The sequence below is a fragment of the Lissotriton helveticus genome, chromosome 10 (genome assembly GCF_964261635.1).
Source record: "Lissotriton helveticus chromosome 10, aLisHel1.1, whole genome shotgun sequence".
In the NCBI taxonomy this organism is placed as follows: Eukaryota; Metazoa; Chordata; class Amphibia; order Caudata; family Salamandridae; genus Lissotriton; species Lissotriton helveticus.
This window is the reverse complement of record NC_136071.1, coordinates 41,898,063-41,970,151: the sequence shown is the minus strand read 5'-3', so window position 1 is coordinate 41,970,151 and position 72,089 is coordinate 41,898,063. Positions and strand designations below refer to the sequence as shown.

Genomic DNA, 72,089 nt, shown 5'->3' with positions numbered 1-72,089 from the left:
TCGCGCATTAAGAATAAAGTCACATCTGCTCCCATGGTACAACATTTTATGGATCATGGGCATTCAGAGATGGACTTTAAATGGACAGTCCTGCACACAATTGGGCATAATAGAAGAGTCCTTGATGTTGATGATGCTCTACTTAAAAAGGAAGCTTACCTGATATTACGATTTAATAGCCACCAGACTGGGCTAAACTCTATGTCTGAAATTTCAAGATTATAAATGTAAATCTCCACTGCAGAAACATATGGACACCTCCACGGACCACATGTCCCACAATTCCTGAGGTCAGGTGACTCAATATAGTACCCACCCCTGTCGTGTTTTGGCAGCTCCTGAGTTAGCGTTTAGCACAGCTACACGGTCTTTTCTGTTAACTTGACCAAAACGAACGGGGGCCATTTTGTATCCTTCTGCCTTCCGTTTCCTATGAACACGCTGCCTCGTGGTCAGTATGCCCTTTTGTCCTTTCTCGATACCCATGGTCACTAGTCTGCTCGGCAACAGGCTATTTTTAGTACTGGTCAAGCGCACATGCGCATTACGCACCAATTGGTCACTCTTCAGGAATGTTCATGCTAACTGACCAGTGCTGTCGAAACTCCTCCCACGTGTTGGCTGTGTTCCAAAAATGACCTTATATGTACCTAAATTGTGTAAACTTGTAACCGCCTATCTTTTTATTGCTATTAAACTATATAAAAGAGGTCGCACACCGATGTTCGGTGTGCTACTTCTTACATTACCGAAGGGTGCTGTTGGAATGTATCACCACCCCATGGGGTCTTAATAAACTTGTCTTTTACCTTTTCCAGTGTCCGTGCCAACTTCTATACTAAGGTGTTCGAGAGTTTAGCAGAGTATGTAGGCCTGATTTGAACCCAATACCACAATTGGCGACCACGAAGGGACTCATCGGCGACTCGGAGGCCCGAAGGAGAGGTCGTGACGAAGGTTAGGAAACTCGCCATGGACGCGATCGCTGCCATTGAGTGACCCGAGTCTCGGCACCCACGGTGTGTTTTCCCTTCCTTCCGATCTGACCTTCCAGGTGGCGCCGGTCCTCGACTGAGATTCTGATCTTGGATTGTCGTGATGTGCCGTTTTGGCTGATTTGACCACAGAACTTGGCAGTTGGACTTTGGACGTTTGAAAATATTTGGTAAGCTTTTGAGTGGTGAAGTAGTCTACTGACACTTACTGTGGCTTTTTGAAACTTTTAATTTGAATTTGAATTTGTTAGCTAACAGTTTGAATCTATGAATTTGAATATGTGAAGTGCACCTCACATAGGCAGGCATGTAGGGATATTTCTCTGATTTATTTCATTTGAACAGTGCACCGTGTTAGGTGGCATTTTTGTAGTATCACGTTTTCGTGGTACTTTTTGAAACATGCCTGTTTTTAGCACACTCCGTAGGATGTGCTGTTCTGAAAATGGTACCAATTATCGATTAAGTGAAAAACAGCCGGCTCCCCCAGAGGGGACTCCAAATCGTGAAATGTATATTAAATTCGGTATTCCACCTATAATGTATAGTACATTATGGCATAAGTATACTAAGACTGATCGTGAATTACAGTGGCCACTATATGGGTCGTTTGACCTTCGAAAGGTACAGTATGTAGAGCAGTGTTTGTTTCAGCGAAGGTCTAGACAAGATATGTTCGATTGTGTGCGTATGTGGGAGAAGGAGGTGCGTGAACGAGTGAAGCGTGAGGAAGCCTTGGCGGAGAAAGTGCAGCGGAAGGCTGCACATGACAAAGCTTTACAGCTACAGGAGAAGGAATTACAGGAAAAGAAAGAGAGGGAGAGACGAGAACGTAATTTACAGGTTAATGGTCAATTCCCTATCAGGCGTCCTCTCTATCCAGTCCTTACTAATGAAACGGATGATTTTTCATTACTAGATCGTTGTCCGCCTCCGTACGTCGTACCTACGGCTCCGAACGAGGACTCGGACGAGGATAGTGATCGAACACAGCGTACCAGGTTATATACGGAACGAGCTGCGGAATTGCGCTCAATTGCGCGAAAGCTAAATAATAATACTGTTACTGTTTCTGATGTTACTAAACAAATGGAACAGTGGTCTGATAAGGAACGACTGTATTTTTTTTGATCATTTTGGAGATGAAGTTGTTGAGCGGTATAGAAAATATTCTCTCGAGTTAGAACCTAAGGAGATATCCAAGGATCGTGAGAATTTTCGTAAAGGTCTTTTTGTTCTTTCAGATGCGGACGACTTCTTCAAGCGTTTGCTTGAACTGCGTAATGAGACGACACGGCTACGGGAGTTGGAAAAGTCGAAGAATTCGTCTACGTCCGGAGCGACGGGGATATCCAAAGAATGCCCTATCTTTGAAACAGATAAGATCGCTGCGATTAATGTTAGACCTATGCGAGAAGCTGCGCCTTTATATGTCCCTCATAAAGGGGATGGCACAGATGATGATAAAAGCTCCAAAGACGCGAAAGGGTATTTTGTATATAATTGGGTTTATACGCCTTGGAATAGAGCGGATGTCATGGCGCTTAAGAATGCTTTACCTGATCCCCGTAAAAACCCTGCGGCTTTTTATGAAAATGTTGAAAGTGCAATTTCTTCATGTATCATGACGTTAGTTGATATTGATCTATTTTTCGGGTTGATATTGCCCCCTGATATGTGGAGAGCCATTCGTAGGTTTGATGACCTCACGACTCTCGGGGCCACTTGGAAAGATCTTGTTCAGGCTGATTTAGATAGAGAACCAGCATGTAAGCCGTGTCAGTTAATATTAGACCTTCCAGGGGCCATACTAACAAAACTAAAGACTCTTGCTCCCGCCAAAAAGATTGATTGGACTATATTAGCCTCTTGTAAGCAGAAAGCGGATGAATCAGTTTCCGATTTTTTCTCTCGCTTCGAGGAAGCGTTCCATGATTACAGTGGTCAATTATTGACAGAAGATACTGGCAGGCATCTATTCGTTGATAAGTATGTAGCTAATCTCCTACCGGAGATTGCGAAACGATTAAAAGCGAGTGAAAGTTCATGGACCACAGCAACCCCTGCTTCTTTATTGACTATGGCTCAATATTATGAAAGACAGGAATTGGAGGCGAAAGAAAGTAGTGAAAAGAAGGCGAAGGAATTGAAAACGAAGGTAATGTTAGCTCAGGTTCAGGCTACGAGAGGGAACAATAGAGGGGGGCGAGGATCGTACAGTAATGCTCCTCCCCCTCGTTCTGACATTTCTGTGAATCAATGTGCATACTGCAAACAGTTTGGGCATTGGATTGCAGACTGTCCGGTGTTTCGAGAGCAGCGTAATTTGAGGGGACGAGGAAGTGGGAGATCTAGGAATTATTATGGAGGGTCAAGAGGAGGTTATGGCACGAACGATCGTGGAGGATATGGAGCAAGGGGTCGTGGTCAGTCAGATTATAATACGTTTGATAACCGCAATCAATATCAGATAAATGAGGGTGATCCTGCCGAACCACGGGATGAGCATTACGCATAGGATTGCGTAGGATGGGGTGTGGAATCGGTTGAGGTACCAGTTGATCAGAGGGGTCCATACATAGAAGCACATGTTTTGGGTTCTACTGATCAATTTCTGGTCGATACAGGAGCTACTCGTAGCGCTTTGTCCAAACACTTGGTTCCAAGGGCTCCCCTGTCTGGCGAGGTAATTACAGCAATAGGGTTCGATGGAACACCTACTTCTAGCCCACTGTCTCAACCAGTTGCATTTCATGTTGATAAATTTGCTGCCCCTTGTCCCTTTTTGTTGTCTCCAAATACACCCGATAATATTATTGGACTCGATATGTTGAAACACTTTCGAGCTACCATTCGCTGTGCCCCAGAAGGAGTGCGAGTTGTGCTGAATGAGAATTACACATCATGCATGGAGAGTTGGTGCGCGATCTCCTGAATGCACTGTTATGCCCAAAGAAAGTTGCAATAGTCAAGTGCAGTGCACATAAAAAGGTGACGGACAAAACAGGGCAAGGCAATGCCTTTGCCGACCGCATTGCGAGAGAGACCGCTATGCTGCAAAATAATTGCCCCATGTATGTGGTGAAGTCACAAGCTGAGCGGTGGCATGATGCTAGAGAAGAAATACTAGATATACAGAAGTCAGCATCAGAGGCAGAACTTGCGAAATGGGCCACTGAAGGAGTATTGGATGATGAGGGTTGCTGGCGTAGTAAAGATATGGAGAAATGGAAACTACCCATGGCCTATTTACAAACAATGGTGCAAATGACACATGGACTGGCACACATTGGAGCTCTCGCAATTACTAAATTGCTTACACGAGTTTGGGAAAATGCTGACATTGCTAGCACGGCTAAGAGAGTAGTGCAGACCTGTCTGATATGTTTGCAGCACAATCCTGGACAAGGGACTCATACTCCTAAAGGTGGGTTTGTTCCACCTACTGCACCATTCGAAGTACTACAAATGGATTACATCCAGCTGGAACGCTGTAATAATCTCAAGTATGTCCTAGTAGTGGTGTGTGCCTTCAGCAAATGGATTGAGGCTTACCCTACGAAAGACAATACAGCATTGACAACAGCTAAGGTGCTACTCAAGGAGTACTTCCCGCGCTACGGTGTTTGTAAACTTATGTGGAGTGATAATGGCCCTCATTTCATTGGAAAAGTAGTGGAATATGTCTTGAAAGGATTGGGAATCAAACAACGATTCCATGCTGTCTTTCATCCGCAATCAGCAGGTTTAGTGGAGAGATATAATGCAACTCTGAAGCTGAAGCTAGCAAAGATAGTGGCATCGACATCTCTGAAATGGCCGGACGCTTTGCCTCTGGCATTGCTGTCCATTCGATCAGTGCCCCATTCTCGGTCTGGCCTCACACCCTATGAAGTAGTGTTTGGAAGGCCTATGAATATCTGGGGAGTTCCGAAACCTCGTTTGATACATGATATGCCTTGTATAATGATGAACGATTATCTGGCACGATTAACAAATGATTTGCTTTCTATTCATCAACAGGTTCGAGAGGCGCTCCCTGATAACTCCGCTGGTGAGGCTCACGATCTCCGTCCTGGGGACCACGTGATGGTCAAAATCTTTGAGCGATCCAGCAGTTTGGAACCGAGATGGCATGGCCCTGAGCAAGTGCTGCTGGCTACGCGAACTGCTGTGAGAGTCACCAACAAGAAGCGGTGGATTCATTCAACGCACTGCCGACGCGTCTCTCCGGATCTGGTGAGCCCTGTGGTGCTATCCGACTACAGAAAGATTTTGGATACAGAAAAGAGCCCAGCTGTCACGCCTGATGAATTGGAGGGAGCCTTCCCGGACCACGTTGTTTCTGATAAAGTGAAGTACAATCTACGCCCCAGGAAATAAGATTTCTTTTGTGCTCTTTTTGAAACTGGTTGGTGACCGCTCTGAGGTTTGTGAAACGGAAGCCGGGAATATCAAGGGGGGGGGATCAGTTCTGCCCAGTGTAGCGACACCCGTCTTGAATCCCGGAGAACAAATCAACGGCAGCCTCGGTTCAGAACCATCGTTTTAATTTTTCTCGCTTAGTGTTGCTTTTGAAGAGTATTGTTTTGTGAACTATGGCATCTCCTTCGACACGAAGAGGGAGAATTCTTGGTGCTGTTTTGTTTGTCTTGACCGTAGTGGTGATCGCAGTATTAGCTTGGACTATAGAACTGTTGTTTCCTGCACGAGAACATTTACTGCCCACCACTCCAAGTCCGTCTGAACATTTTCATTTCACTCTGCCTTTTCACGAAGAAAGGCATAGGCAGACTTATTTGAATAACAGTTTTATTAAGATTCTGCATCATACTCATAACATGACCAACACGTCCAATTGTTGGGTATGTGGGATGTTGCCCGGACATCAGAAGAAGGGAGGAACACCACTCATTCCTCTCCCGTTTTCTCATAATGGTTCTTGTCATGCTTGGTACACTCTTCTTTTTACTCTGCGATGGCCAACGAAAGGTGGATTACTTTTTCGGTTGAATAAAATATGCTATAACGATAAAGATGGCTATCCACATGCTGAAGGAACTAAATTCGAATGGGAAGAATATCGTCCGGACAATATTTCTACACCTCGTGTATATACGAATCAAAGACTCATAAATGTGACGAACATGCATATAATAACCGTGATCGATACAAAAGCAGATTTGTGTATTAGAAATAAAGGTACAATCCCCGTAGGTCGCAGTGAATGTAATATTACACTTACCTTTGATACACCAACTGGAATTGCATTTGTGGCTTCGCATAACACATATTTTATTTGTGGAAATAAGGGATATCACCGTCTACCTTTGGGATGGTTAGGAACGTGTTATGTAGCATTTGTATTACCACCTGTGTTTATTGCTCCTCCCATGTATCACAATGATTATGTTTTGTACCATGATTTCATATTGAATAGAGTGAAACGAACAATAGATCTTGATGAAATAGACCAGACTGATACCACTTTACAACAGTATGTAGATTTCAATTTGGGGTTATTTTCATTCGTAGGAGCTGCATTAAATAGCAGAAAGATAAGGCGGCTTACACGTGTGGTGGAAGCCGTTGCCAACGAAACTGCCTCTGCTTTAGGGAATATTACTGAGGAATTGCAAATTACCAGAATTGTGGCGCTCCAGAATCGAATGGTTCTAGATGTGATACTAGCTGATAGGGGTGGAGCATGCCGCGTCATCGGAAGTAGTTGTTGCGTGTACGTACCAGATAACTCACCTTCTGTATATGATTCGATTACAAAATTACATAAGATAGCTGCTGAGATCCACCCAGAAAATGGAACATGGACTTTTTCTGGTTGGTTCTGGACTCTGCTTAGTACTTGGGGTTGGAAATTATTAACGATTCTCTGTGTTTTTATTGGAGTATTATTTTTCCTTTGTCTATGTATTCAATGTGGCCCTACATTATGTTCTGTATGTATCACAGCCTGTATTCCGTCCAAACGAGCTATTGTCAAACAAGAGAAACTGATCAGTGACGAAGTATTGAAAATAATGGCTATTGACATTGAGGATGAACATTCTGACTATGTCCACTATGAGGTAGCTTTTGCTAAACGCTAAAAGGGCCGTCTGTCGTGTTTTGGCAGCTCCTGAGTTAGCGTTTAGCACAGCTACACGGTCTTTTCTGTTAACTTGACCAAAACGAACGGGGGCCATTTTGTATCCTTCTGCCTTCCGTTTCCTATGAACACGCTGCCTCGTGGTCAGTATGCCCTTTTGTCCTTTCTCGATACCCATGGTCACTAGTCTGCTCGGCAACAGGCTATTTTTAGTACTGGTCAAGCTCACATGCGCATTACGCACCAATTGGTCACTCTTCAGGAATGTTCATGCTAACTGACCAGTGCTGTCGAAACTCCCCAGACGTGTTGGCTGTGTTCCAAAAATGACCTTATATGTACCTAAATTGTGTAAACTTGTAACCGCCTATCTTTTTATTGCTATTAAACTATATAAAAGAGGTCGCACACCGATGTTCGGTGTGCTACTTCTTACATTACCGAAGGGTGCTGTTGGAATGTATCACCACCCCATGGGGTCTTAATAAACTTGTCTTTTACCTTTTCCAGTGTCCGTGCCAACTTCTATACTAAGGTGTTCGAGAGTTTAGCAGAGTATGTAGGCCTGATTTGAACCCAATACCACACCCCCCTTCCAACATGGCGCATTGATGTTTGGTCGCCAGCACTTGGAAGAAGAGCCTTTAATACAAAGCTAAAAGGTAAGCGAACTCCAGTAACCGCTACCGCTTTGAATTAGGGATGTTTAACAAACAAATCAGTTAGTGACTGAGCGCCCGTTTTCCCTGCAGATTCGAATACGATCTGATTTGGTCTCCAGTGATGCAGCCTTAAACTCGCAACAAGCAGTTCAAAATACGTGACCGGAATTCAAGGTACAAGCGTCTGCCTGTTGAGAATAATTGTTGCCTTGCATTATGATAATGTGAGTCAAGAAGCCAGCGCTTTTTGGGAAATGATGGTATAAACATCCCGTGTTGCCCCTTGCAGGTCCCGCACTGCATTAAACCACGCTGATCTGTCTGAAAATTCATTCTTGAAACACTGGTGTAACCAACGGAGGTTTTGAAAACACGCGAACCCAAGCGCAGGTACATGCGTAGCTTAGTCTAATCTTTGCATACCTTGTTCAGTAAGAAACGAGTGTCTTTTACATCCCACCTCATTTTAACTCTTCAGGCTCGTAACTGGTACCGGTGGGCACGCTACAATTCCCATGTGTAATGACCTGGGATGCCTCACGCAATCATCTTCAGGTAATAAATGTCATAAATGTCCATAAAATGGTGCACGCTGTTGGCATCACAAACTGACTTTATCCTGGTACAAATTATTGATCTGATGTCCCTCTTTCAGAAACCCCGGCAGGGACCACAACAAGTAACTGAATCCCCTCAACTGAAACCCTATAAAAAGTGCGACGATCTTTGTAAGGTAACCCCCTTGCAATTACAGTTCACATTGGAGCATTTTATAGAGGACATTTTAATTCAGGAACTTATGTATATATTTTTTCTCTTTATTTTTTGCACAAAACCAAACAGGAAAATCATACAGCCCTGATGAGAACACGTTAATTCATATCTCGAGTTCGAAACGCGTCGGCCTATTGGAGAATAGCACTCTTGAATGACTGAAACATTGATTCAGTGTATTCTTTTCTTTCACTGATTAATATTGTGCATGTTATTGATTCATCTGTTCTCCATTTGATTTTTTCTTGATTTTTTCTTAATTGTTTTCACCATTCCTTGATTGGAATTGCATCAATAATGTGGATACTTTGGTAATGTATATATGATATTGACCAAATTTGAATATTGTGCAAATGTACATATGAAATGTACATATGAAATGTTTTGCTTCATGTTTTATGTAGTAGTGTCATAATTTTGTACAGTTGAGTTTTTGAATAATTGTGTATATATGGGATGTCTTTTTCGTCAAACTATTTTTTCTGTTTGAAAATGAATAATTCATAAGGTATAAATAAAAATACCACACAAATCCTCAATCAATAGGTGATTTGTTACTCTAATTAAGGAGACGTTGCAAAGTATTTGTACGGCCAGCACTACGTTTTTTCTAAGGTTATCTATTGACGCCAGGGCTGTATGCAAGCCTGATGGCATCACCCGTAAGCCCTACACGCATCCACTCCCCGTTACCTGGCGGACAAACTCAGGGCCCGATTCACAGAACTAATTTAAGACAAAATCCTAAACTTACTACCATTTTGGTATTCACAGAAGGCACTTACTCATTTTGGTATTCACAGAAGGCACTTACTCATTTCGGTATTCACAGAAGTTAGGAGTCCTAACTTTAGTACTCCTAAATGCCTTCTGTGAATACCGAAAGTCTTAAAGTTAAGATTATTCTCAGTTTAGGAGTAGTAAAGTTAGGACTCCTAACTTCTGTGAATACCGAAATGAATAAGTGCCTTCTGTGAATACCAATATGAGAAAGTGCCTTCTGTGAATACCAAAATGAGTACGTGCCTTCTGTGAATACCAAAATGAGTACGTGCCTTCTGTGAATACCAAAATGAGTATGTGCCTTCTGTGAATGCCAAAATGAGTAAGTGCCTTCTGTGAATACCAATATGAGAAAGTGCCTTCTGTGAATACCAAAATGAATACGTGCCTTCTGTGAATACCAATATGAGAAAGTGCCTTCTGTGAATACCAATATGAGAAAGTGCCTTCTGTGAATACCAAAATGAGTATGTGCCTTCTGTGAATGCCAAAATGAGTAAGTGCCTTCTGTGAATGCCAAAATGAGTAAGTGCCTTCTGTGAATGCCAAAATGAGTAAGTGCCTTCTGTGAATACCAATATGAGAAAGTGCCTTCTGTGAATACCAAAATGAGTACGTGCCTTCTGTGAATACCAAAATGAGTACGTGCCTTCTGTGAATACCAAAATGAGTAAGTGCCTTCTGTGAATACCAATATGAGAAAGTGCCTTCTGTGAATACCAAAATGAGTACGTGCCTTCTGTGAATACCAAAATGAGTAAGTGCCTTCTGTGAATGCCAAAATGAGTAAGTGCCTTCTGTGAATGCCAAAATGAGTAAGTGCCTTCTGTGATAGCCAAAATGAGTAAGTGCCTTCTGTGATAGCCAAAATGAGTAAGTGCCTTCCGTGAACACCAAAATGAGTAAGTGCCTTCCGTGAATACCAAAATGAGTAAGTGCCTTCTGTGAATGCCAACATGAGTAAGTGCCTTCTGTGAATACCAACATGAGTAAGTGCCTTCTGTGAATGCCAAAATGAGTAAGTGCCTTCTGTGAATGCCAAAATGAGTAAGTGCCTTCTGTGAATGCCAAAATGAGTAAGTGCCTTCTGTGAATGCCAAAATGAGTAAGTGCCTTCTGTGAATGCCAAAATGAGTAAGTGCCTTCTGTGAATGCCAAAATGCGTAAGTGCCTTCTGTGAATACCAAAATGAGTAAGTGCCTTCTGTGAATACCAAATTGGTAGTAAGTTTAGGATTTTGTCTTAAGTTAGTTCTGTAAATCGTGCCCTGAAGCTTTCGGGAGGTTGTAGATCATGGTAAAAGTCTGAAGTGATGCTGCTAGAACCCCCGAAGTTTAGAAAGGAACACTAGCTGGCACAATCAGAATTTGGAAGTCACTACCTCCAAACTGACACACTACCACCTCACTGGCGATCTTCAAAGCGGAGCTCAAAGCCCTCCCCCTTCCACGGTACTTTAGAGAAGTCCCTGCAGTCACTCCTCTCCATTGAGAACGTGTTCCCTCATCTCCTGCACAGAACTGCACTACCTCCAGTGCGCTTAATTTGTAAAATAATAAGTGCCGGGGCTCTCACCTGGAGGCCACTGCAGCTTGCACCACACATTGCCCCTGCCACGCTGCCAATGATAGTAACACCACAACTATTGACCCTCACACTCCTACAAGTGTGACAATTCGGACTATTCCAGGCCCCAAAAGCTATAGGAATGAATGGCTTGAGTGGCAGGAATTAGTCATTTGTTATGTATATTGAATTAATGATTAACTATTGTTGTGGTCAGCTCTTCATTAGTCAGACAGCGCCACCGCGCGGCAGACCGTCACAAGCGCCGGTGTTGACAAGTGCAGGTGCCGAGCACCGGAAACCACCGGCTCAAATTAAGCACTCATTTATTCATCAGGTGCTTACCTTTTCGCTGTTGTAAATACCTATAGTACCGCTCGTTTCCTTTTTCTGTAATGATTTACCATTTTGTAATTCTGGAGTTTGTGTAAATATAGTTGGTAATATTTGGTCCGTGTTAGGCCATATGTCTAGCGCTCTGACGCCTTTGGGGTTTGTTTGCGCTACATACAATGCTATACATCTGTCTCAAACACGTCTGTCACTGAACCCGAGGGAAAGTAGGCCAGGTGAGGCGACAGACAGCCAGCTGGGTCAGTGACCGCGAGGCTGGGGCCACCTCAGGCCGCAGAGAGCCACACGCGGGGGAGAGTGTGGACGACAGGGGTCCCGCCAGGCAGCAGAGAGGAGCCGGAGACACCCAGGGCGGCCAGGGGCGGGGGTCACCCCAGGCAGCAGAGAGGAGCTGGAGGAGAGGAGCCGGAGACACCCAGGGCGGCCAGGGACGGGGGTCAGCAGGGGGAGGGGAGACACCCAGGGCGGCCGGGCTTTAGGCATGTGCAAGCTGTGCACCTGCACAGGGCCACCAAACCCCAGGGGCCACCACGCCAATATATATCCTTAATATATTAATCCTCTGAGGATGGATACATATTTGTGTGGCGGCCCCTGGCAGGGATTTGGCGGCCTCTGGCTCTGTTCCACTTCCAAACACCCTGACCCCCCCCCCTCTTCACTGGCCTCCGCGCTCCGCCCCGCCCGGACCCCCTCTTCCGGGCCCCCTACCAACGCTCCTTGCCCAGGGCCACCGTGAGCCTAGAGCCAGCCCTGTGCTCACCGCCCCTGGGGGCCGGCCAACATTCAGTGGGCAAATAGAGGCAGGATTTGGTAATTTTCTAAACCACCAATCGGCCTAAGAATGTCATCTCGTGGCCTTGAGGCCCATAATGACATCACGAAAAACCACGTGGCAAGTAGAACAAGGATTTAAGCCTACATAATATCACGAGAATTAACAGGGAATAAACGAGCGACCTTTCAACCTCATGGCCCAGTTTAGCGTCGCCCACTCATCTCTTTCTGCAAACATTAATGCTGTGCAGTATTGCCAGACAGCAGGGCTTTAAGTGGGCCGGGTCCTGCCGGTGCTCAGCATTTGCAGCTCTAAAAAGCAGGTGGTAAGACGGGTCCCTATCGGGCTCTCCATTTTTACCTTAATCTTAACTCTGCAGCAGTCGACTGCTTTTGATGTATTTTTTGAAGTTCTATATTACACGAATTGGACCCGAGGGTACTGGGGCGCTTTACATGCGCACCAATACACGAGACATGTTCATATTGTTTTTGGTAGGTACGGGTAGATGAAGTAATTTGCCCAGAATCATAGGATGGTGAGCTGATGCAGAGACCTGCTCCAAAGTCGGACGCTCTATCCCTTACGCCACACCCTCTCCCTCAAGAACGAAAGCTTTTTTTAGTATCATATACAACGAAGCCATAATTGTTGCTTACTTATCTTATGAAAATAACCATCGACAAAGCCAATAGTCCTGGCTTATTGTACATGTAATGTTATGTTATATATATATGTGGCAGCAAAATATTAGTCATGGGGCACACTATGCTAAACACAGATTTTCAGCGTAAGGGTTTTCAAGCCACACCCTTAATTACAACAGCCACACCCCTCCGTTTTTTCATGCCACTTAAAGCCCTGACACTCAGTAATTAAACCCAGGGGGAGTGGCATGCTTTTCAAACATGCCATGCAGGCAGCTTAAAGGGGTCACCCTATGCTGAGAAAAGACAGTTCCTTTTACCCTCTTTGCATCGCGAAGAATCCCCCCTCAGAGTCCAGAGTATGGATTTGCTCGATGACGTCTGCTTGGGTTTGGACACCTACTGTGACATCATTCACCGGGTGATTCAAGTAAAAGGAGGCGGGGGATGTTAAATCTTTCTGCTCATTGAGCTGGCTTTCTGGTGCCCACGGGGTCTCCCACAGCGCCCCTTAAAGGAGGACACCTCCGTGAAATAAGGATGTTCAAGTTGTGAGTGAGAAGAAACAAGAGTGCAGGCCTCAGTGAGGCTGGGAGGGCTCGAGTGTGTGGGGAGGTGCCTGGAAGCGATGCGTCAGAACTGTGACAGACCAGGAATTACAACCGTGCCTGGTCTATTTGTGTCGGGATCAGTCTGGCTAATGGAGATTACGCACCTCGAGCTGCAGGAGATCCAATTAGCGTCCATGGATCTGAGCGGAGCCATTCATTGAAGGTGTGAAGGGGCGTGGCCCATCGAACTGAGGGGGCGGGGCTTCTGGCCAGGTCTGAGCCTTGCTGACAAGTGCAGCTGGTGGTGAAAGTAAAGTAACAGCGCCCCTGGAGCCAGGGCCTGCTAGGCCTGAGATTGAGGCGTGGGTGAGGTGCCTGGGACTGAATGGCTGGGGAAGCATTGCCATCTTCAAGCTCCCCAGTGTATAATTCATTTATGGTCAAATGTCCAACATGGAGTTACACTGACAAGCCCGCAGGACTACTCATCATGGAAAATTTGTTAGAGGCAGCTCAAGTACGGAATCACATTCCACTGTTCGACATTTCGAGAAAGATGGTTAAAGCCCAAGTGGCCTCATAGTTAAAACCATAGGTAGGTCGGACAGAAGACTGATCCACCTGCGGGCGTTACTCCTGTCTGTGAGCTCCTCACGTTCTTTTAGAGCCTGGAGTTCTAGCTTCTGTTGACATCCACTTACCCACCTAAAATTACCTCCCAAATATTTTCACTTATTTTTACACCTGATCAGTCTGTTTCGAGCCCTCACTTTCAGACTGTACGCGGCCTGTAGGTTACACACATGGAAGCATGCACAGCCGGTACAATCTCTGCACAGGAGCATACGCTGCCTGTAGGTTACATTCATGGAACCGTGCACAGCCAGTACAATGTCTGCAAGGAAGCATACGCTGCCTGTAGTTTACGTTCATGGAACTATGCACAGCCGGTACAATCTCTGTGCATAAGCATGCACTGCCTGTATGTTACATGCATAAAAGCATGCACAGCTGGTGCATTCTCTGCACAAAATCATACGCTGCCTGTAGGTTACACACATGGAAGCATGCACAGCCAGTACAATCTCTACACGGAAGCATACGCTGTCTGTAGGTTACGTTCATGGAACCATGCACAGCCGATACAATCTCTGTGCACAAGCATGCACTGCCTGTATGTTACATGCATGGAAGCATGCACAGCCGGTGCATTCTCTGCACAAAATCATACACTGCCCGTAGGTTACATGCATGGAAGTATGCATAGCCGGTGCATTCTCTGCACGGAAGCATACGCTGTCTGTAGGTTACGTTCATGGAACCATGCACAGCCGATACAATCTCTGTGCACAAGCATGCACTGCCTGTATGTTACATGCATGGAAGCATGCACAGCCGGTGCATTCTCTGCACAAAAGCATGCACTGCCTGTAAGTTACACGCATGGAAGCATGCACAACCAGAACATTCTCTGCACTGAAGCATACGCGGCCTGTAGGTAACATTCATGGGAGCATGCACCGCCTGTACATTCTCAGCACAGAAGCATGCGCTGCCTGTAGGTTACACACATGGGAGCATGCGCTGCCTGTACAAGCTCTGCACAGAAGCATACGCTGCCGGTACATTCTCTGCATGAAAGCCTGCACAGTCGGTACACGCTCTGCATGAAAGCATGCACAGCAGGTACATTCTTAGCATGGAAGCATGCGCTGCCTGTAGGTTACACGCATGGAAGCATGCATGGCCGGTACACGTTCTGCACAGAAGCATACGCTGCCAGTACATTTTCTGCATGGAAGCATGCATAGCCGGTACGCGCTCTGCATGGAAGCAAGCGCGGTCTGTAGGTTACACACATAGAAGCATGCACAGCTAGTACATTCTCTGCATGAAAGCATGCGCAGCCCGTACACGCTCTGCACGGCCAGTACATTCTCTGCATGGCAGCATGCACAGCGGTACACACACTGCACAGAAGCATGCACAGCCGGTACACACACTGCACGGAAGCATGCACAGCTGGTACATTCTCTGCATGGAAGCATGCATAGCCAGTACATTCTCTGTGTAAAAGCATGCACAGCCGGTACATGTTCTGCACAGAAGCATGCACAGACGGTGCATTCTCTCCATAGAAGCATGCACAGCCGGTACAGGCTCTACACGGAAGCATGCACAGACGGTACATTTTCTGCATGGAAGTATGCACAGACGGTACACATTGCACGGAAGCATGCACAGCCGGTACAGGCTCTGCACGGAAGCATGCACAGCCAGTACATTCTCTGCATAGAAGCATGCACAGCCAGTGCATTCCCTGCATAGAAGCATGCACAGCCAGTGCATTCCCTGCATAGAAGCATGCACAACCAGTACATTCTCTACATGGACTCATACCCTCTACACTTCTGTTCATGCTCACAATGTAAAGTCTGAGAGTGGTCTGACCACAAAGTGGGTGGTGCAGTGCTGTGTGGGCCAAGTGTGGCAAGCCAGTGTGTGTGATTCCATACCAGTGTGTGAAGCAGTATGTGGCTGGTATGTGGCCTGGGCCACTAGAATTATGCGGCAAAGAAGGGCCAAATTATGCTTAATAAAATGCAAATTATGCAGGGTAATGCAGCACATTTGTTGGATAGTATCGCTTCATTTTTGTCCCTATTTTTTACTCTTAAACTGGCCATACTGAGGTGCAGCCTCTGGCCATACAGTGATATCACCCAAACATACAATAAGCAACTGAAAGGCAATAAACGCTTGCAAAGTCTGTTCTACTGCTTGGCAACACAGGTTGATGCATTTTTAGAACATTTGGATTTAGAAACAATTCTTTGGTTAAAATCTGCAGATTACCAGATGAAGGATTATACTGCAATTGTGGCAAATCCATAACTATGCGAAAAATGCAGTGGCCGCACAATCGCATAATTCTTGTGGCCCTGTATATGGCGAAAAGCTATTGGGGCAGAAAACTGAATGAATGAGGCAAGTAAGATCAACCACCAGCTTTCTGCAACACTCAACTGCCCCCAGCTCTCCCCCAGAGCAACACAACCCTTGCCACTCTGCCTACTCAGGAACATAAAACCCCAGAATGGACAACCCTGTGCGGTGACCAGCTTTGTGGACTGCGATCATAGGGGAAACGATGAAGGTACCTGCCAAGCTGCAGCTCACTGAAACCCATAAACAGCGCCTAGATCTCACAAACTGTTCATTCATCACACTTCTAAGCGCTGCACCACATAACAGGGTAACCACAGTGATCATTATGCACAACATGGAAACACTTCCCACATAGACTCAAGAGAAATGCGCCCTTCCAACCACACACGCGACATGATGTAGCGTGCTACTCATGTAGGAAAGCGCTTCAGCACCCCACACAGGGGTGGTGCGTGCTCTATACATGTTGCTGTACCATATGATGGGGTGTCCACCAAAAGCGCTTAGGGCCTCATCAGGTGAAGGTGGCACTATTTAAAGGTAATGATTCATTATAAATAGGGCTCCGGGTTTTATGGTATTTATTTTTTAGATATTTCCGTCTGTATTTATCCATATTTATTTTTTTCAAATTTTATCTATCTGTATTTATCCATATTTATTTTGGGTTTTGTGGAAAAATTAAGCTGAAATTAGTATATTTGCACATTTATTTAACCGATAAATATACACTCATGCTTGAATGTCTGCCAGGTTTGAGTGCTGTGAACACCCGCAGAAGATAAATCAATGCACATAGATGAGAATATGTACGTTTCGGTATCAACCCTGTGCATATCTACTGCTGTGAAATCCTCTTTACTAAAATTACTTTCTTTTACCCCCTTTATCTATCAATCCACACATCTATTGGCCTGGCAGTCATGGTAGACAGTATTTAGAATGACTCAAAAATCAACCCAATTTCCGTTTTTATCCACATTTAAAAATAAATACAGACAAGAAAATTTATGTTTTCCGTCTGTATCAATCTGTAAAAACGGAAAACAGGGAGCCCTAATTATAAGGAATGTGGGTACCCCTTCCCTGCAGTCGCAGGGACGGCGGCGATGCTAACCAAGAGATTTATCCTGCCATGAGAGCAGTCTCTCCCACCCCCTCGACAGCAGGGCCTAATCCGGGTTGATCCTCTTTGAGCCCTGTCTTTGTTTTCATCTCCGTCCCCTCCCTGGTAGTGGAGCCAGTGAGGGGAGCTTGGCCGGCTGCGGCCAGCTGGCACCGTGGACGGGGCCAGGCAGCTCATTAGGGTCTCATATCCCACTGCTCTTTTCACATACATGAAGGCCCTCAATAGAAGTTCAGGGCTTTATGCTGATCTCAAAGCAAACGCTGGTTAACCGATGGATCAGAATTATGAGTTGTGTGATAATTATCATACCCTTGCAGTTTTCCCCTGATAGATTCCGGCAGGTCAAACCTTCTGAAATGTATTTGAGAGCCGTAAAAAAGGCAGACCCTGCAGAATTCATGGAGAAAAATTGCATGGTATGCCTCATTTGCAAGTTGGAAACTCACCATAGGAGCAATTTACTGCATGCGGCAAATGCCTAACCTGTGAAGATTGGTACAACCCACATGTGATAAATATCTTATCCTACTCTGCCCAACCTGTCATGAGGGCCTTCATCTGCTCCATGACAGCGCTTCACAAATGTCCCTGTAGAGGCGTGCGATGGGTAGAGGCGGCCATTTTATGCAGTTTCTTTTGCATAGAGCAACTTTCTGCAATTCTTTGGGCTGTTGGCGCTTTTGTTTGTTGGGCAGGCGGATGCAGTTTGTAGTTTTGCGTTTACCCAATGGAGGGTCTCGGTAAACAATGGGGCGATGGCTAAGAGATGAAAGAGTACTCAACCTTCACTGGCCCTCAGGCATGTGGGTGAAAGGGTTTGTAGGGTGAGGTGTTGCCTATTGTAGCGCTCGTTTGAGAAGGGGGAGGGATGAGGGGGTGGGCATGAATCTTAAGGACTCCTACCTTATCGAGAGTGATTGCTGTTGAGGAAGGGGCTGGTGTGGTGGCAAGGGGGGGTGGGATTTGGTCACTTCGACTGGCACTTGTCCAGTATTGCAATGACTGCTGTTTTTGGAGACTCTGCTGACCACTACATGGCCCAACGCCATCCCAACTCCTGTAGAAGATGTACGTCAATCTTGGCAGGGCTGGGTTTCTAGGGTGGCTGCTCCCGAGCCTGGTTTCTATAGCGTCGGTGCCATCCTAGACACAAATTTTCAATCCTGGGACACATTTGTCCTTTTCACATCCCTTGTCTGGCATTTCGCGACTGGTGTTAGTGGGTCGAGGTTTTTCCTTGGCTGCAAGGGTCTTGTTTCTGTGTTTCCAGCCCCTCTGGACTTCATGTTCTTCGTAAATACAAATTGTATGTGGGCCTGTTTTAGTATTAACGCACACTAGGGACCGTGCGGGCTACAGTTCTGCACTGGGCCATACTGGTTCCATTTCTGCTTTTTGTAGAGCGCAGCCTTAACTAGTTCCATATATACCCAACACATTAGGTTCTTAGCCAGATGGTGTTCTTCTTGCTGTCTAAGGGTCCCTGTAAGGAAAGGAGACTTCAAAAAACCTTGTCATGCCTGTAAAAGTGAAACGACTTATAGGATGAGATGGGGGGTTTGCAGTGGTCACCTTGCTAAGCCATACCATAGTTGACTGTATCATGGCTGATCCTTTCAGTATCCTCTCATGGACAGGCCAAGGCAGTGACCGTCTTAGATACTCCAGTGATGTTGCATATGCGGCAGGTGTGGTGCTCTTCCAGCAACCTACAATGGTGTGCCCGACCTGGCAGGCTTTTACTGTGGCGGTAAGGATTCTTTGATTTTATCTGTGCGATTTGTTCTTGAGTTGGTGTCCTCCCAACTACTAGCTCCCCAAATTCATGTACGCGGCAGCAGCTTTGCGCTATTCTCGTCCAGTTCCCTTTGTTTTCTAACACCTCGTCCGGCATTTCCGGACCTTGGGTCGAACAGCGTACATGCCAACAGTCCCAATTCATGCGGTAGACTCTGGATTCTTTGAGCCCGAAGTGGCTTCACCTTAGGAGTCTCCCGCCTAAAACCTTCTCCTCTTCAATGCAAGGCAAAGGGGAAAATCAATTCCCCAGATTCTTTTTTCTTCAAAATCTCCCTCTTACCAAGTTCAAAATGTTGGCTTATATGGGACAGTGTTAGTGCCGATCTTCACAAAACTCTGGGAAGGAGGCCATCGTCCAGGCCGAATAGATACATTTACCCAAAAAGCTTACTTGTGGGGGGGGGGGGGGGGGGGGGGGGGGGGGGGGAGATTGGTGTGTGTGTGTTTATGGATGGAGAGGAGCATTATGCTTCAAGGGATAAACCTGGCCGTTGGTGCAGAGGGATAGGCGATCGTCCTCTTATGATCCCACCCTGGCTTAGGCAGGCGGTGCTCTCCCACGGGCACCGGGCGGCCCGCTCTGCGGAGGGTGCAGCTCTCTAGGCCAGACGAGCCTGGCGGTCACAGAGGGAGAAGGCTGGGATGGGGTGAAGGCTCACAGTGCAGAACTCCAACTCAATAAGGAGGGAAACAGAAGAGAGAGCAGTGAGCTGCCCATCTCAAGGTCTCCTTGCCCCATCAATGGCCCCCAACGCTCACACCTACCAGGCTTCACCCCATCACCGAGACACCCCAGTAGATGGGCTTCAGGCCTCTAGGTAGTCTAGGCGGCCGAACCCTCCAAGAGTCGGACTATTTCTCTGATCACCGAAGGGTCGATTCACAAAAACAAAGTAAACCTAAAAGGCACATACTTATCCCTTCGAGATTCAAAGACTTGCACATTTTTAGACTCACAAAAGTCTCAAGGGGTATGGTTGAAGATGTATAAAAATAAATAGCCGAATTTAAGGTGCCGGTTTGCTTCCAATGAGTCAGTTTTTCAGGAGATAAGTCTGTACTGTTAAGTTTGCTCTTGCAGATTTTTTTCGCAGACGAACTGCCTGATGGATTACATTTGGGGTCTGAGCATTTCAACACATATATTTTGCTACTTCCCCAAACTTGTACACCCTAAATGCAAACCTACTCTAAAGGGGTTTGGTCTGGACAATAGGTTTGCGTTTAGCGTAGGGAATTCAAAAGGGAATGTTCATAAATATTTAGACATGTTTGGAGCAATCACAAAGTTAGAGCATTTTAGTCACTAGGTCCCAAGGAACACCACTGTTTCCAACACTATACTTAGTTACAAAAGTGGGGATTCCACCGGAGAAAACTTCCACATCTGCAAGAGCAATTTATAGTTGGAATATTCCTTAAAAATTGATTCTGTGAACTGGTCTTTTCAAACTGACAAGCTAGACTTTGCGGACATAGACGCAACGTACGGTTGAGAGTTGGCCCCTTCTGCTGTTCAAAAACAGAGTGCTTAAGGGTAACAAAGGAAAACAGACTCTCTACAATTCTTTTTTTAATTTAATTTGAGCATACAAAAAATACAAAAAACACATAGAAACAAGACACAGACAAGCAATTTCATTTGGCCTCCACTGATATACCTGCATAGATCCACCGAGATTTTGATTTCCATTTGTAGGAATCTACGGAAAAACATTTGAGGCCAAAAATCAGCAACGGAGAAACCACAACAGGTAGAGTTCAGTTCCAAGGCAGAGAGGGTGCTGCTTCCTATGATGGAAAGTTCGTGTCCACCACTTGTAGGCCTAGATTCATGCCACGAGGAAAACGTCCAGGCTGGGTGCAACATCCCTTTGGGAAGCAAGAGGGTGCACACCATGAGTCCAGAAGACTGATCCTGCTGGTGCCAATCCTCATAGTCACTCTTCGATTGGACACCAATGGAGCCTCCGTTGCTGGCCCTTGACGCGTGGGTGCATGAAGTTCATTTTCAGAGACAGACATGATCAGATCTCAGAGTTGGAGCTGAGATACACCAGCCAGTTGCAGAGTGTTGGTGACGCTTGAGGCGGCTAGAGAAAGGAAGAAAGGGGAATCAGCTTGGGTTTTAAACTCATTGACCAGACATACTATGTGGTCTGTGATCTACTTTGCTTACTGTATCAATGACCGCTAAACCCTCCCACTCAAGATCACTCCCTCCCACTCTAGATCCCTCCTCTAACCCCCAAGAAGGCTCTCCTGGTTCGGTGCCCGAAAAATCATCGTCTGTGCTGGTGCTGCAAAAAAGAGAATACTGGTCTATTGTAGTGACTTTTGTTCTATACTGTAGCTCAGCCGTTGTTAACCTGTGGTTCGTGGACCCCGGTGGGCCGCAACTCCTTAAAAAATGAAATATTAGCGGACTAATAAAGTGTATGTAAATAAAGAAGCAAAATGTCAGTTGAAACATTAAAAATGTATTTAATTGTGACTGAACTTAAAATTGGAGGTAATGAAATTAAGTACCCTTAGATTGACTCGCAGGTGCATGGCAACGGCATCAAACAAGATCGTATAGACTCTGGGCGGCCTAAATTTAATTTAGAAAAAGCTCCAACATTCCCACTGTTGGTGAATTAAATAAAATATTTCATCATTTGTGTATTTGTTTGATGAATGCTTGTTTCTGTATTCTCGTGTGCTGTTTTGCTGTGTTCAAATCATAGAAATTGCGGAGGCCGAGGTCCCCAGCTTCCAATAATGAATCAGTAGGAGGGTCTCTGGAATCCAATAATGATTACGGGGGGCAGGATTCCTATAAAAGGGTTTTTTGGGGGAGAGAGGGGGGGGGGTCATGGGATTCCAACAATCATTAAGTGGGGCATCCACAAATGTCAAAAGGTTAACCTCTTCCATGCTCATGCTCTATGTGGGCGTGTGCTGACGACGGCCGGGAGCCGTCATGACCACGCCCGCGATCGGAATGTTCAGCACTGCAGCGGAATTCGCGCCGCAGTGATGAAGTTAAAATAAAAACAAAGAAACCAATAATAATTTTTAAAAAGTTATCACAGCTGTAGCGCCCTTCAATCGTACTTTGGGCGAGAAAGCACCCCCTTCTAGTCAGTGCTGAAAAGGATAGACCTATATGTAGTGCGGGTGAAGGCACATGCTTGTCCCGTCTCATGTACTGTTACAGACTTACGCACGATATGCCGCAGTGAGATCAGTATGGCATGGGTTGAACGTTCTGAGGGGAATTGCATTAAGGAGGTCAGTTGATGTTGCAATCATCTGCGTCCAGTTGCGCCTGCCCAGTTTGCGGCCTCAATAAATATCTCCATATTGCATGAATCTTCATTGCGACAAACTTTAGTACAACCTTGCCTTGTAGCCGCACTCTACTCTTACCACCCTATGTCAGTATTTGGGGCAATCTACAAACTTTCAATTCTGGCAGCTTCCCCAAGAAAGCAGGTGGGAGGAGGAGGGCAATCCTTCAATCTCCCAAGCAACAGCAAGACAAACTCCTTATTTGATGTTTTTAATCATGCCTGGTTTAGGTCTGGGGTACATAAATGAGGCCTGTCCAGTCCAAACACTAAAACTTGGGCACAAGTATGCAAAGCTACAGTTCGATTGGTTGGTGCCAAAGCCAGACGGGCCCATTCAATGCGATTGGTAGTGAGCTGCTGACCCAGTTGTGACAAATTCATTTAATAAACTGGAGCTTCTCTCCAGCATTTTCAGAAACTACTCTGCACCATTGCCATAGGTGGACAGTTAGAGCTTCCGGGGCCAAAACTCCACATACGCACTCACTTAGCTTGGAACCAAGCCAGAAGTTCTCTTCAAACATTCAAATGCCAACACAGCTGGTGATGATCTTAGTAAGGATCTGAAACAGATAGAGGTGATAACACCATACAGTGCAGACATCCTTATGCTTCTAGGGCACTGACGTGCACAAGGCATAGGTTCAGAGTGCACAGTAAACTCCCGGGGACCAGCATCAGTGGTGAAACAGTTGTATCTTCTTTTCATGGTCTCAATTTTCAGAGTTCCATGATAGAATATGTTGCATCCATGGGCTCTTAAGGAAAGAAGTGCTGACCCCGGAATGTGGGACAGTGTAGATCTCTTTTTAAACAGATGAACGTGAATGCTCTACAGAACTGCATGACATCCACCTCCAAGTCTCTTCACTAAGGGTCTTCCATGTTCATGGATGTTTTCTTTAAGTCAGTGACTATCATACCTTTGACCACTAAAAACTGTCACCAAGTGCGGCCCTCCCCTACCGGTACACAATGCAATCACGCTCCAGCTGACTTCTTTCACATGATCTGGCAATGCCCTGCCCTTGCACCATTCTGGGTGGGGGTGGAACTGGAACTTACACAGACCCTTGGATGGACGGTTCCCCACAACCCATTACGTCTGATCCTAGGTGTGTTCGACGGCCTGGAAGGCTCTAGGGCCGGCAAGCTCTTCTTTGAGACTGCAGTGGCGAAACGTGACATTGCAGTATTCTGGTCTCAGGCCAAGTCCCCGCCTGTACAGAGGTGGAGACGGGGGGTAGATTGGTGCAGAACTCAAGAAGAACCCTTCTTTGAAGTGCGGGGCTGCCCTGAACTATTCGGAAACATTTGGGGTAAATGGTTCAATCTATTGTCCTGAGAGGTGTGTGTGTTCATATGTATCATGATGATCTCGTGCAAGACTATTTTTATGATTGATTTACAGGTCTCTATCATCTTCCTTGTGGTTGTACATTATCCAGACACTGTGCTTGTTTTTGTTGCCAATGTGAATTTGTGGTTTGTTTTAAAAATCAATAAACTTGATTATCAAAAGAAAAAACTGTCACCAAGAGACTTTTACCCTGTAGGGGAATGCCTGCAAAAGCCCCATCTCATCCCACAGAAGCCTTTTGTAGTATCCAACGAAGGATGGGTGTGAGAAAGTGCCATCTTTCTTGCCTTGGTATGCCCCCACTTTTTCTGAACTGCTGATGTGCTTTGACTGGGTGTGCCCTGGGTCCCTGCCAATCAGGTACCCAGTGCCTGTGTTCCTTCCCTAAAACTGTGTTGAAACAAAACCCAATTGGCATCTCTGGCCACCTATCAGCCCCTAGTAAATGGTACCCTAGGTACCCAGGGCATGGTGACCAGAGAAGACCCCTAAGGGCTGCAGCACTTATTGTGCCACCCTTAGGGGCCCTGTACCTTGGTACCCACACACTGTCTTTACAGGGTGAGTGCATAGGTACAGAACTAAACAAAGAGTCGACATGGCACACATCCCTGTGTCCCATGCCCGCAAACCCACTGCCCTGGCATACATAAGTCACCCCTCTAGCTGGGTGCCCTCTGCCAGTGGTGTGGGCACAGGTGCATGAACCCTGTGCCCCTACAGTACCCAGGGCCATTCCTGGACACTAAGTGCAGTGATGCCATTAAGAGTATATGGTGCTGGGAGGTTGTCATTACGAACTCCACAGCACCATAATGGCTACACTGAAGACTGACAAGTTTGGTACCAAACTTCTCAGCACATCAAACCCACACTGATGCCAGTGCGAGATTTAATGTAAAATGCACCAGAGGATCTTAGAGATGCCCCACTGAAAACCTAACCTACAATCCACGTCTGGGCTGAGTGGCTGCAGAGGCTGCCACACAGCAGACATGTTGCTGGACTCCTGGGTAGGAGAGCCCCCGCTCTCCTGGGCCTGCAACAATGCACATCCTGGGCAAGGTGCTAGGTCTCCTCCCCCAGGATGGGCAGGGGAAGCTTCAAAGGCATGCCGCCTCTGTGAGCTTCTCCAGACCATTTGCTGTACCCAGCAACTGGCCACCACCAGTTCTAACCCCCACTCTGACGGGAAGACTGGTGGGAAAAACTACGTCAGGAAGGGCAGGTGCCAGCCTGTGCCAACCCCACCCCCTCAGGTGGCGGAGACGAGGTGAAGCACGACCCTGGGCTCCGGCCATCTTGTAGATGGGGAGCCCTGCCCAATCACAGCTAGGCCCCTGCCCCCCTCCCATAGGAGAGGAGCAGGCTAGAGGTGTACTCGCCCCAGGACAGGGACCCATTGGTCCCTGCCCTTGCCCTACCTGTAACGCCTCTAAATTTAGTATTTAGGGGCTCCCTGAACCTTCCTTCCTCAGATCCAGATATCAAAAGAAGAAAGACGATCAAGAAGAAGAAGACCCACCGTGCAGTTTCTAACAACAGGACAACAACAACGGACTTGGCCCCAGCCCTACCGGCCTGTTGATCCTGTAACCTGCTCCTGCCTAATACCGGCGACCTCCGCGGACAGCAACCTTGGGATACCCAGAGGACCTGCCTGCCTTGACCCCCTCGAATATTGGGACTCCCATCAGCAGAGGCTCTGCTGCAACAACCCACCAGGAAGCTTCGGACCAGCCCACTCTGCGCCAGCCGAGCCCGGGGCCAACCCGAACCAAGACCACGAGGACGTCCCCCCGGCGATTGGGACCCGAAGTCCAGTGCCCAAATACCCTCCTCGACGAACCAGCCGACGCCTGCAGACTCAGAACCAGGGGCCACCCAACCGCGACCAGTCGAGGGTAAGCTTTTCCGACCCCCAAAGACACCCCTGCACCCGGCGCCCGCGGCCCCCTGTGACTCCCTTTGGGGCACCTACCTGTGCTCCAAGATCCCAACTTACCTCTCGAAGTGCTGGTCACCCCAGGAGAGTCACCGTCCCCGAGCCTGCAGCCTTTGTTCCTTTTTCAAGATCCTCATTGGATAACATTGTGCGCACAACGGCTCAAAAGCACCCTGCACCCAGCCGCCCGACTGCCGCTGGCTGTGACCTCTCTGTCCTATCTTGCTTCCCCCCTTGCCCTGAGCAAGTGACCAGGAGCCCAGCTCCCAGAGCCGCGTGGCCTGCTAGCCAGCCGCCACCAACCGAAGGCCCCCCATCCCTCATTGGAGAACATTGGGCCTACCTACCTCTGCACCCGGCCGCCCCTGCGCCGGTGAGGCTGAACTAACTGTACTCACCTGACCCTGGGGGACCCAGAGTCTAAGCCCAGAACCCTAACTTCACCAACCAAGTACTCACCTGGAAACCGGTAATTCACTTACCTGCAATTGGATAACATTGATCCATTTTGACTCGAAAATTTTCTAAGTGTGAAGTTTTGAAAACTGAAAATATTCCTATAAAATGAGCCGAAGTCAGAGTTCGAAAATATTAACCTGGATCAGGAGAGAAGCCAGTACTGTACCTTTCATTCCAGTACTGAACCGCAAAAGTAATCCCTAGCGGGTTTACTAGTAACCTGTATTTTCTCCATAGGAACCCATAGTCTGCTTTTCTATGAAATTTCTTCTGTGTCTACTTTTGATAACTGCAAATATTCTTTAAAAATCGTACGAAATACTGAAACGCAATTACCTACCTGTTTTGAGTTAAGCCCCCAGTGCTGGCCCTAGGAGACTAGTGCTGGGTTACAAAAGTAACGAGATCGTACTTTACCTGTAACCTGAGTTTTCTCCCATTGGATAACATTGTCAGAATCACCTTGAAACGTTTGTAAGTGTGAACTTTTAAAACAGCTTTATATTCAGGAAAATTCATCACAGTAACTAAAACTTTTTGCTAATCTGGTTTCAGTTTAGACCCCAGGACTGAATCTAAGATCTAGTCCTGGAACTACCAAAGTAATCCATAAAGTAATCAACTGTACTTTCCTATGAAAAACCCATTGAGCTCAATGCTAGAGTGTGTTTAAGAACCGTGTTGCTTATTATCTAGCCTGTAATGATTATGACTCCTCTGCAAAGTATTTACATGAGAGTACTCGTACCTTGAAAAGTATATTTTATAACTGTTGGTTCTAAAAATAAAACAACAATATCTGAGGATATAACAACAATTGGCCTGGAGTTCAGTTCTTGAGTGTGTGAAACCTTTTGCTGACTAGGTGTGTACAACAAATGCTTTACACTGTCCTCTGGTGCTGCCTTACTGCTCGACCAAGCTACCACTTTGGAGAGTAAGGTCAGTTCTGACTTTAACCTCTGTTATACCTCTGGGGTTGGTGGACTCTATACACACTGTACTTCCTTCTAGTCCAGTACACATAGAGCCACTTTCTCACAATGGCCAAATTGCCTACATTAAAATTACTACTCGTGGTCACACATAAGTGCCCAGAACATCAATATGCTGGAATCAAAGCTCACGGTGTTGTCCTATGCTTCACTGCAGATACAATAATCCAGTTTGTTGTATAAGGGCTGTAGACAGAGCTTTTGTGGACAATGCAAACACCATTTTTTTTAATGAAGAAAAAACCAATGATGTTCGAAATGAAGTATATAAAGATGCCATGAATCAAATCTGGGAATGAGGACTGCCTTTACACCTGAATATCCTCATCTGAGCAGTCTGCTTTGTATCAACAGACTCACAGGACCCACCCCTGCAGGTTCCCAGAGCCCGCGTCCAGAAGCACCAAGAACAATGTTATCCCTGATGCGGCTTGTTTTTTGCTTTCCCTGAGGGAGAACCAGCTTCTGCTGTGTGTTTGAATATCATAAGACCTCCTACCCCAAGTGACACCACCCATGGACATGGGGAGAATGGTTGGCAAAACGGCTTTAAAAGACTATTGTGGTGGCTCTATCTGGAATACAAGAGTCAGAAGGAAATAGCCTCGGCTTGGGCATGCTTCCAGGAGATGTATTTTGGAGTAAATATAAGGCTGGGTGTTATGCACAGCAGAGGGTTCTTAAGGAAAGCATGCCCACAGGGGAGGTCCTGAAGGCAGTGCTTACTCTTGAAGCCATCGGCGGGGCGACCAGAAGTCCTGCCCCAGAGTGCCCCAACAGAACAACCATTTTAGCCCTCCCAACTGTAATAATGATAAACCTGGAGCGAAATTTTCTCGCCATTTAACCCCTTCGATGCTCATGACGAGCTCAGCTCGTCATGATCAGATTTATCAACATTATGGCCAGCACAGCAGGAGAATCGCTCAAACAGCAAAGGTGTTAAAAATTTAAAACAGCAAACATGTTGGGGAGAAAAATAATATACTGAAAAATTATGCAAGAAACTGAACAAAGGAGGTGGACAAAAGTCTCAAACGTAGCCTCAGAGTAGGGTTGCCACCTTGAACTGCAGCGTCAGGAGAGTTTCAAGCCCCGGACTTTTCATTCATAAATCATAACTCTTGGGTGGGCCAGTCCAAGTGGTTCCAGGAAAGTAAACAAGAACACCACCCAAAATGCATAAGGATGCAACATGGAAGCAGAGTATTGTAAACACAATGTTCTGCCATCAAAGTGTGGCAGCAACCCTACTTCAGAGATACTCTATTCTGGGGGAGAAAAACGTAAATAAACTAATATGGCACTGCCAAATGGGACAGTCTAAGACCATCACACAGCAATTCAGTATTTAAGAGGATAAAGCCCAAAAGTGTTCCTAGATCATCCAAGATGGTGCCAAAAGATTTCAAATTATACAACTTAGCGAAGCAGCAAAGGAGAAATAACCCACAGGCAGATTATCCCAGGTTACTCTGAAATAGATCTTCCAATCTCGAGAGGTCTGCACATTGTGCCACAGAGCTAGGGTGGGTGAGGATTTACCTTCAAGAGCTGGACGTCCACAGAGCCTGTGTAGCCTTGGAGAGAGAGCAACTGGATGCCCCCACTGGTGGGATATCCCGGATCGATGAATAGGACACACACCACGCTGCCCTTCAAGTACAGCAACTTCCTTTCTTTCGGACGCCAGTCAACGGGGAACCTGCGGTGTGGGAGAGAGGAGAGGTGGCATTTCAGGTTGGAACTCAGATTCCGGTAACCTGCTCTGCATATAGCATCTCCAGCTGGAGAAGCTCTGGACAGCAGGGGTACAGGAGAAGGCAACAGGAATAGAGATTGCCATGCTATTCTTAAAGAGGAGACAACATAACTCAATGTGATATTTTTTGTTGTGATGCATGGAGATTATAGTGCCAAAGACCATTTTGGATGGAGAGAAGGATACAGACGAAAACTACGGGTCGAGCATCAGGTACATGGCTATGTTCGGCAGTAAAGTAGGTACTGGTACTGCCAGGTGGTGTCTTTTCCATATCTTTAGGGAGACTACTTGAATAATGACAGCAGGCATCATTGATAAAGGAGTGTACAAGGCATGGGGCACTGGCCTATGAAATGGGGTCAATGCAGGCAGGTCTTAGGCAGTTGACCAAAAAGCTACGTGCAAGGGTGTTTTCTGAACTGCGGTAGGTGGTGTCGGCCTTTAAATGGTTAGAAGGCCACTTACTCTTGAGCGGTTTGGAAGAGATAGAGTTTGAAGAGGTCTGGATCTAGTCTTGCAGGGCATGTCAAGGGGAGGAGCTTGGGATGTGCAGGGATCTGCCACAGTTGTTTTGATTTTGGGTGGCCGATATCAGAGGTCAGTTTGAGTGGTTGAGCCGACAGACCTTTGAGAGAGGTCCTGAGATACATGCATGAAGCGCCTTATGAGTAAAGCACATCACCTTGATCTGTGCTCTTCTCTTGGTAGATATTGCAGGGAGCCAGGATGTGTATTATATTCTAGGAGGATGTGCAAGAACACATTCACACTTCTGATCTGGAGGATAAGATGTTGTTCCTGCCAGAGTTAAAGATGAAATAGGACAATCCGGGTAAGAGCACAAAGCATGGAAGAATGATGTGGTCAGGAATCATTTACAATCCCACAACACTCACTGTACCTCCTCCCTCCAGACCTACTCAAGAGAGGTCTCTGCTTGTGTACTTCAGGCCATGCAGCATGGAAGTAAGGCGGATGGTCATGGTAAAGAGTTCAACGCGGCTGTGAGAAAATGGAAAACCATCAAGCAGAGTCGCCGGAGAGAAAACTCCCAGCTGCTTCTGGATATCCTGATCTCAAAACCTAAGAGAAAGGTGGGAAGGTGCTTCATCTAAATGAATGACTATTGCATCTCACTCATCTTAAACCCAGTGGGGATAAGTTCCCTCGTCCATCCTGCTCACAATGTGAAGGGATGCAGGCAAGTGTGAGACTCAGTTTCTACCGAAGCAACATCCTAGTCCAAGGACGACCGGTCCCTCGCTTAGGAGGCTCTTACTACATTCAATAGAACATTATCTGTCCCCACGAGCTGAATATTAGTGGCACCGGTGTGTGACCGGCGCTGCTGCCTGCAGCACGGTTTCCACATGCAATAAGGATACAGCTGTGATTTCACCAGATGACAGCTGTAGCATACCTTCTGCACAACCCCAAACAACAGCGACAGCATGAAGGAGACAGCTAGGAGGGTTATTTAAGTGCAGATGGAAGGCGCTCTGCCTATAGTAAACGTTATAGTGTAGTGAGAGAATAGTATTTATAGCGTGGTGCGTGAAGAGCGAACGGGATAACCCTAACCGTTCAAATGAACTCAAAGAGTTTCAATAATGAGAAAAAAAGCAAAGCTCTCGCAACCACAAAGCAGTACAATGACATATAAAACAGTAATGACAATAAAGTTGAGAACAACAGCAGATCTTGTATTTTCAAAGTCCCAAACGTTTATTTGGATCCACATTCAGCCGACACGTGTTTCGTCGTGTTCAAAAGTAGAGTCAACACGACTCTTCAGGGCTGACAAAAGATAAAACAACATATGTACAAGACGTTTAGTTTATAGCATGTGTAATACATACTTTCATATCCCAGGTGCGCACAGTGGTGATCGTGATTGTGAGAATCACACACGGGTGTTGTGTGTCTACCGTCTCTATTCGTGCCTATATATAAAAACAACTGTGTGCATCCGCATGCCTATATCGTGATAATGGTGCAGGCCAAGCTAGAAATAGAATATACTGTGTATCCATTCGTAATGCATCACCTATATGGTCATGCTCAAGCAGATCCGCAAATGATGAAGGGGTCAGGGTGCAAGAAGCATTAAAAGTGCTTTGATGAAGAAGGAGTGTCATGCTCCGTGCAGGATAGCTAAATCTCTCTTGTGAGGGGGTTCTCATGCACATAGAGTGTCTCACATTAGTTACTAATCGCCTACCTGGTAAAGACCCAGGCATCTAATGGTTAGAGCAAAAACGTTGAAGTTGAATGGCGCTGAATCTAAGAACACAATGGAGAGAATGTAGTTTAGAAAACCACATTAAAACGGAAGGAAAAGGAAGAGAGAGGCACGTGATTGTAATCACAGGGTGCCTAGGTACGTTGGGTAAAGTTCAATCTCGCTTACCCTGTATAAGATCTAAACGAAGATCACTGTGTAAGTAATCCAGAGAAAATCAGTTCCGGGTTTGGAATACGACTAGATTCTCAAAGTTCGCGCTCACTGAGGCGCAAAGGTGAATGAGTAAAGAGACTGTAGGGAATTGGAGAAAAATGACAAAGTCCATAACTAAAAATCAGGTTCCTGTTACATTATCTATTGGGCATAGCAAAGTGATACACTGAAAAAACCCGTTCGCAATGACTTAAATCAAAACGACAGAATTGTGAGAAAAGAAATTTAGTAACTTACATACCTGTACACGTGTACGTGTCAGATTGTACCGGGAGGGGATCCAATACTAAGGGCTGGAGTAGTTAGCTCGGTTACTGTAGCACAAGCGGTGCGCTGGGGAAAACGAGAAAGCGGCAAAAGCACAAGGTCAAGAACCGCACAATTAGCGGACTGTAAGCCGAAAAACGGCCAGTTTAGCCTCTCACCTGTGATTTGGAATCCCTCCTCTGAGTATTCCCGGTCGCCGTGTTCCATGGACGGACACGTGACCGGAAAACGGAACCCTATTCATTTTGATCAACTGATTACATTTAATATGTTATCCTACATGAATTTGGTGTTAAATAAGGTGAATCGCAGAAAACTACTTTCGTTGTAATCAATGTTGACTATTATGTTTGAACATGGATGTTTGAACATGGATGAGATTCTTATTTATAATTTACCTTTTTGTCAGTACACTGAGTTACCTATTGTTTCTGAACAAGTGCCAGTTCTTAATGTATGGATATATGTTCTAAAGTCACCATTCACCGCGTGGGTTTTTTTCGAAGCAACTCTTATGGGTGCACCATTCGTTTTCAGTCTACGTGATTAATTGGCTAGTAGTGCTATACCCAGCCACTTTGGCATCTATATTTTCTATTTTTTATTTCTATTCTTTGACTTTTATTTCTCCTGTTACATATAATCGCCACTCTAGCGAATGTAAAATTGCTCAGATTACCTGTCCACACCAGGGGTCTTTACTCTTACCATTGCACAGCGATAGATAGAGTTGCCCTGGTGGACATATCGTGCTACTCTTACTAGATAGCCCTGCACTAGGATGCGGTAACCGATCTACATACACCCTCAATACCAGATGGGTTTATGTGCTAAGTGGATACATCACGTCACTCGTATTAGATGTAGCCTGGTCATTCTATTTTACTATACTTCTGATGCTGGTATCGATCAGCCTTCACCGAAATACAAATCGGGTTAAATTTGTACAATTTGGTCTAATAACAATTTTAAGATTAATTGGAGACTGACCATCGCTGGTTGGTGTCGCAGTTTATTCATTTACAGAAATAAGCTTTTCGGTTTTTCACCCGTTTTGTGCCCCGCTATTATTATAATTTTGTATACTTTTCCTCACCCAAAATGGTGGCTAAATATGACCTTTAGACTTCCTTGCAATGCACTCTAGTAGTGTGTGCTCGGCAAGCATGAATAGGGTTCCGTTTTCCGGTCACGTGTCCGTCCATGGAACACGGCGACCGGGAATACTCAGAGGAGGGATTCCAAATCACAGGTGAGAGGCTAAACTGGCCGTTTTTCGGCTTACAGTCCGCTAATTGTGCGGTTCTTGACCTTGTGCTTTTGCCGCTTTCTTGTTTTCCCCAGCGCACCGCTTGTGCTACAGTAACCGAGCTAACTACTCCAGCCCTTAGTATTGGATCCCCTCCCGGTACAATCTGACACGTACACGTGTACAGGTATGTAAGTTACTAAATTTCTTTTCTCACAATTCTGTCGTTTTGATTTAAGTCATTGCGAACGGGTTTTTTCAGTGTATCACTTTGCTATGCCCAATAGATAATGTAACAGGAACCTGATTTTTAGTTATGGACTTTGTCATTTTTCTCCAATTCCCTACAGTCTCTTTACTCATTCACCTTTGCGCCTCAGTGAGCGCGAACTTTGAGAATCTAGTCGTATTCCAAACCCGGAACTGATTTTCTCTGGATTACTTACACAGTGATCTTCGTTTAGATCTTATACAGGGTAAGCGAGATTGAACTTTACCCAACGTACCTAGGCACCCTGTGATTACAATCACGTGCCTCTCTCTTCCTTTTCCTTCCGTTTTAATGTGGTTTTCTAAACTACATTCTCTCCATTGTGTTCTTAGATTCAGCGCCATTCAACTTCAACGTTTTTGCTCTAACCATTAGATGCCTGGGTCTTTACCAGGTAGGCGATTAGTAACTAATGTGAGACACTCTATGTGCATGAGAACCCCCTCACAAGAGAGATTTAGCTATCCTGCACGGAGCATGACACTCCTTCATCAAAGCACTTTTAATGCTTCTTGCACCCTGACCCCTTCATCATTTGCGGATCTGCTTGAGCATGACCATATAGGTGATGCATTACGAATGGATACACAGTATATTCTATTTCTAGCTTGGCCTGCACCATTATCACGATATAGGCATGCGGATGCACACAGTTGTTTTTATATATAGGCACGAATAGAGACGGTAGACACACAACACCCGTGTGTGATTCTCACAATCACGATCACCACTGTGCGCACCTGGGATATGAAAGTATGTATTACACATGCTATAAACTAAATGTCTTGTACATATGTTGTTTTATCTTTTGTCAGCCCTGAAGAGTCGTGTTGACTCTACTTTTGAACACGACGAAACACGTGTCGGCTGAATGTGGATCCAAATAAACGTTTGGGACTTTGAAAATACAAGATCTGCTGTTGTTCTCAACTTTATTGTAATTACTGTTTTATATGTCATTGTACTGCTTTGTGGTTGCGAGAGCTTTGCTTTTTTTCTCATTATTGAAACTCTTTGAGTTCATTTGAACGGTTAGGGTTATCCCGTTCGCTCTTCACGCACCACGCTATAAATACTATTCTCTCACTACACTATAACGTTTACTATAGGCAGAGCGCCTTCCATCTGCACTTAAATAACCCTCCTAGCTGTCTCCTTGATTGTTTCCAGGGTAGGCGCCTCCACGTTATTTCACTTGTACTATTTAATTACCCCCAGTATGGACAGGGATAAAGCAGCATCAGATCTTTTTGAAAACTTAGCCAAGGGAATGCCCACACATCAGGCATCTGCCACTACAGGTCCTGCACCTGTGGAGGGACTCAGGGAAAAGTTTTTCAAGCTAGAAAAGCTTAAGAAACAAGAAAATTCTCGTTGGTGGGATGGAACCACCCTTAATTACTACAGAAAGATCAAACAGATTCCTAGAGGTCTACGATCTCAGACCTTTCCCACGTATGACAATCTTGATATTGACCTAATGGTCAAGTGGGAAGAATCTCTTAATCATAATTCAATGACTCTAATAGATATACTAATAGAGAGTGCCGAACGCAAGTCTGCTAAGCTTCTATTAGAAATCTCTACCCTAGAACAAGAGATTAAGGATTTAAACAAACCCGAGTCTACTATAAAGAACTATACCATTATGGACGAAATTCTCCTTAAACACCAGGCGGAAATCAAAACCAGGAAAGCACGCCAAATCAGAAGGGATGAGGCGGACTATAGAAATGGGAGGGTCTACACGTATGAACAAAAATATGATTCCTTAGTTCCCAAGTCTAAACAAGGCTCCCAGTCAGGTAGATCGACTACGGCGAGCTCAGTCGCTTCTAGCACGTCCTCACTGAATTCTACTGGACTCAGTGAATCTGAAAATGAAAGAATAGACAGTACTGAGATGGGCAATATGCCCTTTTTTTTAGAAATGGAACGGATCAGAAAGGGCAACAGGACAGTTCCAAACAGGGGCGCTACAGACCCAAAACCCACAGGGGGAAACGCAGTCTCAAACGAGGAATACCGAAGGAAACTCAGGTCAGGCACACACAGGAACTGACTGACTCTAACACTGTCCAAGTGATTAACCTTTCTACCTTTCCCCTCACTGCAGATATGGTTTCTTTACTCAGTAAAGGTTTGAACTTTAACCCATATAATACTGGTGATATCTGTCAGAGTAAGATTGATATTTTTAGATTTATACGAAATCTGAAATTGAAAAAACATTTTGCATGTAAATCTAATGTTCCCAGTGCTTGTGGACCCTCACGTATTGTTTTTGACACAGACATTTTGACCATTAAAGATGTTCAAGCAACTCATCTGCTTCTTTCCTTAACAGATAGAGAAGATAGCCCCTATGACATGGAGAGGCTTCTAGAAGAACTTGATATTGAAACAGAGTATGGCATGGCCAGTGGGCTAAAGAGTAAATCTAGGTGGACCCCCACTCTTTCTGGGGGGAATGCCATAGATAATTTCCATAGGCATGTCCTTGAAGACATAAATAAAGTGAACTTTAAGAACCTGAATGACAAATTCAAATTTAAGGACAATCTGACTAAAGGCGAACGTCTTGCACTCTCGATTCTTAGTGACAATCCCAATATCATAATTAGGGAGGCTGACAAGGGAGGTAATGTGGTTGTGATGAATCTCGTTGACTACAACAACGAGATTCTTACACAACTTAGTGATAACTCCTGTTACGAGCAAATTTCCCACAACCCGATGGGTCCTTTAACTATTCTAATCAACAAACTACTTCTTGAATGGAAACAATCAGGCCTTTTGAACGAGGACGAATACCTTTATCTAAAGGTTTTTAGACCTACATTCCCATGGTTGTATACACTCCCCAAAGTACATAAGAATTTACCATTCCCTCCTGGAAGACCAATTGTCTCGGGAATAGGGGGCCCGACAGAGAGACTTGCGGAGTATGTCGACCTATTCATAGGCCCCTTGGTCAAAAATCTACCTTCTTACATCCAAGATTCCAAACATATCCTAGGAATTATGTCGGATATTGACTGGCAAACGGATACCTTTATAGTGACATTGGATGTGGTGTCGCTATACACCAGCATCAATCCTATTTTGGGAATGCAAGCCATGGAGAAAATGCTCTCTAATCAACCAGCTTCGCTGTGGGCTCACACGAAGATGTTACTACACATGATGAGAATCATTTTGGACAATAACTTTTTCATCTTTGACCGCAAATGGTTTCGACAGACAAAAGGGGTGGCAATGGGGTCTAAATTTTCTCCCTCGTTTGCCAACCTGTTCATGGGGGCACTTGAGTCAGACCTCATTTGGGGCCCCAAAGGTTCATCTTATATCGACTCAATTCTGTTTTGGGGTCGATATATCGACGATTGTCTTTTACTTTGGTCTGGAACCTTAGATTCTTTATCCAATTTTTTCAGTTATCTTAATGAGAATACATGGGGCATACAATTCACCATGCAACATAGCAAAGAAAAGATGGAATTCCTTGATCTTGAATTTTACGTAAAAGAAAATGAACTCCATAGTAGACTTTACAGAAAACCTACTTCATGTAACTCTATTCTCCATGCTTGCAGCGCTCATCCCACACACCAAATAAAAGCCATACCTTATGGTGAATATCTCAGAGCCAGACGCAACTGTAGTGAATCTAAAGAATTTGATAATTGTTTGGAGAACATGGAAAATAGATTTCTTAGTAGAGGCTACCCCTTTAAAGTTCTGAAATCTGCAGAAAAAAGGGTTTGTCGCGCCTCAAGGCCTGATTGTCTAAAGAAGCGTACCGAAACGGAGTCCTCTATTCAAAAAATCAGACTCATTACTGAGTTCAATGCACTGCACCAGACAATTTCCAGAAGCTTTAATAAGCATTGGAAAATATTAACTGAGGATACAACCCTGAAAGAATGGCTACCAGCAAGACCAGCCATCACATACAAAAAGGGATTCACTCTGAAGAATAAACTCAGTCCCACAGTTCCACACAATACTTCAGCCGTAGACTGGCTCACCACACGGAGCCTAGGCTTCTACAAATGCGGCTTCTGCTCTTTATGTGTTTGGGCCAAACATGGAACGAAGACTTTCACAGGACATGATGGTGTCACTTACAAAATCAGACACAATATCACGTGCATTACCAGATATGTTGTTTATATCATTGAATGCCAATGTGGCAAGCAATATGTGGGTAGCACCATCAGACCCCTGAAGGAAAGACTTGCTGAACACATGAGAGCCATCCAGAAAAGAGATCCAAAATACCCGGTTGCCCTGCACGTTGCTACATGTCAACCACTTGAGGATGAAGTGAAGGTACGTTTCTTTGGTATTGACCTGATCCCTCCAAACATTAGGGGGGGCAACAGAGAACTCACTTTGAGACGTAGGGAGGCCACGTGGATCATGCGTTTGTTATGCGTAGAACACGGGCTAAACTTTGACCCTGAGCTTCAATTTTTCTTGGGGAATTGAATATTTGAAACCTAATAATTCTGTATTTACATTCATTTTGATCAACTGATTACATTTAATATGTTATCCTACATGAATTTGGTGTTAAATAAGGTGAATCGCAGAAAACTACTTTCGTTGTAATCAATGTTGACTATTATGTTTGAACATGGATGAGATTCTTATTTATAATTTACCTTTTTGTCAGTACACTGAGTTACCTATTGTTTCTGAACAAGTGCCAGTTCTTAATGTATGGATATATGTTCTAAAGTCACCATTCACCGCGTGGGGTTTTTTCGAAGCAACTCTTATGGGTGCACCATTCGTTTTCAGTCTACGTGATTAATTGGCTAGTAGTGCTATACCCAGCCACTTTGGCATCTATATTTTCTATTTTTTATTTCTATTCTTTGACTTTTATTTCTCCTGTTACATATAATCGCCACTCTAGCGAATGTAAAATTGCTCAGATTACCTGTCCACACCAGGGGTCTTTACTCTTACCATTGCACAGCGATAGATAGAGTTGCCCTGGTGGACATATCGTGCTACTCTTACTAGATAGCCCTGCACTAGGATGCGGTAACCGATCTACATACACCCTCAATACCAGATGGGTTTATGTGCTAAGTGGATACATCACGTCACTCGTATTAGATGTAGCCTGGTCATTCTATTTTACTATACTTCTGATGCTGGTATCGATCAGCCTTCACCGAAATACAAATCGGGTTAAATTTGTACAATTTGGTCTAATAACAATTTTAAGATTAATTGGAGACTGACCATCGCTGGTTGGTGTCGCAGTTTATTCATTTACAGAAATAAGCTTTTCGGTTTTTCACCCGTTTTGTGCCCCGCTATTATTATAATTTTGTATACTTTTCCTCACCCAAAATGGTGGCTAAATATGACCTTTAGACTTCCTTGCAATGCACTCTAGTAGTGTGTGCTCGGCAAGCATGAATAGGGTTCCGTTTTCCGGTCACGTGTCCGTCCATGGAACACGGCGACCGGGAATACTCAGAGGAGGGATTCCAAATCACAGGTGAGAGGCTAAACTGGCCGTTTTTCGGCTTACAGTCCGCTAATCGTGCGGTTCTTGACCTTGTGCTTTTGCCGCTTTCTTGTTTTCCCAAGCGCACCGCTTGTGCTACAGTAACCGAGCTAACTACTCCAGCCCTTAGTATTGGATCCCCTCCCGGTACAATCTGACACGTACACGTGTACAGGTATGTAAGTTACTAAATTTCTTTTCTCACAATTCTGTCGTTTTGATTTAAGTCATTGCGAACGGGTTTTTTCAGTGTATCACTTTGCTATGCCCAATAGATAATGTAACAGGAACCTGATTTTTAGTTATGGACTTTGTCATTTTTCTCCAATTCCCTACAGTCTCTTTACTCATTCACCTTTGCGCCTCAGTGAGCGCGAACTTTGAGAATCTAGTCGTATTCCAAACCCGGAACTGATTTTCTCTGGATTACTTACACAGTGATCTTCGTTTAGATCTTATACAGGGTAAGCGAGATTGAACTTTACCCAACGTACCTAGGCACCCTGTGATTACAATCACGTGCCTCTCTCTTCCTTTTCCTTCCGTTTTAATGTGGTTTTCTAAACTACATTCTCTCCATTGTGTTCTTAGATTCAGCGCCATTCAACTTCAACGTTTTTGCTCTAACCATTAGATGCCTGGGTCTTTACCAGGTAGGCGATTAGTAACTAATGTGAGACACTCTATGTGCATGAGAACCCCCTCACAAGAGAGATTTAGCTATCCTGCACGGAGCATGACACTCCTTCATCAAAGCACTTTTAATGCTTCTTGCACCCTGACCCCTTCATCATTTGCGGATCTGCTTGAGCATGACCATATAGGTGATGCATTACGAATGGATACACAGTATATTCTATTTCTAGCTTGGCCTGCACCATTATCACGATATAGGCATGCGGATGCACACAGTTGTTTTTATATATAGGCACGAATAGAGACGGTAGACACACAACACCCGTGTGTGATTCTCACAATCACGATCACCACTGTGCGCACCTGGGATATGAAAGTATGTATTACACATGCTATAAACTAAACGTCTTGTACATATGTTGTTTTATCTTTTGTCAGCCCTGAAGAGTCGTGTTGACTCTACTTTTAAACACGACGAAACACGTGTCGGCTGAATGTGGATCCAAATAAACGTTTGGGACTTTGAAAATACAAGATCTGCTGTTGTTCTCAACTTTATTGTAATTACTGTTTTATATGTCATTGTACTGCTTTGTGGTTGCGAGAGCTTTGCTTTTTTTCTCATTATTGAAACTCTTTGAGTTCATTTGAACGGTTAGGGTTATCCCGTTCGCTCTTCACGCACCACGCTATAAATACTATTCTCTCACTACACTATAACGTTTACTATAGGCAGAGCGCCTTCCATCTGCACTTAAATAACCCTCCTAGCTGTCTCCTTGATTGTTTCCAGGGTAGGCGCCTCCACGTTATTTCACTTGTACTATTTAATTACCCCCAGTATGGACAGGGATAAAGCAGCATCAGATCTTTTTGAAAACTTAGCCAAGGGAATGCCCACACATCAGGCATCTGCCACTACAGGTCCTGCACCTGTGGAGGGACTCAGGGAAAAGTTTTTCAAGCTAGAAAAGCTTAAGAAACAAGAAAATTCTCGTTGGTGGGATGGAACCACCCTTAATTACTACAGAAAGATCAAACAGATTCCTAGAGGTCTACGATCTCAGACCTTTCCCACGTATGACAATCTTGATATTGACCTAATGGTCAAGTGGGAAGAATCTCTTAATCATAATTCAATGACTCTAATAGATATACTAATAGAGAGTGCCGAACGCAAGTCTGCTAAGCTTCTATTAGAAATCTCTACCCTAGAACAAGAGATTAAGGATTTAAACAAACCCGAGTCTACTATAAAGAACTATACCATTATGGACGAAATTCTCCTTAAACACCAGGCGGAAATCAAAACCAGGAAAGCACGCCAAATCAGAAGGGATGAGGCGGACTATAGAAATGGGAGGGTCTACACGTATGAACAAAAATATGATTCCTTAGTTCCCAAGTCTAAACAAGGCTCCCAGTCAGGTAGATCGACTACGGCGAGCTCAGTCGCTTCTAGCACGTCCTCACTGAATTCTACTGGACTCAGTGAATCTGAAAATGAAAGAATAGACAGTACTGAGATGGGCAATATGCCCTTTTTTTTAGAAATGGAACGGATCAGAAAGGGCAACAGGACAGTTCCAAACAGGGGCGCTACAGACCCAAAACCCACAGGGGGAAACGCAGTCTCAAACGAGGAATACCGAAGGAAACTCAGGTCAGGCACACACAGGAACTGACTGACTCTAACACTGTCCAAGTGATTAACCTTTCTACCTTTCCCCTCACTGCAGATATGGTTTCTTTACTCAGTAAAGGTTTGAACTTTAACCCATATAATACTGGTGATATCTGTCAGAGTAAGATTGATATTTTTAGATTTATACGAAATCTGAAATTGAAAAAACATTTTGCATGTAAATCTAATGTTCCCAGTGCTTGTGGACCCTCACGTATTGTTTTTGACACAGACATTTTGACCATTAAAGATGTTCAAGCAACTCATCTGCTTCTTTCCTTAACAGATAGAGAAGATAGCCCCTATGACATGGAGAGGCTTCTAGAAGAACTTGATATTGAAACAGAGTATGGCATGGCCAGTGGGCTAAAGAGTAAATCTAGGTGGACCCCCACTCTTTCTGGGGGGAATGCCATAGATAATTTCCATAGGCATGTCCTTGAAGACATAAATAAAGTGAACTTTAAGAACCTGAATGACAAATTCAAATTTAAGGACAATCTGACTAAAGGCTAACGTCTTGCACTCTCGATTCTTAGTGACAATCCCAATATCATAATTAGGGAGGCTGACAAGGGAGGTAATGTGGTTGTGATGAATCTCGTTGACTACAACAACGAGATTCTTACACAACTTAGTGATAACTCCTGTTACGAGCAAATTTCCCACAACCCGATGGGTCCTTTAACTATTCTAATCAACAAACTACTTCTTGAATGGAAACAATCAGGCCTTTTGAACGAGGACGAATACCTTTATCTAAAGGTTTTTAGACCTACATTCCCATGGTTGTATACACTCCCCAAAGTACATAAGAATTTACCATTCCCTCCTGGAAGACCAATTGTCTCGGGAATAGGGGGCCCGACAGAGAGACTTGCGGAGTATGTCGACCTATTCATAGGCCCCTTGGTCAAAAATCTACCTCCTTACATCCAAGATTCCAAACATATCCTAGGAATTATGTCGGATATTGACTGGCAAACGGATACCTTTATAGTGACATTGGATGTGGTGTCGCTATACACCAGCATCAATCCTATTTTGGGAATGCAAGCCATGGAGAAAATGCTCTCTAATCAACCAGCTTCGCTGTGGGCTCACACGAAGATGTTACTACACATGATGAGAATCATTTTGGACAATAACTTTTTCATCTTTGACCGCAAATGGTTTCGACAGACAAAAGGGGTGGCAATGGGGTCTAAATTTTCTCCCTCGTTTGCCAACCTGTTCATGGGGGCACTTGAGTCAGACCTCATTTGGGGCCCCAAAGGTTCATCTTATATCGACTCAATTCTGTTTTGGGGTCGATATATCGACGATTGTCTTTTACTTTGGTCTGGAACCTTAGATTCTTTATCCAATTTTTTCAGTTATCTTAATGAGAATACATGGGGCATACAATTCACCATGCAACATAGCAAAGAAAAGATGGAATTCCTTGATCTTGAATTTTACGTAAAAGAAAATGAACTCCATAGTAGACTTTACAGAAAACCTACTTCATGTAACTCTATTCTCCATGCTTGCAGCGCTCATCCCACACACCAAATAAAAGCCATACCTTATGGTGAATATCTCAGAGCCAGACGCAACTGTAGTGAATCTAAAGAATTTGATAATTGTTTGGAGAACATGGAAAATAGATTTCTTAGTAGAGGCTACCCCTTTAAAGTTCTGAAATCTGCAGAAAAAAGGGTTTGTCGCGCCTCAAGGCCTGATTGTCTAAAGAAGCGTACCGAAACGGAGTCCTCTATTCAAAAAATCAGACTCATTACTGAGTTCAATGCACTGCACCAGACAATTTCCAGAAGCTTTAATAAGCATTGGAAAATATTAACTGAGGATACAACCCTGAAAGAATGGCTACCAGCAAGACCAGCCATCACATACAAAAAGGGATTCACTCTGAAGAATAAACTCAGTCCCACAGTTCCACACAATACTTCAGCCGTAGACTGGCTCACCACACGGAGCCTAGGCTTCTACAAATGCGGCTTCTGCTCTTTATGTGTTTGGGCCAAACATGGAACGAAGACTTTCACAGGACATGATGGTGTCACTTACAAAATCAGACACAATATCACGTGCATTACCAGATATGTTGTTTATATCATTGAATGCCAATGTGGCAAGCTATATGTGGGTAGCACCATCAGACCCCTGAAGGAAAGACTTGCTGAACACATGAGAGCCATCCAGAAAAGAGATCCAAAATACCCGGTTGCCCTGCACGTTGCTACATGTCAACCACTTGAGGATGAAGTGAAGGTACGTTTCTTTGGTATTGACCTGATCCCTCCAAACATTAGGGGGGGCAACAGAGAACTCACTTTGAGACGTAGGGAGGCCACGTGGATCATGCGTTTGTTATGCGTAGAACACGGGCTAAACTTTGACCCTGAGCTTCAATTTTTCTTGGGGAATTGAATATTTGAAACCTAATAATTCTGTATTTACATTCATTTTGATCAACTGATTACATTTAATATGTTATCCTACATGAATTTGGTGTTAAATAAGGTGAATCGCAGAAAACTACTTTCGTTGTAATCAATGTTGACTATTATGTTTGAACATGGATGAGATTCTTATTTATAATTTACCTTTTTGTCAGTACACTGAGTTACCTATTGTTTCTGAACAAGTGCCAGTTCTTAATGTATGGATATATGTTCTAAAGTCACCATTCACCGCGTGGGGTTTTTTCGAAGCAACTCTTATGGGTGCACCATTCGTTTTCAGTCTACGTGATTAATTGGCTAGTAGTGCTATACCCAGCCACTTTGGCATCTATATTTTCTATTTTTTATTTCTATTCTTTGACTTTTATTTCTCCTGTTACATATAATCGCCACTCTAGCGAATGTAAAATTGCTCAGATTACCTGTCCACACCAGGGGTCTTTACTCTTACCATTGCACAGCGATAGATAGAGTTGCCCTGGTGGACATATCGTGCTACTCTTACTAGATAGCCCTGCACTAGGATGCGGTAACCGATCTACATACACCCTCAATACCAGATGGGTTTATGTGCTAAGTGGATACATCACGTCACTCGTATTAGATGTAGCCTGGTCATTCTATTTTACTATACTTCTGATGCTGGTATCGATCAGCCTTCACCGAAATACAAATCGGGTTAAATTTGTACAATTTGGTCTAATAACAATTTTAAGATTAATTGGAGACTGACCATCGCTGGTTGGTGTCGCAGTTTATTCATTTACAGAAATAAGCTTTTCGGTTTTTCACCCGTTTTGTGCCCCGCTATTATTATAATTTTGTATACTTTTCCTCACCCAAAATGGTGGCTAAATATGACCTTTAGACTTCCTTGCAATGCACTCTAGTAGTGTGTGCTCGGCAAGCATGAATAGGGTTCCGTTTTCCGGTCACGTGTCCGTCCATGGAACACGGCGACCGGGAATACTCAGAGGAGGGATTCCAAATCACAGGTGAGAGGCTAAAGTGGCCGTTTTTCGGCTTACAGTCCGCTAATTGTGCGGTTCTTGACCTTGTGCTTTTGCCGCTTTCTTGTTTTCCCCAGCGCACCGCTTGTGCTACAGTAACCGAGCTAACTACTCCAGCCCTTAGTATTGGATCCCCTCCCGGTACAATCTGACACGTACACGTGTACAGGTATGTAAGTTACTAAATTTCTTTTCTCACAATTCTGTCGTTTTGATTTAAGTCATTGCGAACGGGTTTTTTCAGTGTATCACTTTGCTATGCCCAATAGATAATGTAACAGGAACCTGATTTTTAGTTATGGACTTTGTCATTTTTCTCCAATTCCCTACAGTCTCTTTACTCATTCACCTTTGCGCCTCAGTGAGCGCGAACTTTGAGAATCTAGTCGTATTCCAAACCCGGAACTGATTTTCTCTGGATTACTTACACAGTGATCTTCGTTTAGATCTTATACAGGGTAAGCGAGATTGAACTTTACCCAACGTACCTAGGCACCCTGTGATTACAATCACGTGCCTCTCTCTTCCTTTTCCTTCCGTTTTAATGTGGTTTTCTAAACTACATTCTCTCCATTGTGTTCTTAGATTCAGCGCCATTCAACTTCAACGTTTTTGCTCTAACCATTAGATGCCTGGGTCTTTACCAGGTAGGCGATTAGTAACTAATGTGAGACACTCTATGTGCATGAGAACCCCCTCACAAGAGAGATTTAGCTATCCTGCACGGAGCATGACACTCCTTCTTCATCAAAGCACTTTTAATGCTTCTTGCACCCTGACCCCTTCATCATTTGCGGATCTGCTTGAGCATGACCATATAGGTGATGCATTACGAATGGATACACAGTATATTCTATTTCTAGCTTGGCCTGCACCATTATCACGATATAGGCATGCGGATGCACACAGTTGTTTTTATATATAGGCACGAATAGAGACGGTAGACACACAACACCCGTGTGTGATTCTCACAATCACGATCACCACTGTGCGCACCTGGGATATGAAAGTATGTATTACACATGCTATAAACTAAACGTCTTGTACATATGTTGTTTTATCTTTTGTCAGCCCTGAAGAGTCGTGTTGACTCTACTTTTGAACACGACGAAACACGTGTCGGCTGAATGTGGATCCAAATAAACGTTTGGGACTTTGAAAATACAAGATCTGCTGTTGTTCTCAACTTTATTGTCATTACTGTTTTATATGTCATTGTACTGCTTTGTGGTTGCGAGAGCTTTGCTTTTTTTTTTTTTTTTTTTAACAGCGACAGCATGGTTTTGCACGGTAGAGGTTAGCCCTGCGCATCACTGAGAAATCTACTGCATAACTTCTGCACATCAAGCAAAAGCAGCAGCCTACCTTATGCAAATCACAAGGTGACACCAGTAGCTTACCTTGTGCAGAGCACCTGGAAAAGGCTACAGTATCCTCTGCTGGTCCCCTGGCGGCTAGTCACTTTCTGGCAGCCTGCCTAGTACAAGACTACAGCTTGCAGCACGTGACCAGTTGACAGCGGCAGTGTACGTTTTGTGCATTACAAAGGGAGAGTCCCTAACACACTGGCAGCAAATTAACAGGTAATAGTATGTCATGGAGTGACCACAAGGGACCCTGTACCCCCTTGACCTAAAGCAGCGACCAGAGCCATCATGGCTCGCCGGATGAGACAGGAGGACAGGCACATGGGATGAGAGGTCAAGGTGCGAGGTTACTACTTTACTTGTCTTGAAGTCCATCCAGCTCTTGCAGTAGCCGGGCCTGGCTCCGGTAGGTGTTCTGCATTTCCAGTACGGCCATCTTGACATCCAGGACATGCTCTTCCAGCATGGCATCAGCCGGGGTGACAAACGTGCTGTCGGTCTGAAGAGGGAAACAAAAAGAAACCAAGCTGAAATGGCTTGACTCCAATAAACCAGATAGTTCCAAGTTAGCCCGCTCTATCCAACATCCGTCTCCCTCAAACATGTGTGAACGGAACCTCCATATACAGCAGAGTTTGCTTAGGGAGACGCCAAGCGAATGCACAGCATCTGAAGATACCAAGTCTAATTGTTTTGAAGCTGAACAAGATCACCCTAGGGGGACCTATGCTGATGGCTCCTGTAATGCAAGAGCAGCTCCAATTTGAATGTTTTGCAGCAAAGGCTTGCTGTCTCTGCATATCCCTTATGGGCAGACCCAAGGCGTGCGATGGCCCATGTCCAAGTGACCGACGCAGAGGGCAAGTTATGAAGGAAGTCACCCAAGTTTCCCCTTGTGCTCTGGCAATTAGAACAGAGCGTGTGTTTGCACTAAACTCACAGGGCCTGCAGGGCTTTCCAAGAGAAGGGCATCTCTCCTTTGGCATCCAGGGAATTCATCAAACAAATCACTGAATAACCTCATTCGACACAACGAGAAGCAGAGGACAACCCTTGTTCAATCAAGATGAAACACAAAGTCCCTTACCCGAGGATATCTCCCTTCTGCCACAGGTAACACCCAGCCATATGCATCCCCCCAAACACCCCAGATGAAGCTGTGCAAGCTTCTTCCCTTGGAGTTGAGACCCCAAAACAAAATACATATGGCTGCCACGAAAACGGTCCTATGTGGGCCTGCCATGGGCTAACAAGATCCTCTCAGAGCGGTGACCTGTTTGGGAGAAAGACACATGCCCAGATGTTCTAAATGCCCCACTCTCCTGGTCCAATCTGGAGCTACAAGGATGACATGGGCCTGGTAGCTTCAAACTTCAGAAATTGAGGCAGAGGCAGATCCTCCGTAATGGCAGAGGAGCGTCGCCCCACTGCTCAGCACCAACAAATGAAAAAATAAAATGATCAAACAATTTTATTATCATTATATTTTTCATTCCCTGACTGAGTGAGTCGATGCCGCGGGTGTAGGGCGCGGCGAAGCCATCCTCCATGGGCAGCAGATAGGAGGAGTGGTGGGCACTTTAAGATGGCCGGCAAATCCAGCATGCGTATTTAGATTTTTCCAAACCAGCTGTGTTGTATAGCTGGGTGGAGAAAACTCCACGCGCCGGAGGGAGAGTTAAATCCACCCGCTCGTGCCAATCCCAGCACTGGTCTCATGCAGAGTAATAGCATGAGAGCAGCGTCTGGATTGGGTGCAGAGTATAGTAGCCTGTGCTGTGTGGCTGCAGGGAGCAAAGGAGGATCAAGGCGACTGGGAGCGGCAGGTGTTTAAATTTATTTCCCCAGCACTGCCCCAGCACTGTTGCTAGCAGCCACCATTGGGCAGCACGAGAAAGCATATAGGAGTCCTGTGCTACACTCCATACAGAATGCCTCTCCTAGCAAGAGTTTGAGGAACTCAAACATGCAAAAGTGTTGACATCTCGTGCCGCCCTACACCTCTCCCCCCTTCTGTCCAGTTGCAGTGGAGCCATCGCCACTGCACCCCGCGCGCAGTCACCTCCTGGATGACATCTAAAAGGTTACCCTTGTACTGGGGCCAATTGGCAACCAGGATGCACGAGACTAACATGCCAAGAAGCCTCAGAACTGCTCTTAGTGAGGTGTAACTCAGCTCATTAATTATGAACCCAAACAATGCCAGCAGGTTCGCAGATCTCAAGAGGGTCTATAAAGGACTGCAGCGAGCCCGCCTTCAACATCTAGTTGTTGGGGGAGGGGGAAACTGGCATTCTCAGCCATTATTTTTATAAACACCTGAGGGGCACTTATGAGGCTGAAGGGCCTACCTTGAACAGCAGATAACTTCTACGGGACTGCAGGATGAGCATGTGAAAATACGTGCCCGGAAGGACCAAGATCAACATCCAGTTGCCTGGATCCAGGACAGGCGGAACACGAGTAATTAGTCAGTAAGGCACCCCCTCGATGGCTCTGTTTGAGAGTAGGACTCGCACCTTCAGCATTAGAATAAACAAGGGCTTCTCCGAGAGTTGTCCTGGTTTGGGAGGGAGGTGCAGAAAAACTGTAGGTCATAACATGCTGAACAATCAGGAGGACCGGTCTGTCGGATGTCATGATCACCACCCTTGGGGAAGATCTTGGCTTCTGCCTCCCACAGGGTGGTTGAGCGCCTGTACTGGCAAGCTGAAGCATCTTGGAGGCTATTGTCCAGGGGGACGGAGGATCCAGAGGAATGAAACCCAGGATGACCTGCGAGCTGCTTCTCAGATCCAGGCCCCGGAAAGGACTGAGGTGGATGTCGAGTGGGCTGGGAGACTGGCATTGCCTGTACCACAACCCCTTGCAGCAGCCTCGGAAAATACTGAACTGGCGTGGGAACTATCTAGCAGGGGCCGAAAGATCCAAAGAGCATGCAATCTCTCTACTCTACCTAAAGCATTCCAAGGCAGAATTGGCTATTTTGCCAAATAGAAGCGAGCCATCGAAAGCCATAGCCTTAAGGGAGACCTGTGCGTGTCTCAGAAATGTGACAAAAGCATCCAAGCATGATGAAGAGTACCACAAGGGTGCCACCAGCTTACTACAGACAACCAGTAGCCAACCAATCATGTATTCGGGCTGTATTTGAATAATCTGGAATGGTCTGAGCCAAGAAGACCTTAAGTTCTTCTGGTTCGCCTGAAAGACTTTCTGGTCATGTCCCAGAGGGCATATGCCCACTGGCCCAATAAACAAACCGCATTAACTGATCGCTGTGCTAGACTAGCCAAGGGGAGCATTTGCTAACGCAATATTCGGACTCCTAATTTGGGGCAGTTGTAGGGAACTAATTGGGGCTCACCTTGCTGTTGAAAGCCTGGACCACTAGACTGTTTGGAGTAGAATGCTGCCTAATGAAATCAGAGTGGTTTGGTGCCGGTCTATCAATTCTTGCCCCCGTCTATTCAACGGAGGGCACACACAGTACTTGGACCTAGTGATCATTAGGGTGTCAGTAAGGGCTTTGTTGAATGGAAGCAGGGGACCAGATGAGGCAGGCCCAGGTTGCAAAATATCTGTAAGGACATTGCTCTCGACTTTGACTGAAGGCAGTAGGAGGTCCAGGACCCCAGCTACTCATTGAGTTACCATAACCAAGGTAGCACTCTTCCACTGGCAGCTAAAGAGGCAAATTCAACGGTGTAACAAGAGGAGTATGAAGCCCACTGGCCTCTTGTAAGTCTATGTAAAGACTGTCACCATAATGGGAGGCAGGGAGGGCAAATCATCCCCATCCACACCACGTCACCTTTGGTGGCAATCTCAGGTCAGAGTTGGAGCCAAAAAGACAGTGGGTCCTTGGAGGGCACTTCTGCATTAGTGAAGTATAGGATCAGACTCTGGCTATATGGGGACTGGGTGCACTGTAGTAGACTCCGAGCACAACCCTGGTAGGTGTCTAGCAAATGCCATTTCATTGTTGGACATCTAAGTTGGTACCAGATTCAGCTCCAGTGAAAAAGGAGGGACAGATGCAGGCCGCGGAGCTGGGGTATAAAATGCAGCAGAGTTGGTGCTGGACTTACGACTGCTTCCATGGGTTCCGACTGTGCAGAGGACGGCTCCACCAGCAATAGTATGATGGAGGGCCACTGCGGATCCTTTGGGCCCCAAAGCATGCCAGAAGAATGCCAAAGATACACAGCATGGCCTCCTTAATGGCTGGACCTGCTGCTGCGTTGCAGATGGCCCGGGGAATTCTGCTACATCAGGATCAGCTCTTCAATTGGAGATCAAAAGCAAGACAAATTGGCACCTTTACACCCTCACGACGTCTCTTGAGAATGGAAGGATGGAGTAGAGTCCAGCTTCCCTTTCTTGTGTTTCCACCCAGATTCCAACTGTGAAGGAGACTTCTTGCGAGTGCACTCATTGCACGACCGATCTGTGCCCCGAACCCAAACACCAATGGCACATCATGCGAGTCAATGACGCGCATCTGTTATCTGCAATCATGGCATGGTTTGAAGCCTGTGGTTTTAGGATGGAACATTGTTCTTTTGCGCACTGGATTTAGTTTTGGGAGTCATCAAAAGGCAGACAAAAGTGGGAGCAGAGCTCCGGACCCCTATTCAAAGGCACAGAAACTAACTGATATTGCCAAGCAGGGGTGGCACTCATATGTGGCTCTGCTCTTTACTTCTGGGGCAGAATGAAGCCTACACAGAGCTGAATGCCGCCGCCTAGAAGCATGCAGAAGCATCGCTATGAAATGTTTCTGGATCCAGTCTGATATATGGAGAATATTCAGAAGATGAGGAGCTTTCGGTTAGAAGGATCTATCAGAAAAAAAATTATATAATTTATACAGCGAGTGGGTTAATGTATAAACCAGGCTGAGCCAGAGCCACGTGTAATGCATTTTAAACTTTTATTTCATGTATTTATAAAGCAGGCAAGGCGATGGGAAGCTGCTACTAACTGAGGATGATGGAGGGGAAGTAGGGGGTTCAGTGGGTGGGGGGGAGGGACAAAGGAGACTGAAAAAGGTGATCGGAGGAAGCAAGAAGAGGTCAGCTTGGGTGAACCATCTTGAGCTGACCAAGTTAGAGCCCATCATATTGTTCCTGAGAAAGGTGAACTCTTATTGCAGGAGTCTGAACTTGTGATTCTCAAAGTTGTGCTCCGGTGAAGCCAAATACATGTATTACCAGCAAGGTCAAGCAACAGGGTTGTATAAATGCTTTGAGAAAAATGCAATCTATGTTGAATGAAGGGAGCCGAATCACTGTTCAAGTGTTAGGGATCTCCTCACAACAACATCTGCAATAAAGACAATTCATTGTTTGCTACAAGACCAGGTGACGGGGAGGGAGCCTGTGCTGGCAGTAGGAAGGCAGGAACACTTCCTTGATTTTCTCACCTGGACCTGAAGTTTCTCATCTTTGGTCCAGCGCAAGGTCATCCTGAGGGGCTTCAGCGGATGCTCCTGCTGGACTGCGCCAGGATCCTGCACATCCAAAACAATGTCCTGTTCACCGACCGACACAAGCCGAATCCCACTCAAGCCTTCCAGGAGCTGCAGGAGATCAGAATCCCTAAAACAAAAACAAGAGAACAGCTGAGGAAGCGGCCCAGTCTAATCGACAACAGTTTGATTAGGATCCATTTCATACTTTTATAAAGCGCATGCATACCAGAAGTCTCAGAGCTAGAACGCTGACCCCAAGAAACAGAAGTATAAAGTCAGACAGTAAAACTATTCTAAGGGAAATACTCTCATTCATCTGGGAGGTTGCCAGTACTTCAATTTGTTACAAACGTTATGTATATACTTTTGCTGCCAGACTTGCAGAGGACGGTAATTCCAGAGTTATTCTAGGTTATTCCCCACCAGTGGAATCCAAGGTCACGTAGTCCCCTCCACCCTAGAATAACCGGGGTCTTTCACGTCCTAATCATTATGTGTTGTGCATGTGGTATTCATGTTGTGTACAAGTGTAGTATCTTTAGGTGTATGAATGTAGACATCTGCCATGACAGCGTCACCGCAGCATGCAGGTTTCTCCTTCAGATGCGTTTGTGGATGGGACAACATATATGCAACTTCATAATTCCAATCCTGTAGACCTCTCTGGGAAAGTTGGTGGAACCCACTTTCGTGCCGCCCGGGCACTGCTTTGCTAGAGAATGTTTGACCAGAGTACTTCTCATCAGATCACCCCTCCAGTAAAGGAGAAGCGCGCTCCACTAGATGCCTGAAAAATAGATTTTGAACCTCACACCATTGGATTTGATTTGCCCGACTTCCTACTAGATCCTCTCAAAATCAGGTAAGAACTCACCCACCAAGTATTGTTCCCGGACCAAAAGTAGTCTGCAAAATCAGCCGATGGGTGGCATCTCATTGAACATGTTGGTGTTCTATAATTTAGTTTGTTTATGGATTTGTTTTCTACACTGAGGGTAGGGCGCTCTCTTGCAGTTAAACGTGTGTTAGAGTGTGATAATCCCAATATGTGCCCAGTATTTTTCAATTGTGCATAACAAAGAATACTTCGAAGACGAGATGAACTTAGCTTTATTATCTTTTCATCAACATTCCATATATCTTTGATGGTACCTCAAATGAGGTATCCATGTTATAAGCAGCTAACACGCGTTTCACCCCCTGGCGCTTTAAGGCTTGTGTACCGCTTGCACAAACCATTTCGTTTTCACTTTTTGTCGGCAAAATGCCTTCAGTCTCGGTTCGGTCACTATGGTCCTCAAACACGTGAAGGCATTTTGCCGACACAAGTGCCTTAAAAAGCCAGGCGCCTTAATTCTGGATTAAAAAGGATCCTAATGACCTTCCAAATAAAGTTAAACCGAAGTGGTTTATGAAAGCAGTACACAGGCCTTGATGAAGCCCCAGGCTTGCATGCCAAAGTAAGGGGTGAAACACATGTTGATTCAAACAATGCAACAACCCTCTCTAGCAATCTAGCAGTTAGTAGGTGATCAATTACTGAAAACATGCATTTTCACAATACTCAGGGCGAAATTAAATTCATAATAATTTTCAAGCATCAAAGGACCTCAACCTGGCACACGCTGACAATTAACCCCGCAACATCCTCACACTAGCATGCACGCTCCTCACATTGCCACCGTAGAGAAGCGCACATCTGTGCCATGAGCTGCATTCTATGGCGTGTTTTGAATTATTCAGGTTCCCGGTTCCTAGGTGTGCATATTTCATACAGTAGAGGAGAGAAGTAAATACGTAACATCTCCAACCTTACAGTGATCACTGAACATTGCATCCCACACAAAGTTAGCATCATAATCCATTCTGCAGCATTCAAAGATGTAAAACGGTCCCAAACAATAGCTCAGACGTCAGTCGATCTGCAGACATAAGGCTCTAGAGCGTTTGAATTTGTACTTACACGCCCAGCCTTCCCTACCACTGAACACACAAATACATACCCATCTCTGCACCAATATTCAAACTCCAGCACCTTAGGTCTACTCTACATCTCCCCAAGTTCTGCTTTTGCACTGCTAAGAACACTGCATAGTAGAGAAGCCTCAAAATAGCTGATCATATCCATCCGTACCAGTCAGTCCTCCGATGATAGAGCGCCCCCCCCCCAGCCCCTGACTGCCTTTCACCGACGCCATAGTAGACCTCAATGGACCCACCGACCACGTCCTACTCGAAGACCTCAACTTCCACATGAACAACCCCAGCAACCAGAACACTGCCTCCCTACTGGAGAACCTCGCCAACATCAGACTCAAACAGCTAGTGAGCGCACCGACCCACTTAGCCAGACATTCGCTCGACCCAGTCTTCTCCGCAAGCAGGAACATCAGCTACAGCCACACCACTGAACTCTCCCGGACCGACCACCACTGTGTGAATCTTGCTTTCACCACACCCACTGTACACCATCGTCCTTATTCCCCCCCCTTCCGTTGCAGCTGGATCAAGGCCACCGAGTAGCTATGTAGACTCCCAAAGCACAACCACTCAGCCAAAAGCAACACCGCAGCACGCAGCCTCCACCGATGGATCTTGCAACGACAACACTCTGGCACCCCTCAACAAAAGACCTGTCAAGCAACACGCCAAGAAAGCCAACTGGTTCACCCCTGCCCTCCATGAATCCAGACGCACCTGCAGACAACTAGAGTAGAAATAGAGTTACAACAAAGCCTCTGAAACCCACGCTACCTTCAAATCCGCCATCAATGCACACCACCTCCTTCTCAAAACCACAAAGAACACAGTCTTCCAATTGAGAATCAACGGCAACTGACATAACAGCAAATAACTCTTCGCCATCGCCAAGGAGTTAGTCAGGCCCAACAGTGAGACCACAGACATCCCTCCCTCCCAAGACCTCTGCAACAAACTCAGCACCTTCCACCACAAGATCAGACAGATCTTGGACAGCTTCGACACCCTAGACCCTGGCACTTCGCCCGCCAACACCGCACGCAAACACGCTGTACCCCAACAAACCGCGCTCTGCCGGACCCTGCTCATAGAGGACACACTCAAGACCATGAAGAGCATACACTCAAGAGCCCTGACGGATCCCTGCCCACACCACATCTTCAACAGAGCAGCCGCCTCCAGCTCTGCCGCACCATCAACTGCTCTATCAAAACGGCCACCTTCTCAGATGGCTGGAAACACGCCAAGATCAACCCCTTGCTGATGAAGCCGCCCTCAGACCAGACTGACCACAAGAACTTCAGACCCATCTCCCTCCTCCCCTTCCCAGCCAAGGTCACAGAGAAGGCCATCCACGCCCAACTCTCCACCTTCTTACAAGTAAACCAAGGCCTGGACACCTCCCAATCTGGCTTCCAAAGGAACTACAGCACAGAGACCGCAATTCTCGCCGCCACCGAAGACATCCACTCCCTTCTCGACCGGGGCGAGACTGCAACCCTAATCCTACTGGATCTCTTGGCCGGCTTCAACACAGTTTCCCACCACACCCTAATCACGAGACTCCACGACGCCGGCATCCGTGACAAGACACCCGACTGGATCCACTCCTTCCTCACCGACTGAACCCAACGAGTCAGACTACCCCCGTTCCTCTCAGAACCAGCAGTCAAGTCTACATGCCCCCCCCCCCCCCCGCCAGAGGAGTAAGACTGCATACAATGAAACTGACTGTTTTTTACTGTCCGGAAACTTTTTCAGATCTTCCTCCAAGTCTGTGCAGTCAAACCTTAGCTCACCCCCCCCGCCCGACCAGAGAGCTTAAGCGTCTTCAATTAATTCACACTTCAAACAAATTACTCATACCAAGGGAGGACAGCGAACTATACAATATCTGCAGCCCCACAGAGTCCACTGAGGTTTCTAGTAACACCTACAGTCCCAACATGTATGCTCAGCTATGGAACTGCAGGATGTGACAACTCACAGGACCCACCTTTTGAAATTTTCCATCCACATCTCTCCTCGCAGCTGGCGCTGTTGCAGCTCGATCTGTACTCTCTGGATCATCTCTTCGCACAGTCTGATGCGCTGGTGGCTCTCGTCCACACAGCCTGCTAACCTGGTATTCTCCACCCGCTGGACATACAAGGCAAAGCAAAGCTCAAGTTGGTTCAACCGGTGCCAGTCCAGCCGTCTTAGCTCAATAAAAAGGCTGCACTTCGGTTCAAAATTCACAATTCTATCATGCTTAAAATGCATTTACTCTGATCTACTCTCATGTGGAGTCGCACATTTCAGTGAAAGTACATTAATATCAAAAGTGAATATTAACACAATAAAGTCAACCACTCTGGTACTTCCCAGCTCAGAATTTGTATATTAGGTTTTATTCGCCCCACAGAAGGTTACTGTGGGGCAGGCCCCCATCCCCACACTTAGTCCAGAGGTCAGTCCTGGTATTTAGCCTAATCTGGATCCTGTGAACCCTGGTATGTTGCATAGAGGGGTTCAGAGGATCCAGATTAGGGAAGGACCTGAGCGATTTTGAAAGTTCTACATAGAGTGAATGCATGGATGGATGTGTGACTTGCATTGAATAATCACACATCCAAGAGAGTATGTATGCTTAGGTGCGCTTACTAGAGTGCTTGTAGGTTCTGAATAACGCTGGGAGACCCATTGGCCATGTGAAGGCCATCTGAAATGGCTAAAAACAGATATTAGAGTATCAACAGCCTGTATGAATCTGGTCTTTTTTTTTTTACTTGGCAAACATCCCCTGGAGTCCCCTTGGAATAAAATTGGTTGAAAATGGAGTCACCTTTGGGCAATTTCAATCTTAACCTGGATCCCGGAAAATGTATCTCAAAGAGCTCCCTCCAGGAGTGGGGTTGAACCCGGTTAGAAGTATGAAACTCCCCAGGCGAGGACCTGAGGATGAAGCGTGCCACAGATTTAGAGTGGTGAATGTCCTTTTTTAAACACAGGTAATATATATTTTTTGAGGTGGCTATAGGGCCAGACAAGTCCTTTGGGCAAATAGGGGACCTCTTAATTAAGAAGGTATTTATCTTCAGTAATGCTCTTTCTGGTAGAGACTATCTAGCCGCAGATTCTTCACCTTTTGAATATTCCCCATGCCTCAGACTGGAGTCGGAACCTTTTCAGCAATAACTCTGCGTGCAGGTAGAGTATACCCTTTTCAGAACACTGTGCAGGACTCACCTGTTTGATGTTATCACCTCCCAACCTGGCAAGAATCGTCGGATCCGGCCTCCCACTGGGTGGCTGAGTTGCAGTAAGTACACGCTAAAGGGGCATGGCCGGTGGGGCTGTAGGGACAAGCAGTGAACTGTGCGGCCCTTTGACCTAATTCCAGCAGCAGAACAGTACGAGTGCAGAGCCACACTGCACCACCTAACAGCACGTAGTGGTACTACTGAAATGTTTCTTGATCCAGTCTTACACCTGGGCAATATTCAGAAGGTGAGGAATGTGTATCTTGAGTCTATCCGAATGCTGAGATATTTCCTTACAAGCATTCAACAACTTGCTTCTTCTTGGGAATACCTGTACAAATCACAAATTTCGACTGCTGGCACCCAACCAAAACAGTCTATCTCCACGCGAATGACAAACTGCTGTTGGTATGGCAGTATGTCTAACAGTTCTTTGGTTTTCACATGGAGCCTCCTAGCCAAAGGGATCATTAAAGAGCTGAAATTGGATCATAAATACAATGCTGTTCATGTTGGGATAGATATTTCAGCTCTAGCAAAATTGTGGTCATCTGAGAGACAGTGCTCCACATGTGCTGGTACTCTCAAGATTAAGGGTGTTCTAGGAGGAGCTTATACCTCGAAGAAGGACCCGATCCAGTGTTGCATTTGACCCCCGTGTTATAATGTTGGGCAACGTGGAGGCTCGGGTCTACACCAATGCAGAGGAGACGACTCATTTCTCAACTTTTAGCTGCTGCAAAGCTCATCGTCGCTTGTGCACTGAAAAGGCGACATCACCAATGCATATTTGGTGGAATCGAAGCGGGAATTCGAAACCCAAGCAGTGGAGAAAGGTATGTCAATGATAAACTAATATCCTAAATAAGCAAAGACATGCTAACCTTAAAAGGAAATGTCTGAAAGAATATCCTGAGTATCACAGACCATGTTGATGACACCTGTGACTGCTTCAGATTGCACACTTTGCTCTGTTGCTGGATGAGAAGCTAATCTTGCAGTTATATTACTTTGGCTATTTATGGACTATTAGCTTGGTTAACAGTTTGAAATATATTTGAACGAATGTGTGGTCTTAATTTGCCTGAATATACGTGTTCTATACTCAGTATTGCTGCCTCACCAATTTATTTTTATTTCTCCACAGTTTGATATGATGTGTAATAAGATAATTCCCTACGTTTTGCACTGTCTGCAATTTATTTGGGACTTATCAAAATGCCAATTTTATAATCATTGATTCAATCATAGCACTAGGAATATTTTCACCAAGTCATCTGGCTCAGTACCCCAGAACAGACTCTCACGGTCGTCTGGCCGCTACCCGCCCTGTCACTGCGTCAATGATAATCTTATAAATTGGATACCTGCTGCTGCCTTAAGATTTCCATCGCTGCGGCCTGTCGAAAGAAGAGAAAGTAGAAGGTTAACAGCACAATCAATAGTACTTAATAAGGAACAGATTTCAATTTTTTTTAGTATTAATAAATAATCTCCTCCCATGTGTACAACCCTGCTAGCCTTGAAGTTTTCTTTGATTGTCTGCTTGGCCATGTAAAACTATGCAGTTCCACTCATCTATCCCCTTAAAGCTTGTGTATTGAGATGTTGGAAATTAGCCCCCTATTTGCTTTTCAACAATCCCACTACAGGCCCACCTCCCCCCTCACCATCTCCCCCTGGCAGGGAGGGCTCATAGGGGCTGAGGAACCGGCAGTCTCTGCCTGTCTAAGCATGGCCTTTGGACGGGAGGGTCAGGATTAAAAAGTCATGGACGCAACTCCGGAAGCCAGACCTTATGTTCCAATTTCACTTCTAGTACCAGGATGGCTGAACACCAAATAAAGGCAGTAACTACTCATACTAAATGTTTTATTATCAGACATTGTGGGAGAGTGGTTAAGAGTAGGAGGTCTTTAATGTCACACGAGGACGACCAACTTGGGATGCTAGAGATCGTATAGAAACCGCAAACCTCATGAAGGGCGACATTGTGCAATCGTCATTCAATTTTTGCCTGCAGTGGACGATGGGTGCTATCAGTGTCCGCTTGTTCAGCAACTGCAGCAGATTTCAAGGGAGGAAAGCTGAGCAGGGAGGTCAGACCATTGCCATTGCAGTGTACTCTCTCATTTTGGTATTAATAAGGGTAACAAGTTTGCACCTTCAGGTTTCCTGCACGCTTTATTTGTAAGTGCAGGCACTTGTAATTCTGGCTGTCTGTGCATGCAACTGTCATGATGGACATGGTGTAGGGCTTGTTTCTTGGAAGCATCAAAAGGATGTACTCCCCAGAGTTCAAGGCCAGTGTACAGGACAATTGAGCTGAAGGAATTATCAGGGCAGACCTTATGCAAGCCTGACTACCACAGGGAGAGTGTGCAGGGACAGCAGTGTTAGCATTTGATAGCAGCAGAGGACAGAGATGGAAGCAGATTGCACAGGAAGACAGTCAGGGCTGGAGATGCAGCGAATAGTTTGACTTGCCGAGTGCTACTTTGTGACATAGTCAGGGGGTGAACTCAGAGTTGCCTGGAAGTCCTCTCCCTGTTATTCAGGAGTGGTGCCCCCCTCCCCCGCCTCCTCCACCCCTAGCTTCTGGTCCTTATGACTGAGAAACAGAATAGTACCACTCTTTCGTGGAATTGAAAGAGGATGGGAAGTTAACCACACGACAGCAGCATCTCATCTTGGTGGTGGTGAGCAAGAGTTGGCATGTGAAAGATATTGGGGGCATCGTGCATCCAACTAAGCAGATATCCTATGCGAACAGTGTTCAAATTGGTACATTCTCCGATAACAGCGGATCTTTTTCCTGCTAAGTTCTCGTAGTGTTACGAGGATACTAATCGGAGTATTCACGTATGTAAAGGAGAAATATGGATCACTGGTCATCTTCCAAGGCCAGGTTCTTATTTTACTACAGCATATTCAGTGTTGTCAGGAGGTTCACATTAACATTGTTTATTACGAATGTGTTTAGTCTTAGGCTACTCTTGAACTCGGGTAGAGTGTTCAAATAACAGGAAGGAGGGTACTAGTATGAAATTCAACTCCATGTTCCCCACGGTCAAAAATTGGGCAAGGACGCTGGCCAACAAATCTCACGAATATGAGAAGAGAAGGTCAGACACACAACACCTTCTGTTTACCAATGGCAAACAAGTGTGTGTAAACATATTTATTCCCAGCTTGTGGCATAAGGATGTAGAGAGTCCCTGGCAACGATTTCCATAAGTCACGTACTTTCAATATCACTAGAAACCACCCCACCCCACCCAACCATCCCCGATCCTCCCACAGCCTGATGGTCTATGAACCAAACTGTACAAGGTCAGACGTCCAACCAGTCAAGGTCCTGAAGCCTTGGAAATCGTAGTCCACCCCCCCCCTTATCCACCCCCCCCCCCAAAAAAAACACTCCTGAATAATTCTAGAACCATGAACACAACAAAAAAGAAGTTTCAACAATCTGTTTAATACACAGAAGAAAAATAAATCATTTGTTATTAAGATGTATATTTTATATTCCTGTGAAAACCCTTTCCACCTCATATCATATGATATGATATGGAACAAACGGATCACTGCCCCTCAGTGTAATGTGTTCAGACTCTTCTTATAGGTGTTGTTAAAATGTGGGTAGCAATGGCAGCCAAGGGAGTTGTGGGGACATGAATGCGATTACCGCTGATCCTCAATTTCCCTTATACCATGGATGCTAGCGATCAAACGATATTCAGTACCCATGCCCCGCTGACCCCACCATGCCCCGCCGATCCCCCATGCCCGCTGATCCCCCCATGCCCCACTGATCCCCCCATGCCCCGCTGATTCCCTCCATGCCCTACTGATCCCCCCCCATGCCCTACTGATTTCCTCCCCCCCATGCCCCAGTGATCCGCAGCAGTGATCCTCCCCATGCCCCGCTCATCCCCCCCATTCCTTGATTTGGTCTCCACGGCCCAAGTACCCCGTTTCCGTAAATCCTGAACTGGTGGCACCCGTTTTTCGGTTTTGGCCCCCCAGTTCTGGAACAGCCTTCCGTTGTCCATTCGCTCTATCCCTACTTATCCCTCTTTTCGTAAAGCCCTAAAAACCCTCCTTTTCTCCCAGGCCTTCCCCTGTTAGCCCCCTTGGATGCTTTGTAGAATCCGGTTCCCATCCCCAGCGCCAGGAAGCTGCAGTGCGCTTTAGCAAGTTTCTTTTTCATTTCATTTCATTTCATTTCACGGCGTACCTTCTGCTGGTACTGGTGCAGGGCCTCCTCCAGGAGGGACTTCTTGGTCTTCAGCTGCTCCAGCTTGCCCAGCAGCTGAGGAATGGCAGCCTCAATCTTCTCCACCTCCTCTAGGTACTCCTCTTTCAACGCCTTCCACTGCTCCTTCACCTGGTTCATCTCTTTACCTGAGTTTGGAAGACAGGGAAGGTGAGGGCCGAGCAGGCTCACAGAATTACAAACAATCTGACACACACCCACCCCCATGCAGAATTGTTTGGTTCCTCTATTCAAACAAGTTCATATTTGTCCATGGGGAGAAGTGTCTGATGTAGTCATTTTTATAGACCTTGTTCTTAAATAGCAGTTATTTCAAGAGGAGACTCGGTTTTGAAAATCCCAAATAATTTATTTTTTCAAGCGATTTGTCATTTATCATAAAGTACCTCCTAGTCAGACACAATGAATATGAAATGTACTGTGTTCTGCAGAGAGGTTTCATAATGGAAAGGGCTGGCTCTAGAGGAATTCTTGTGTGGACATTGGGTAAACCTGAAATTGAAGTCTGGTTTCTTAGAATAATGGGGATGCACAAAACAAGGAGGCTTTTTTGCAAGAAACCTGAAAATGTAGGGTTGGATTTCTGCACTGAAAACTGTATACATTTACAAGATCTATTTAACTCTGGGAGGTAGAAAGTACGCGCCTGAGACAAAGGTATTCTTGGGCTTCCGTGCAAAACAAAAACATTAATTTATGGTCAATATCATTTTGAATAGGATTAGCTGAGAATTATTCTAGTTTCCTTCCTCGACATGTATCAAAATGTCACAATACACAAGTTATGCCATATCCAAACTTGTGCCAGTCTTAAGACACTTTTTCCCCAAAGATTAGAATTTCAGAGAGCAAATACTTGTGGAAACCTGCTCATTTCCGGACCTCCCTAAAAAATTTATATATATCAAAACACAATAATTGAGATCTTTTAAGTGTAGTCTTCTACACAAGCAAGTAGTAGTTGTTGTTAAACAAGTGTTTGAAACCCAATGACCAACTCGTCAAGCTTCTTTCCACTTACGGGTAGCTTCCAACGTGCTGTTTTCTGCCCATGGGACACTGTCGGCGTCTGCAACGAAATCCAGCAGAAACTTCACTACTTGGAGCTGTTGAGCCAAAATCTTCAACTTTCTCAGTTCTGTCTGAAATAAAAACCAACCAGATGGAAACACACAAATCATCACCAGACAAATCCAAATGTAATTTACTAAAACACATTGATCTTTATGGAGAGTCCAGGAGTGGATGTAATTTCATTCAGTTTGTGCTTTGTAATAGAGACTTTACCCTGCCGCTGGGGCTTTACATTACTGGACTGAGCTGAAGTCTACGGAGCGACGTTTTAATGACGATCATGGTCTGCTGTGGATGGCTTTGAGGCTATTTGAATATTTTTCACTATGACATTAGATTGTCCTAATGTGGCCAAATCCATTAGGGAGACACAATGGGTGTAGAACCATCCCGGTGGCACGGAAAGGAGGGGGTGCCTGCCCGCAGCTCGTGGTCATTAAAGGACAGTCGCTGTGGTGAACGAGCGCATCCCCGTCTGATCGCCTGTAAATAAGTGGATACTGTGGGAGGCACATTAGTGTCTATGTCCTGAGCAGCAAGAAACAGTCAAACACACAAGAGGTGATGAGAGGAATGCTTGCAATTTGCCTTGAATATGGCTGGGTCCAAAACTGGGGTAGCACGATGGGCAAAAGAACGATGGGTTGGGACGCGACCCCAGTGATTGCCAGTGGTTAGACTTATTGCAAACATTCCTCCCATCAGTTTTTGGGTGTTTGAGGTTAAGCCCCAAGCAGCAAGTGTATGCCCAGATGTGGTCCCCATGCTCAGTGGATCCAAGCTACACCCAAATGATGAACACATATCGGGGTAAAATCGCACCTGGGTTGATTGTGTCCCGGTTTAAGGAGAACCTGGCCTGGCAGTTCGGGCTGGATTGTTTCTATTAGAATAGGGTCAAGACTGATTTCCACATGGCTGGGACCACACTGATGTGGCATGGTGTGCAAAATAATGATGGACTGGGATGCTGCTCCGAGCGATATCCAGTGGTTAGACTTATTTTAAGCAGTCCTCTGGTCACCTTGAGTGTTTGATCAAGAAATGTTCACCAATAACACTGCTCACTGCTCCATCAGGATTCAAGCAAGCCGGGCCGACGAGGCTGAAATGCCAGAAACCGGTCCCCGGTAGCTTGTCTCCTTTCTGGTGAAGAATTGGCTTGGTAGTTTGGTCTGCCCTGTTCCCATGATGCACTGGGCCAGACTAATTTGCATATAGCCAGGTTCTGAGCTGGGATGGGGCAGTGAGCTAAATAACGGTGATGGATCAAGCCCTGATCTTTGGACTGGGTAAGAGTGGTCTGCTTAATTCAGACACTCTGTTCATCACCACCCCCTTTTCTGAATCGTTTTTGGCCACTATAGGTGTGGCAGGGTATACTCAGACATGAGTTCCTTGCTCACTGCTCCATCAGGATTCAAGCAAGCCGGGCCGACGAGGCTGAAATGCCAGAAACCGGTCCCCGGTAGCTTGTCTCCTTTCTGGTGAAGAATTGGCTTGGTAGTTTGGTCTGCCCTGTTCCCATGATGCACTGGGCCAGGGACAGACTAATTTGCATATAGCCAGGTTCTGAGCTGGGATGGGGCAGTGAGCTAAATAACGGTGATGGATCAAGCCCTGATCTTTGGACTGGGTAAGAGTGGTCTGCTTAATTCAGACACTCTGTTCATCACCACCCCCTTTTCTGAATCGTTTTTGGCCACTATAGGTGTGGCAGGGTATACTCAGACATGAGTCCCTAGCTCACTGCTCCATCAGGATTCAAGCAAGCCGGGCCGACGAGGCTGAAATGCCAGAAACCGGTCCCCGGTAGCTTATCTCCTTTCTGGTGAAGAATTGGCTTGGTAGTTTGGTCTGCCCTGTTCCCATGATGCACTGGGCCAGGGACAGACTAATTTGCATATAGCCAGGTTCTGAGCTGGGATGGGGCAGTGAGCTAAATAACGGTGATGGATCAAGCCCTGATCTTTGGACTGGGCAAGAGTGGTCTGCTTAATTCAGACACTCTGTTCATCACCACCCCCTTTTCTGAATCACCAATAACAGGAGCAATGTAAGGAAGGAGGAGGAAACCTCAGCAGGCACTACCTTACTTCTGACAAAGTGCTTTGTTCTGGCTACTTACCAGGTCTGAGGAGAGGATTGCTGAGGTTACGCCACTCCTACTGTCACTTGTGTGTTAGAATGCAGAGAGCAGTGTAGGAGTGTTACCTGCAGAGGTTCACATAGGTTCAGGCACTTTAATGGACTCCAGTGGAAGTTCTGGTTGTGAAGTCAAGGCTTGCTCTAGGAGGTACAATATAGAATCGAAAAACAATGTCCAGCCAGGTCTCCTGGCTCGTGTTCCAATGTAAAATCATATCAAGAAATCAATTGGGATATAAAATCTACGTTTGATTTTAAAGGGGGTCGGGGGTAAGGGTCGAATAATAAGGCATGCTGGTCTAGTCTTTCAATCCAAGCATTCTTTACCTGATCGGTGGCAGTGTCGTTCAAAATTAATGAGCATTGTGCCAGGTTGCACTTTGGTGTTTTAGAAATTGGGAAACTCCGCAACAATGCAACACATCCCTATTAGGTTACGTTGAGTGGCCCAAGGGCCGTAAAACGGCCTACAACGTTTTGCCGCTGCAGCTGGTATTAGCCAGGCGTAGAGTAGCCATCACATGGATGGGTCAGTGTGCGCCTCAGCTCGAACACTAGCATAGAGAAGTTCAGGAGTGGTCACGAGCAGAGGAGATACAGTGAAGATTAGTAGGCAGTATGAGAAAGTGGAGGACGACCTGCAGCTCTGGCGGGACTTAAACAACACATTACTGAACCCACATGTAGCCACAGACACCGGTGGCAGCGACATAGATGGGAGTCTGTTGGTTGTGATGAGTGAGGGTTCCACTGATACGGCATACTCCAGTGGGCAAGAGGGCCTGTCTGCCTCAGCTGTCCATCCTGCCACTTTAGAATCAACACGTGTCGGCATGAAGTATGTGCTCACTTTCACATATCTGACATTGTGGGCCTTGTAGTGAGCACACATATCCTTGCTATGTCCTAAAAGTGACATGAACGCAGAACAAGTTAGGCATGGTCAGTTATATATGGAGTCAAGCTATCCTGGCTAAAGACGGCTGATAGCCAGAAACCGGTCCTAGGATGCTTGATTCCGGTCCAGGAAAGACATGGCTTGGCAGTTCGGGCTGGACTGTTCCCATGAGGCACAGGGTCAAGGCTGATTTGCATATGGCCATGTCTGAACTGGGGTGGTGTGGAGTGCAAAAAAACGATGGAGTTAGGCCCAGATCTCTGTACTGGGGTGAATGTATGACATTGTTCTGCATTCTGTCCATCAACTGTTGTTTTGCAGTTATATGTTTAGCACAGCATTATTTTGGCAAAGCAACAACAACTTCACAAGTGCCTCCACCAAATGGCACACAGCACGAAAAATCATTTATATCATGACTGTGCACATGCATGCACTGACATAATTATCAGCCCTTGCGGTGTACGCGTGGCAAAACGGACTTAATACCCACATCGTCTGACACTCACTCGGATACCTTCTCTCAGGAGCACGACTGAGGAGAGGAGATTACTTCACAATCCACTGGTACAGACACACTCCGATGCAAGCCTCGGTGGTTCCAAAAGTAACCTCAAAAAGGTTGCATCACCAGCCAAGAGCACACCTCTAAGTATCCCCAATAAGCCCACAATAGCAGCACCAGGAAAAATGAATGAGGAGTGCCCCTCCCCGAAGACCACACCAGTTGCACAAGGAAAGGGTGCACTCCAAGTGCCTCCATCACCGGATGATCACTGCCCGCAGCTTTACTACTGTCCACACCTCTGATGTACAGCTACCTGCAGGCACCTTTCCACCTCCAGGCTATTCACTGCCACAATCACTGTCCCAAGTGGCTAAAATTATGTGGTTCTAACAGACACCCAGTCATGGGCAGCGCGGTATTTGGGGGACGAATCCCTGAAACACACGGTGAATACACAAAGGGGTAAGATTGGTTAGAGACATCGGATTTACATCAACCCTGTCGATCATCAGCTACCAGTAGCTCAGACACCTTCAGCAGCTCACAGCCTTGAGTTCATTTTTAAATAGTATACAGTGACACCTTCCTTTTGAAGTTATGGGAAGACTGTGTTCATTTCACCAGGCTGCAGAGAGCAGGGCCTGATAATGAGCAGCGCTCAGACAGATTTATGACCCAGGCTGGGGCACAGAGGTAAAGAGCTGAAGCACTGAGGTATTTAACTCTAAATAAAATCCCTTGTCAACTCAAAATTGGAACATGAGAACAAAATTATGTTTCTGAATGCCTTTAAATGTAAGAAAATTAAAAGTTTCCTTAACAATTAAATTAACGCTTCATTTTCAATTTCTCTCATTTCAAAGTGTTGTGGTTACAAACAGCAGATCTTTCACTCCCAGTGGCCAGTAGACACTGTGCCTTATTTAGAACAGAAAAGTGTTACTTATTTTTCTTCTAATGGAGGAAATTTAAAGTGAAGAAAATATTTCTATCAAACATTACTCCCCTGAGTCAGCTCAGTGAATTGTTTTTATTGGGCTAGTGATTTTGCCACCAGATCCATCGACTGTGCTGGTTCCATGCATGTTCATTCTTTTGCAGACCTTCCGGGTGCTAGACCAAAGCCAGCCCTCTGCATCACCCTGGAGGGGGACGATGAAGCCAGTCTGACAATATGGAACACCATTTCTGATAGCCCACGATTGCCAGATGGTCTTGCACAGAACGCTGTGTGTCAGACTGACGTTCAACAGCACAATGAAGGACTGGGTATCTCTTGCCACATCACTCTCTAAAGCACCTGCTAAAGGGTGAGTGAGCGCTCAAAGAACTCAGTTTCCCGTAACACTTAGGAGACGCTTGGAGGTTTGGCTCACTGTACAACAGCAGTACACTAATGCTTCAATATGCATGCAGCAATGAATGCTATCCCAACTACAGGTAGACTCACCATGGAATATTCGATCAGGACCTTAGCTGGCAGCTCCATGTCCGGATCATCCCTGGGCTGGCTTTCCAAACACGAGGCCGGTGCGATCCTGGCCAGGAGCCTAGACAGAATGAAAAGTAGAGCATTAGCCCACCAGCAGAAGGAACGGTTTAGGCAGGGAATGTACCATTCACCCACAGGAAAAGCACATCCAAGAATAAATTTACCAAAGGGCAAGGAAGTCAATTACTTCCTGCTCAGATTTTGGAGGACAAAGAAACCCATAAATGTAAATGGCAAACAATGCACCTCAACACCATAAACACTTCAGGCTGAGTAACAGACAACCGTTCAACCTCATCTTATGGTTCTAATGGCAACATCCTACAAAACACACCCCATCAACACACAATACTCTAAATATTCCAGTCATCTTTTCATTGACAAATACAAAGACTGCAGACCACGACTTGAGCAAAAGAGAAACCCCTCGAGTGTTCGTTGGGCACCCAGCTTCTGACAACACAGAAACAATACAGGTGGTAGAAAGATTTATAAAAATGCCAATAATACAACATACAACTGCTTCACAGTGGATACCTCACACACATTGTGAACACCTTCGCTTTCTACAGCTCAGCGGTATGTTTAATCTGTCATTGTGCAGGCTCCCAGTAAGTGATGCAGCATTTAGGATGGTATGTTCAGCTCTGTGTTGATACAGAGTGAAATATATACAGATGGCAAAATGAAAACCAAAGCTGACTTAATGCTTGAGGGCAGAAAAGTTATCAGGGGTTCAAGTTATTGACAGCAAGACAGGGGGTGGTGCAACAAGAGGCCTGTGGCTATAGAGCATCATGTGCTGAGCAGGCTCAACAAGCAGGGGTGATCAGTCAAGCAGGAAAAAGGGGCTGTCCCAATATGCTTTTTCCACAATGCAGTTTTCTTTAGGAAAATTGAACAGTGATACCACAAGAACGGCTTAAAGAACTTACAACTAATTTGGAAGAAATCGTTCTTTATGTGATTTGGTGTAAAACTGTTCAGAGTTTGAGAAATTACGCTTCAAAATATATGTATATACCACTCCATAAATCCTTTTTTTTTTTTTTAAATAACGTAAGGGGGCAAGGTATGGGGTACTCGGACTCCCTGGGCCATCTCGTTAAAAAATACTAATTTTCTTTTGCTAATTTGTGGATCTGCAGATCCACGTAGCCCCTGGGAATTGTAATGATATTCTATTTTTAGATTTAAAAAAGGTTTAGAAATTCACTGAAAAATCCAAAGTTTTAAAGGGACGTTATAATATAATGCTGTAGTAAATTATAACCTCTTTGGCATGAATTATAGAAAATAATTCAGAGTTACAGTACGATTCTTATGACATATGGATGTTTAGACCACTGCCGCAAGGAAATTATAATCATGACCCTGACCCCAAAAACATTTCATTTTTAGCACTTTTAGTTCAGTCTGGTAACGTATCAACTGAAAAATTCATGCTCCTCAGAAATGCCCTGTATCCGAAATATCCTGGTCTATGATAATGTCTGGGCAGGACTACATCAACCAGGTGTTCAGCATAGGTAGCCTGCTCCCTTGTACCCAATGGGGATTGCCTGTTCGGCAGGCATAATGGTGTATCCCTCCGCAGGGAGGATACTCAGGGGCTACGTAAGTTCCATATAGCATACAACTAGAACTCAATCCTCATAGCTCTCCAAGTAGCTGTATGCCCAGACTCACAAATAGATACCCCTCCGATAGTGGAACCGCCATCTAGTTGATAACAAAGGACCTATACCGCTGGAGTTATCTAGGTTATGTGCTCCATGCAAAGTTATGTGACTGGGTAGCTGTGACGAGAGGAGACATGCTGGTCTCACAGTCTACTATATGTCAGTACTGATCGTCCAGGGTGAATCCTTCTGGGTATCAATAAGCCAGGAGTTAGCAGATTTTATTGTCTGAAAGTTCATAAATTTCTCAAGTGTCCTTGTAAACAGCAATGTTCCCTTATTTGTTGATATTACATGATCAATTAGTCTACTACGCAGTGTGGAAACGGCGTTTACATTATGTTTAGCAGGGCAACACACACCTAACAGCAAAGTGCTTTCTTTCTGTCTCATTGAAAATATGGGGCTGCTCAAGTAGAGTTCAATCAGGAACATAAACTACATATGTCAATTGATCTAGGTATTGAGTTACTATCCCACTGCATTAACGATCTAAGCTACCAGCATGACTTTATTGTGGTTAATTCTCATAATGGGGCTCTATAACACCCCATGCCAGTTCCACATCCATACATACGCTGTATCCAAGTATTGTATTTTCTAAGCCAGTGAAAACCAATAAACAGATCAAGCGAACAAAAAATGGTGGGTTTATGACTTGTTGGACACCAGCATGTAATTTATTTATTTTTCCTGCTCCCGTTCCGAAAAATGAAAGGACGACTTTGAACCAATATTGTAACTTTGCCACATTTAAAGCCAGGTAAAGTGATGGTTTCGACAAACAAGCCAGGCATGAACCATTAATTTAAGCAGTAGATGTGTGTTTGATTCGTTTTATATGTCCCCCACTATAAAGAGATAGAATGTATATGTGTGCCCAGGGGGAAATTATACTATTTGAGTTAGCTGTACATTTTCAAGAAAGTCGGAACACCATTTTTTCCTCACCCTAGGGTTTTTCCTGGTCATTTGTTTCCAAGTGTACCACTCCATTTTTTCCTAGAGAAAAGAAATCAAGACTGCATATACCAGAAGGCAGTATCTTAATTTAAAGCCCAAAATAGGGAAACACGTATCCTGCATCACCAGGTGACCTGCTGATATTTGTCGCCTAAACGGCATGGCGTCTGGAGCAGACATGAAAGTAGCTCTAATTTGTAAATGACCATTATATGTGACTTGTAGTTCCCCCTACATTCGAAAAAGTGCAAGCAGCAAGACTGCAAAAGCTGCTCGTGACTGAGACGGACCAATTTGACTCATCTTGCGGTGATAACGGTGCGCACCACACATGATTTGGCATGGGGAATGGCACAGATCCGTGCCCCTATCATCCATGGCACCAACATTGGTTTAGTGCAAGTCCCCTGCTTTTTACAGCAAAACCACGGATTTAAACGTTCTCCCTCTTACGACACAACCCACTTCAAAGCCAATCCAAAGTTAACTGTAACTACCTTTTCCTAAACAACCCTGTTTCTGTTCCCAAATGTCTTGTCTTCTACCAAGCTCGAGCCTATCTCGTTCAAAAACACTAAATCTAACAGTTGGTAGTTTGAAAAACGGAATCTTCTTGTACAGCTGCTTACATAATGGAGTGCAATATAACACGAACTCGAGCAAGCAGAGAGGAGAGAGCACAGCAAGCTGTAAAGCAAGCAGACGCACTCACCGCTGGGCGCTTTCAGCCGCCATCGCTGTTGTTGTTTCTGTAGCTGTTGCCGCCTCCATTTTGAAAAACTGACAGCTCTTCTGCCGATTGGACGCTGCACGTTGGGTGTGACGCTATGAAGGGATCGGGCTTTTGACTGGCTGATTTTTGTCACGTGGACAGGAACGAAACTTATGCTCCGCGGACATCTTGAGAGTGGCGGAAGCAGGGCTTCACTCATCCAGGAGCGACCTGGCAACCGTGGGCGTGGCCATCTTGAGCCACCTGCAGCCTTCTTAGTGTCTGTAACTGGGGCTTTAAATGCGACTCATAGCTGCCAAGGTTTTCAGTTTGCCAATGCCATGCGTGACATTTTCATAATTTCTGTGTAATTAGGAGTGACATTTGAACGACTATGAGTGACACTTTCTTGCAAGCAAAATCAAGCAATGACGACGAGGGAAACATATAAATATCAGAAATTACACCCATTTATTTCCTGGTAGGACACAATAAAATCGCATAACTTGCAAACAGAAAGTAAAAATATTGTAAACAGGTGGATTGAAATGAACCCTGTACCCCTCATGCACATAATCTCTTGTTACCCCAGAAACAAACATTGGAAAAGACACACGAGTGGGCTAATTATTTCATGTGAAAACATACGTACATGCAACCATATACAAAGAGAGTATACCGTATCAAATACTTGCCAAGAGGCGTGTAAATGATCGGGTGATGAATTCCTGGGTAAATCCAGATGATGGCTGTATTGGTTGATGTATGCATGGAAGTGGGTAAATGTATGTGAATACACGAGAGTGAATGTAAAGAATGGGAGCTACCGGTGAGGAATGAGAAGCTATATTTTGGCTTTACCAACGTAACTAGCCTACGAGAGGATACCTGTCACTCCTCAGGCACTTTCTCTTTGCGAAGAGACGGTTGCAATTGGTGAGTGCACCTCGAGGACTCTCGCTGCAACAATGCATCATTCTGGCTCAGCTGTGTGTTCTGTGCTGCTGAGGAACACTCTGGCAGTGGCCAAGGTCATCCACAGATTAATTCTGCCACCAGTGTGGGATCCAGTCGCGGGATCATTTGCCGTAGACATGCGAGCAGCTACGGTGTCATTGCCAGTTATTCTGTATGGCTTTTGCTGCCATTTTCACTCCTAATGTTGATCTGGATTGCTTGATCAGCAATCTTTGGTACAATTAAACGTGGCATTATTTATTTTTGTTGCTACCTTTTTAAGTCACTTTTTCGCACATGTGCCCCATCTTGTTTAATAAAGTCCACATTTGTAAAGCGCACAATCACCCGTAAGGGTCTCTAGGCGCTGGGGGGCCGTCGGGAAGATTAAGCGAGCTATTGCCCAGAGTCACATGGTGCTGGGCTAACCTGCCGCCGGTGAGACTTGTCCCTTTTTCCCTTTGATCCATTAGGCACGCAGGGCGGGCCGGAGAAGAGTGTTTCCTTGGGACTCTGAGGCCTCTTGTCTACTAGTCACAAGAGGTGGGAGGGGCAAGCCCCGGTGAGTACGTGAGAGAAAGAGTAGAGATATATATGAAAGGTCAGGTAGGCACAGTGACTGGCAATGGTGACTCTGCAGCAAGCTGCCTGGCTCAGACCGCAAGCCCCCATCCCCCACAGCAATCATTTTGGTTAGGAATGCCGAGGGTCTCTTCAGTTCAGCTCTTTAGCCTGCTGTAAGCCCTGTCTGTCCTGGCAGCCGCTGCATGAACTTTACC

At 45.4% G+C, this 72,089-nt stretch overlaps 1 protein-coding gene across 1 annotated transcript; it reads right to left on the bottom strand.

The window, feature by feature from the left end:
- Positions 1 to 20,652: 20,652 nt before the first annotated feature.
- ZWINT (ZW10 interacting kinetochore protein) lies at positions 20,653 to 70,479 on the bottom strand. Its single transcript, XM_078664135.1, has 10 exons — positions 70,354 to 70,479; positions 66,955 to 67,054; positions 61,898 to 62,018; positions 60,838 to 61,004; positions 57,965 to 57,997; positions 55,352 to 55,494; positions 51,328 to 51,502; positions 46,259 to 46,398; positions 28,737 to 28,896; positions 20,653 to 21,187 (listed from the first exon to the last, which is right to left on the bottom strand). Exons 1-10 carry the CDS (start codon positions 70,410 to 70,412, stop codon positions 21,122 to 21,124), a joined length of 1,164 nt encoding a protein of 387 aa, XP_078520261.1. The 5' UTR covers positions 70,413 to 70,479; the 3' UTR covers positions 20,653 to 21,121.
- Positions 70,480 to 72,089: the final 1,610 nt, after the last annotated feature.

Bases quoted from the DNA above. Each gene is read 5' to 3' on its own strand.
- ZWINT (XM_078664135.1), bottom strand. From the start codon at position 70,412: ATGGAGGCGGCAACAGCTACAGAAACAACAACAGCGATGGCGGCTGAA. The intron at 61,005-61,897 runs GTAAGTGGAAAG...TTCCAAACTCAG, and splicing joins CAGCACGTTGGAAGCTACCC to GTAAAGAGATGAACCAGGTG. The intron at 55,495-57,964 runs GTATCCAATTTA...TTGTATGTCCAG, and splicing joins AAATCTTAAGGCAGCAGCAG to CGGGTGGAGAATACCAGGTT.